This window comes from Bufo bufo, chromosome 1, assembly GCF_905171765.1.
Source record: "Bufo bufo chromosome 1, aBufBuf1.1, whole genome shotgun sequence".
Taxonomy (NCBI): domain Eukaryota; kingdom Metazoa; phylum Chordata; class Amphibia; order Anura; family Bufonidae; genus Bufo; species Bufo bufo.
The window spans coordinates 550,968,625-551,040,713 of record NC_053389.1 but is presented as its reverse complement, the minus strand read 5'-3'; the positions used below and the strand labels follow the sequence as shown (position 1 = coordinate 551,040,713).

Here is a 72,089-nt window from a genome sequence, read left to right as displayed (position 1 = left end):
CAATTGTGCAACACATACTAAATGGGGATTACAACAGTAAAAAAGTAAAACCGTAAATATGATTTAGAATTAGACCCTGTCTGCTGTAGTTGAAGGACAACCTAGAATTAAGCCAACACACAAGGAAATTATATCCAACCTTAGTTTCCAACTCCTTTTTTTTTAACTCCACTTAATAAGAAGCCCACTTAGTATAGCAAGCCTCAGGAAGAGGCAAGAACTGCTCACTTGAAGTCCTTCCGCAATATTTCTATTGGATTAAGGTCAAGACTTTGACTTAGTCATTCCAAAACATTACTTTATTCTTCTTTACCCATTCTTTGGTAGCATGACTTGAGAATTTGCCTCCTGTATAATTCAGAATTCTTTTTTTCATCGATGATGGTAAACTATCCTGGCCCAGATTGTCGGGCATATTTATATCTGCATATTAACCACCTCAGCTCCCCTACCTTAAACACCCTTAATGACCAGACCACTTTTTACAATTCTGCACTACACTACTTTCACCGTTTATTGCTCGGTCATACAACTTACCACCCAAATGAATTTTACCTCCTTTTCTTCTCACTAATAGAGCTTTCATTTGGTGGTATTTCATTGCTGCTGACATTTTTACATTTTTTGTTATTAATCGGAATTTACCGAAATTTTTGCAAAAAAAGTGAAATTTTTCACTTTCAGTTGTAACATTTTTCAAAAAAACGACATCTATATATAAATTTTTCTCTAAATTTATTGTTCTACATGTCTTTGATAAAAAAAAATGTTTGGGTAAAAAAAAATGGTTTGGGTAAAAGTTATAGCATTTACAAAATTGTGAATTTCCGCTTTTTGAAGCAGCTCTGACTTTCTGAGCACCTGTCATGTTTCCTGAGGTTCTACAATGCCAGACAGTAGAAAAACCCCACAAATGACCCCATTTCGGAAAGTAGACACCCTAAGGTATTCGCTGATGGGCATAGTGAGTTCATAGAACTTTTTATTTTTTGTCACAAGTTAGCGGAAAATGATGATTTTTTATTTTTTTTCTTACAAAGTCTCATATTCCACTAACTTGTGACAAAAAATAAAAACTTCCATGAACTCACTATGCCCATCACGAAATACCATGGGGTGTCTTCTTTTCAAAATGGGGTCACTTGTGGGGTAGTTATACTGCCCTGGCATTTTAGGGGCCCTAATGTGTGAGAAGTAGTTTGAAATCAAAATGTGTAAAAAATGCCCTGTGAAATCCTAAAGGTGCTCTTTGGAATGTGGGCCCCTTTGCCCACATAGGCTGCAAAAAAGTGTCACACATGTGGTATCGCCATACTCAGGAGAAGTTGGGCAATGTGTTTTGGGGGGTCATTTTACATATACCCATGCTAGGTGAGATAAATATCTCGGTCAAATGCCAACTTTGTATAAAAAAATTGGAAAAGTTGTCTTTGGCCGAGATATTTCTCTCACCCAGCATGGGTATATGTAAAAAATACACCCCAAAACACATTGCCCAACTTCTCCTGAGTACGGCGATACCACATGTGTGACACTTTTTTGCAGCCTAGGTGGGCAAAGGGGCCCACATTCCAAAGAGCACCTTTAGGATTTCACAGGGCATTTTTTACACATTTTGATTTCAAACTACTTCTCACGCATTAGGGCCCCTAAAATGCCAGGGCAGTATAACTACCCCACAAGGGACCCCATTTTGGAAAGAAGACACCCCAAGGTATTTCGTGATGGGCATAGTGAGTTCATGAAAGTTTTTATTTTTTGTCACAAGTTAGTGGAATATGAGACTTTGTAAGAAAAAAAAAATAATCATCATTTTCCGCTAACTTGTGACAAAAAATAAAAAATTCTAGGAACTCGCCATGCCCCTCACAGAATACCTTGGAATGTCTTCTTTCCAAAATGGGGTCACTTGTGGGGTAGTTATACTGCCCTGGCATTTTAGGGGCCCTAATGCGTGAGAAGTAGTTTGAAATCAAAATGTGTACTCACGCTTTAGGGCCCCTAAAATGCCAGGGCAGTATAAATACCCCACATGTGACCCCATTTTAGAAAGAAGACACCCCATGGTATTCAATGAGGGGCATGGCGAGTTCATAGAAGATTTTTTTTTTTGGCACAAGTTAGCGGAAATTGATTTATTTTTTTTTTAAGTCTCCCTTTCCGCTAACTTGGTACAAAAAGTTCAATCTTTCATGGACTCAATATGCCCCTCAGCGAATACTTTGGGGTGTCTTCTTTCCGAAATGGGGTCACATGTGGGGTATTTATACTGCCCTGGCATTTTAGGTGCCCTAAAGCGTGAGAAGAAGTCTGGAATATAAATGTCTAAAAAATTTTACGCATTTGGATTCTGTGAGGGGTATGGTGAGTTCATGTGAGATTTTATTTTTTGTCACAAGTTAGTGGAATATGAGACTTTGTAAGAAAAAACAAAGAAAAAAAAAAGAAAAAAAATAATCAATTTCCGCTAACTTGTGCCAAAAAAATGTCTGAATGGAGCCTTACAGGGGGGTGATCAATGACAGGGGGGTGATCAGGGAGTCTATATGGGGTGATTACCACCCTGTCATTGATCACCCCCCTGTCATTGATCACCCCCCTGTAAGGCTCCATTCAGACGTCCGTATGTGTTTTGCGGATTCGCGATGTCCGTGTTTTGCGGATCCGCGGATCTGCAAAACACATACGGACGTCTGAATGGAGCCTTACAGGGGGGTGATCAATGACAGGGGGGTGATCACCCCATATAGACTCCCTGATCTCCCCCCCGTCATTGATCACCCCCCTGTAAGGCTCCATTCAGAGGTCCGTATGTGTTTTGCGGATCCACGGATTCTTGGATCGGATCCGCAAAATACATACGGAGAACTGAATGGAGCCTTACAGGGGGGTGATCAATCACAGGGGGGTGATCAGGGAGTCTATATGGGGTGATCACCCCCCTGTAAGGCTCCATTCAGACGTCCGTACGTGTTTTGCGGAGCTGATCCATGGATCCGTAAAACAGATACAGACGTCTGAATGGAGCCTTACAGGGGGGTGATCAGGGAGTCTATATGGGGTGATCACCCCCCTGTAAGGCTCCATTCAGACGTCCGTATGTGTTTTGCGGATCCGATCCATAAAACACATACAGACGTCTGAATGGAGCCTTACAGGGGGGTGATCACCCCCCTGTAAGGCTCCATTCAGACATCTGTATGTGTTTTGCGGATCCGATCCATGGATCCGTAAAACACATACGGACGTCTGAATGGAGCCTTACAGGGGGGTGATCAATGACAGGGGGGTGATCAATGACAGAGGGGTGATCAGGGAGTCTATATGTGGTGATCAGGGGTTAATAAGTGACAGGGGTGGGGGGTGTAGTGTGGTGTGGTGCTACTTATTACAGAGCTGCCTGTGTCCTCTGGTGGTCGATCCAAGCAAAAGGGACCACCAGAGGACCAGGTAGCAGGTATATTAGACGCTGTTATCAAAACAGCGTCTAATATACTTGTTAGGGGTTAAAAAAAATCGCATCTACAGCCTGCCAGCGAACGATCGCCGCTGGCAGGCTGTAGATCCACTCGCTTACCTGTAGTTCCTGTGAACGCGCGCGCCTCTGTGCGCGCGTTCACAGGAAATCTCGCGTCTCGCGAGATGACGCGTATATGCGTCTAGGAGGAATGAATCGACCGCCGCCAGGACGCATCCCTGTGTTAGGCGGTCGGTAAGCAGTTAAGGTCTGACAATATTAGAACCAAAATGGAGATTCACATTACCTTTAAGAGGCCAAACTCTCTGTTGGAATAAGCCAGAAAAGGTCAGGATAAGTTTAACTGGTATGAAAAGTCACTGGCATGTAATGTATATTGTTTTAAAAGTTATTGCCAACAGATGTGGTATCTTAAAGAATATAATGGGTCTCACATAAACTGTCTTAACTACCGGGGTCAAGAGAGGTTATTGCTTAAGACACTGGTATGCAGCGTTATTCCATATAATCACCAGTATAAAGTATATATTCACGTGTGATTGCATATAATTTAATATATTTTAACCAATGATATATATAATGTTTGTATATTCATATCCAGTTATTGATAATGTATCATCGTATCCATTTATATATACACTGCTCAAAAAAATAAAGGGAACACAAAAATAACACATCCTAGATCTGAGTTAATTAAATATTCTTCTGAAATACTTTGTTCTTTACATAGTTGAATGTGCTGACAACAAAATCACACACAAAAAAAAAATGGAAATCAAATTTTTCAACCCATGGAGGTCTGGATTTGGAGTCACACTCAAAATTAAAGTGGAAAAACACACTACAGGCTGATCCAACTTTGATGTAATGTCCTTAAAACAAGTCAAAATGAGGCTCAGTAGTGTGTGTGGCCTCCACGTGCCTGTATGACCTCCCTACAACGCCTGTGAATGCTCCTGATGAGGTGGCGGACGGTATCCTGAGGGATCTCCTCCCAGACCTGGACTAAAGCATCTGCCAACTCCTGGACAGTCTGTGGTGCAACGTGACGTTGGTGGATAGAGTGAGACATGATGTCCCAGATGTGCTCAATTGGATTCAGGTCTGGGGAACGGGCGGGCCAGTCCATAGCATCAATGCCTTCGTCTTGCAGGAACTGCTGACACACTTCAGCCACATGAGGTCTAGCATTGTCTTGCATTAGGAGGAACCCAGGGCCAACCACACCAGCATATGGTCTCACAAGGGGTCTGAGGATCTCATCTCGGTACCTAATGGCAGTCAGGCTACCTCTGGCGAGCACATGGAGGGCTGTGCGGCCCTCCAAAGAAATGCCACCCCACGCCATTACTGACCCAATGCCAAACCGGTCATGCTGGAGGATGTTGCAAGCAGCAGAACGTTCTCCACGGCGTCTCCAGACTCTGTCACATGTTCTCAGTGTGAACCTGCTTTCAACTGTGAAGAGCACAGGGCGCCAGTGGCGAATTTGCCAATCTTGGTGTTCTCTGGCAAATGACAAACGTCCTGCACGGTGTTGGGCTGTAAGCACAACCCCCACCTGTGGACGTCGGGCCCTCATGGAGTCTGTTTCTGACCGTTTGAGCAGACACATGCACATTTGTGGCCTGCTGGAGGTCATTTTGCAGGGCTCTGGCAGTGCTTCTCCTGTTCCTCCTTGCACAAAGGCGGAGGTAGCGGTCCTGCTGCTGGGTTGTTGCCCTCCTACGGACTCCTCCACGTCTCCTGATGTACTGGCCTGTCTCCTGGTAGCACCTCCATGCTCTGGACACTACGCTGACAGACACAGCAAACCTTCTTGCCACAGCTCGCATTGATGTGCCATCCTGGATAAGCTGCACTACCTGAGCCACTTGTGTGGGTTGTAGACTCCGTCTCATGCTACCACTAGAGTGAAAGCACCGCCAGCATTCAAAAGTGACCAAAACATCAGCCAGGAAGCATAGGAACTTAGAAGTGGTCTGTTGTCACCACCTTCAGAACCACTCCTTTATTGGGGGTGTCTTGCTAATTGCCTATAATTTCCACCTGTTGTCTATCCCATTTGCACAACAGCATGTGAAATTGATTGTCACTCAGTGTTGCTTCCTAAGTGGACAGTTTGATTTCACAGAAGTGTGATTGACTTGGAGTTACATTGTGTTGTTTAAGTGTTCCCTTTATTTTTTTGAGCAGTGTATGTATATATATATATTGCGAGACTCGCAAAAAGAAACTGGCAGATCTAAATCTTGGAAAGCTGGATCCCTTCTAAAAGCTCTTTATCCCAAAGCCAGGGGTAATGTATAATTTATTTCATTTGCAGTAATTATAAATCGCTCCAATGGGCATATAGTTGAGACCCCATTATTAGTGGGTCGAGTGTTAAAACAGTAATTTTATGGGAAATTTTAATGAACTTGCACATCATTAGAATTCCTGTAATATTTCTATCAGAGTGGGATCTCTGATCGGATTTTATTATCCGTAGTTAGGCCAACGGGCGTATTTATAAGGTGTCTCTTACTGCCATATTCTTTGATTGAGCATAAGGGACTTTCCACAGATTAATTTCTATTGTTTTTCATTGCATCATAATGTTTTGATAACCAGTACACTAATCGGTAATAATTTGATTTAAAAAAAAAAAAAAAAAGTAGCATTATATTGTACTTGGTGTAGTAAATTAAGTGAGCCTGGCGCAAACAGTGGAGCACCATCTTGTGGTCAATTTTGAAATTGTCCTTGTATTAATTTGTATGCCATTTTTACTGTATATATTTGTAATAAATTATATTTTTTATAATTAATTGCACCCCGCTTCATTAGCTGCACGAATTAACTTTAGATCTCATCAATTAAAGAAATGGCGTTTATATGTCCGCCAATTAAATTTTTCATTTTTCATATTTCATAAAAATATAAAATCATAATTTTTATGATTTCATATCTTATATGACATAAATACTCAACAAGATGCAGTAAAACAGGCTTAAACCATGATAATACCAGCACCGTGTTTCACAGATGGAATGAGTCTTTTATGCTGGAATGCAGTGTTTTCCTTTCTCCAATATAAAGCTTTTCATTTAAAACAAAATGTTCTATTTTGGTCTCATCCATCCACAAAACATAGTTCCAATAGCCTTCTGGCTTGTCCATGTTATCTTTATCAAACTGCAGACTGGAAACAATGTTGTTTTTAGAGAGTAGTAGCTGCACATGCACACCATTGTTGTTAAATGATGGACTCATAAACATTAACTTAAAATTTTTTAAGAAAGGTCAGGTACTAATGGTCTTAAAGGGATTCTGTCATGAGATTTGAGCCCTATAAGCTAAACATATGGCCAGGTCCATACTAATAACATGAATCTTAAACTGCCCTTATTAAACCTGCTTGTGGCTCTATTAGCCCAAAAAAACTGTTTTTTATAAGCTGTCACTCACCTACCTAAGGTGCCCAAGGGGTTTTACATTAACCCAGGGTGCCCGCCCACACCCCTCGCCGTCTGGTGCCCAGTGCTGCCTTCCTCACCTCAGCCCCGCCTCCGCAATCCTCCCGTCCCTCTGCTAGATCCGGCGCCTGCGCACTAGGCTCAGCCTGATGCGCCGCGGACTCCTGGCAGCGGCTTCGTTGAGCATGCGCACTTCGCTCAACGAAGCCGCTGCCAGGAGTCCGCGGCGCATCAGGCTTGGGCACCTTAGGTAGGTGAGTGACAGCTTATAAAAACCATTTTTTTGGGCTAATAGAGCCACAAGCAGGTTTAATAAGGGCAGTTTAGGATTCATGTTATTAGTACGGACCTGGCCATATGTTTAGCTTAGAGGGCTCAAATCTCATGACAGAATCCCTTTAAATATTTGTCTGACTGGAGATTGGTATGTCCAAACTGTAATTTAGAGACCGTTTTTAAACCTTTTCCAGCCGGATGAGCATCGACAACTCCTCTTCTAAGGTCCTCCGAAATCTCCTTTGTTCGTGCCATTATATAATTCCTCAAATGTGTTGTCAAGATCAGACTATGATAGATCCCTGTTCTTTAAATAAAACAGGTCTTCCACCTACCTGATTGTCATCCCATTGATTGAAAACACCCGAATCTAATTTCACCTTCAGATTATTTGCTAATTCTAAAAGTTTTGACACTCACAGATATGTGATATTGGACCATTTTCCTCAATAAACGACCAATTCTAATATTTTTGATTCATTTGTTTGATCTTTATTTACTTTTAGGACTTGAGTGAAAATTTGATGTAGCTCTATAAATTTATGCAGAAATATAGAAAATTCGGAAGGCTTCATAAACATTCAAGCAACACTGTAGTCATACATATGTACACATGATCACAGTGATGTGCACATACGTCAAATGCAAGCATTACCTCCCACTTAGATGTACATTAGTATCGGGTAATTTAAAGAATGGCAGGAGGGGGTAGGAATATCTTGCATTGGATTCTGCACAGGAGGCAGTTATAGCACAGTTTTATACACAATATATTAGACTGTTGCACAGTATAGTGTACCATATAGTCCTCTCTTTGATCTCTGGACAGTGCTCTCTATACATAAACCATACGGGAAAATAGATCTCTCAGTGGTGAAGGGTACTTACATAGAAAAACTAATAACCAAGAGGCTAAACGAAACCCTGTTTCTGACCCTTATGTTAAAACATAACTTTCATTTGATTGTTCTAATACCTAAACATCTAAAGGAAAAAAATAATTTTAAAAACCTGCTGTTTCTCTAGATGACCTTGATGTTGATAGTAGTGTTAATAGTCTCAAAGGTCTATAAAAGTAGGGTACCTACAGTGGTGGTGTTCACTCCCCATTTTCATAATAACTAAAAAGCAAGCTGCTGCTGCTGTGTTCAGCGTGCAGGAGAAGGGGTGTGAGAGGAGCAGCCTATGGCATAGCATCACGCTGATACTGACAAATCAGCAGCCTCCTCCCTAATAAAAAAGCTCTGTACTGTACGGAGCTTTGTTATTGGAGCATTCAGGGACCAGGATGGTGTCGTTATCTTCAGCACTCCTACCTGTAGTGTCCTGCTTGGTGATTGTTTCCTCAAAAGGGGACTCAGGTCCCATGCAGGATCCTTTCCCGGGGGTCTCCGCTGGATAATCCTTATTTCTGTTCATCCTTATGTTCACCTTCCTAGTGCTCAGAAGATCTCATTTCTATTCCATTTATTACAGGTTCATATATTTTATTAAAGCGTAACTGCCGTTTCATTTTTTTTATTTTTGGCTAATGTCTAGGGACAGTGACAAGGAACATTTTTGTAATAAACTTTATTTAGGGGAAACATATATTTGTGGTTTTATACTAAAAATAAACATTTTCCCTAAATAAAGTATATTACAAAAATGTTTCCTGTCACTGCCCCTATGCATTAGCAAAAATAAAAAAAATAAATGAAACGACAGTTAGGCTTTAAGTGGCAGGTTGGTCCTTGGGTTCTTACCGCAAGTTTCCCCCCATGGAGGGTGGATTCTTCTCTGAGGCCTAGGCCATCTAGGTCTCATTGCAGTCTGTACTAAAGTTTTTCTCTAGTTGGTAACCTGCTTGTTTTGTCTCTTACATTTGACAGGTGCCTTTGGGGGTAGTTTGTTAGGCTTTTATTCTTCCTAGGGTGAGTTGTATTCATTCTCTGCCCAGACCCATTGGTTTTTCAGCTTTCTTCAGCTGTACTTCTTCACTCTTCCATGAAAGCTCAAGGCTGCTCGGTCCACTACCTGTACTTTTTTATGGGTTGTCCCCTTTGGCATCTATGGTTAATTTCTGGTGGCTGGGTTCTGCAAACCAGTTTTTCCTTCTGTCTCCCCCCATTGACACAAGCTAGAAAATGAGTTTTTTGTACTCACCTGTAAAATCCTTTTTTTTTCTGCTATGTTCACTCAAGGGACACTTCTCCGACCCAGTTGTTTTTCTGATTTTTAAGATGTGTCCCACTGTTCAAGTTTCTGATCCATAGTTTTCTCTGCTTTATCTTCTGTTGGCTTCTCCTGGCTGCTCCTACTGCTTGGGTACAAACTGATTAGCTCAGTGTTTGAAGGAGTGGTTGTCGTTACCTCTGACTGTGACCTTTCGTCCTTGCTCGTTCGGCGCTCCTCGCTGAAGTTCTGTTCCTGTGTCTTTGTGGTTCTGTATGGGTTAACTCCCCTGTGTTCCTATTAGGAGTTAATCCTCTGTCTGCTCCATGGGTGTGGTCTCTCTGCTGCACCCATGGAACCTGTATATAAGGCTGAGGTTTCCTCAGTTCTGTGTCAGCTCTCCTGGTGTGTGTTGTCTTGTCCTGCTCTGCTCCTGGTTTGTACTCTTTCTCCCATGCTGCTGACCCATGGGATCCGTGTCTGTCTGTCTGTGCTCTGTGGGTTTCCCTACTTGTTCATTAACGTCGTCTGTCTGTTATCTGTTCTGCCTGTTATGTTTTAGTCATTTTGTTTTGTATTCATATGTCTGTGTTCAGCAAGCCTTTGCAGCAGAGTGGCATGACAAGGCCATGCAGTTTACTACTGGTGGAGCAAGTCCTTCTCTGCTCATTGCCACTCCTGCTCCCTTGCATGAACTCCTGCTTGTGTTATTATTTGCCCTGTTTTGTATTTACTTGTCTGTTATGTTTGCCTATGTGCCGTCGGTACCTTCTGGTACCTGTTGTCCATTCGCTCCTGCTGTCACTGTCTATTTCACGCTCCAGAGTGGACCCTGGCAACTTCCTGTGGCTAAGTCTAACCCTACCATCTAGGGCTCTAGTGAAAACCAGGAGTTGCTTAGTTACGCCCCTCTGGAGTATTACTAGACAGTGGCGCAGTGGGGGGTTTCTCCCACTGTGCTGACGGTACATAGAGCTCATGTTTTCTCTGTGCTGTTTTTCATGTTTTTGTTTGTGCAATAAACTCTTATGTGTCTGTACCTGATTTCTGTTTGTTTATTGCATGACGACGCGGTGGTCTCTCCTGGGACCTCCAACTCGTGACAGAGGTATAGCTGATAGGGGGACAAAACACTTTTTTAGTGTCGCCCTCCTAGTGGAAGCAGCTATACCTATGGTCTTCTGTGACCCCAATGAACATAGAATCAAAATGATTTTACAGCTGAGTACAAAATTCCCATTTTTGGAAGTATAGATGTACAGATAAGATCTATCCTGGCATTTTTTTTTTATTCACATGTGGTGGATGTCCAGCTCCCAAGAGAATAGCTTGTAGACTCAAAGCTAGGATCCTAAGGTGTATCCACACCCTGAAGAAGCTTGGAAGAAAAGGAGGTGGATCCAGCGGTTAAAATAATATCTTCTTTATTCACATAAAAAAACACACATCATAATCTGTAGACCAGATAAGAACATATGATTTCACTCTCTGGATCCACCTCCTTTTCTTCCATAGTTTTTTTATGACCAAAAAGAAAAAAAGGGGAAAATGGGTCCAAGCACAAATAAAATCTCTGTTTTTAAACAGACATAAGACAAATCCAAAGATAATGTAAAAAAAACATGAAACAAGCAGCACTAGGTAATAAGCCCCCCATGTAAAGAAACACACCTGGCCATGCACAATAAATACATATAAAAATCCAATGATAAGAAATAGAACAATTGACTAGATAATACCAATTATAACAAATCCAGTCAATAAACTCTACAGGACATGTATTGTACACATGAAATATCATAGACAGTAACTGTATAGCATACCCATAAACAAGTCATATATATAAATGATAACAGACGGTCGTAATAGACTTGCATAGTATAATAATAACAACCACCATCTATGATACTCTCATGTAACAATAAAGGCAGCATATTTATTTATTCCACAGGGATTTTCAGGTATTATCACAATATCAGTGGGGCTCACAATCTAGACTCCCTATGATTATGTCTTTGGAGTTGGGGAAGAAACCGGAGTACCCGGAGGAAACCCACACAAACACGGGGAAAACATACAAACTCCATGCAGATGTTACCCTTGTTGGATTTGAACCAAGGACTCCAGCACTACAAGGCACCAGTACTAACCACTGAGTCACCGTGCTGCCCATTACCATTACACCTAAGGGGTCCAAATAACGGGGTTACATATGAAATACCAAAATCTGTACACGCTGAACAGTTACACAGCCCTAGATATAGTGTAGTGCTAACTGGCCGGGGCGCAGCTCTTCAAAGTGTGCTTCACCCTTTGGCTTTGTCAATAGGCGATTGCCTATTAAAATTACAGAGTATTTATAGGGAAATAGGGACCACATATAAAATGAAACACAATTCACCTGAAACAACCAAACTGACGCACATTCTTCACGATGCGTCACAACATCCCTGGAATGCAGACCTACTACGTCAAGAAGGATGCATGCCGATTTGGCCATAACAATCATTCCGTTTTATAAAATATATATTCACTAAACACTTCAGCTCAGGATAATCATTGTGTGCGTAAGGGGGGGGGGGGGGGGGGGGAGGGTTAAGGCTCTTAATCACTTAGTTGTATGGAATTGCAATATGCTTGTGTGCAACAGCCCAATTCTGAATAGTACCACAGACTGGGAAACATAACGACATTGTGTAACTACGGACAATTAGTTTTCTTTTCTTCTGCTCAAGGCAATACTGAAAAAGAACGGAGGGTTAAGAAAAAATGAGGAAGCTTGGCAGAACTGCATCTATCGCTTACCATCTTAGTAAATACATTTCGGTGGAGAATATCTCAAATGCTCTTTGATATAAAGCCTTTTCATTATAAAAAAATCTATTTCACATTGATGTATACTACTTATGAAAGAATCATTACAGGGTTAATTCCATCAGAATGAAAAAGCTTTGATATGGCCTGCAAATGCTTTAAAAACATAACAATGCTTATACTCAACTCACGGATCCCACACTGCTGCTGTTCAACCGGTTCATGGGGCTCCACTTCCTGTTCCTGTCCCGACATGGCAAGAAATGGCTGTGAATGGCACTCAGCCAATCAGAACAGAAGCAGGAAGCGCCGTGCAGTCAGAACCCAGGCACCATTTTAACAGCGGCAGCAAGGCATTGGTGAGGCTCTATTATATTTCTAAAGCATTTGCAGCCCATTGCAAACATTTTTTTTTTTTTATGCTGAAATACCCTTTTAATAATTAATTCAAATAATGAATATGTTTGTATGTGCAGAAAATGTAGAGTCTCCATTTTTAAACATACATAGTAATATAAAAGGCACATGGGGGAGATTTCTGAAACTGTCTAAAAGAGAAACTGTCTGTTGCCCATAGCAACCAATCACAGCACAGCTTAAATTTCGGATTCTGCTCTTGGACAATTGAAGCTTTGTACAAAAATTTACATATCTATGTGATAATGCTAATGCTTAGTGATATTGTGGTTTACCATGGAGAGATATAAGTTTTCTTTCTGGTATTTTTTTTATCTCTTTTATTTAAAACCATATTAAAAGGCTATACTACTGTATAATAAATAATATACAGTATAATCATATAATAATAAAAAGGCCTTAATATATTAAAAACAGTGTTTGGTTTTTTTGTTGCTAAAACCTGTTACTGGTTTATTTACAGGCACAATGTACGATTATAAAGAAACCAGTAATATTTATTAGCTTTCTAAAAAAAAAACATTATTCTCAATAAGATGAGGACATAAGACTTTTCTGATGGGATAAATGTGGAAGAAAAAATCAGAAGAAAAAAGTTTTGACCCCTCTCCCAAGATTCATAACTGGAATCTATACATGCAAACTAATAACTTAACCACCAAGCCATAACATTACCTCACAAACGTGTCTTTTTCCCATGCTTATAAGCCAAAACATATCATTGGTGTATTTATAATTATATTTTGTGTCCGTGGATAAAGCAATATGTAGATAAGCTTTCTGAGCAGATCTCAGTGTGGTGAAGCTATAGTACATAGTGTAAATGATAGGTGCATACTTGGACACAGCTCTACCCTCAGCATGTCTAACCCTGTTAATCAAGGGGAGGGAGGAGTGTTCAGAGCATAGGGGGCCTATGCCTCTTGGTGCTCAAAATTTGCATTTGAACAAAAACACATACTTCTCTGCAGCTGTTCATCATACAGACAAAAAAAAGGTATAGTTGTAATCAGCATGATGAGCCCTACCAGCCAGTATATTTGGTGTAATAGGGCTGATCATGCTGACAGAGCCTCTTTAATAAGGCCCTGCACCAGCCTGTACATACCTTCGGCGGATCTACCGCCGATTCTAAATGTAAGACAGCTTCCTTGCTGTCTTACATTTAGACCATTTCCTACTCCTAAACCAGGCGTAGAAAATGATGAATGAAAACGGGCCTGCGGGCCTTTCATCTTCCCCACCCACGCCATGCCCCCTTCTTTAGACCTGGCGTGGATGGGGGAAAGAAATCGCTGATTATGCTGCAACATGGCGTGTGACAGAATCTGTGCCATATATATGTACCACAAAAGCGGTGTATATCTGTTCGTAAATGACCCCCTGAATGCTTTAAATGTGTGTAGGAGTGGATTTTACCCCTAACAATAGGGAATGAGTGAACCTGCTATAGCAGAAGCATTGGAAAAACTGGTTATCCAGTACCTTCTGCACAACGGCAGTGGATTCAACAGGATAATGAAAATATTTGATCAGAAAAGGTTTGATAATTTAATGAGTTATGTAGCCATAAATAAAATGGTCAAATGCCCTTGATGAAAAACAATTAATTTTTTATTCTGCCCCCTTTTTTCTGACTTAGGGATGGATTGTGGGTTCAGTAGCTAAACTGTACTCTCTTTAAAATATAATACAATTACAAGCATTCATTTTATATTAATACAAACGTGGACTTTGCGTAATGTAATATAGAATAAAAATGCTAAATTAGTAAGTATATATTTTAAAGAGGTATTCCCAGCTCATAATCTGATGACAAATTGCTAGATATATGCCATCACTTTATGACTGGGTGGGGAAGGCACACTGATCCTGAGAATGATGGGGTCACAAAGACCCCATTACTGTATTTCCCTAAACAGTGGTTTCTCCAGCTACTCAGCTGTGTAGGAAATTGCAGCCAGACCCTTATACGTGAATGGAGCTGTGCTGCAGTTCCCTTGTACAGTGGGGTGCCTTGAGAGGTCGGACCACCATAGATCATAATCTTTTAAAATCTATCTTTATTATCAAAAAGAAAACATACAGCAGAAAAACAGTATATATATATATATATATATATATATATATATATATATATATATATAAAACACCTTTTCTTTTCCTCTCAACCACCACCCCCACCCACTCCTTCCATAACTTGAATCAAGAGGATAGAAGAGAAAAAAAAAACCACTTTAATTTATCAATAACTCCACAAGCCTGAAATAACAGTTTTTCATCTCTAGAGGCTGGTCTTAATTGTAAATCTCAAGATTTTATACAGTGATGGAATATCACACCCTGGGAATTCCCCTCTAAGCCATTTTATGCAACAACCATTCTAAATGCTATAGTACTGTATAGAAGATAATATCACTTGCCTTCTGTTATCAGTACAGATAGCAGCTCTCTCCTTGAATGGAATGAGCATTATGTCATTGCAGAGGAAATGAAGACTAGCTGGCCACTTACCTCAGCTATAACGTTATGCTCAACTTATTCTCAAGTGCCTTTAAGATGAACAGGGTTTGTCCAAAGCAGACAAGCCCATCAAATATCTAGCACAAAGTCACAGTTAAATTCATTCTTGTTCTTTTACATTATACTCTTTTACATTACAAATAAATTATTGATGCCAGAAATGCATCACTTTTGCAATTCAGTTCAATTAAAGGGGATGTCTCACTTCAGCAAATGGCATTTTCCATGTAGAGAAAGTTAATATGAGGCACTTACTAATGTATTGTTATTATCCATATTGCCTCCTTTGCTGGTTTCATTCATTTCTCCATCACCTTATACACTGCTCGTTTCTAGGGATTATGGCCACCACTGGTTGCCAAGATGGGAGTTGCTGCGCATGCCTGCTCCCATGGTCCTGGCCACCAGAGAGGCCGGCGTTTAAAAATTTTTTTTTTATAACTTTCTTTATTTGGATGTAAAAGGCAGATAACATACCGGCGCTTTTTCCTATACTGTGCAAGCACGGCCACCACTGCTGATTGCAGGGTGGTCGTAATCCCTGGAAACAAGCAGTGTATAATATATTAGTAAGTGCCTTGTATTGACTTTCTCTACATGATAAATGCCATTTGCTTATGTGAGACAACCTCTTTAAAGGGGTATTCCGGCAAAGTAACTGAAAAACTGCATTAAGGCTGCAAGCTGTGACCCAACTAGAGCCCATACCTATACATATAACTAGAGTTTCAATTTACCTTGCAATTTATTTGTCTAGCTCCTGTGTGAGCCTGCAACACACTGAGTATCATGGCACCTGATCTTCCCTCACAAAACTACAATCCCCACAATCCCTAGCTTTCCTGCTGTGAGTGTTGCTGTTTACTGAGTAGAGGGGGCGTGACCAGACTGTATAATCTCAGGCAGCCAATCAGTAATCACCAGCACACTAACACGCCCTTTGTTTCACAAGACATTTAGCTAGAGAACTGATAGCAACACCCTGCGCATGCTCGACCTAACAAAGGCTCAGAACTACAGGTCGATGCCGTGGTAATTTGAGGAAACAGTGGGTAGCAGAGAAAGAAAACTACTTTTATAACTACTGAACGTTAAATGTAAAATTTATATTATATTAGGTTAGGGCTGCAACGATTAATCGAAGTTATCGATAATATTCGATAACGGGATTCGTTGTCAACGAATCCCGTTATCGAATAATTGGCCGATTCGTTGCTATGCAGTCAGGGTCCTTAACCAGCAGTAACTTTTACTTCAACTTTAAATCAGCACATCTTTACTAACTTACAATAAAGCTCCGGTAACAGGCAGAGCGGGCGGCGGCGTTACGTCACTTACTCAAGTGACGCGCCTGCTCCGTCCGCCTGCTCCGTCTGCTTCATTCATAAAGTGGGCGGAGCAGGCGCGTCACGTGAGTGACGCCGCCTGCTCTGCCTGTTACTGGAGCTTCATTGTATTTGTAAGGTAATAAAGATCATAGAGCTGATTTAAAGTTCAATTAAAAGTTACTGCCAGTTAAGGAATAGTCTGAATACTGATGTGGCCGGTGTATTGGGAGATCTGTGGATGGCACTGTTATGGAGGGGATCTGTGGATTGCACTGTTATGGGGAGGGGGATCTGTGGATGGCACTGTTATGGAGGGGATCTGTGGATGGCACTGTTATGGAGGGGATCTGTGGATGGCACTGTTATGGGGAGGGGGATCTGTGCACTGCTATGGGGAGGGGGATCTGTGAATGGCACTGTTATGGAGGGGATCTGTGGATGGCACTGTTATGGGGAGGGGGATCTGTGGATGGTACTGTTATGGGGAGGGGGATCTGTGGATGGCACTGTTATGGGGAGGGGGATCTGTGGATGGCACTGTTATGGGGAGGGGGATCTGTGGATGGCACTGTTATGGGGAGGGGGATCTGTGGATGGTACTGTTATGGGGAGGGGGATCTGTGGATGGTACTGTTATGGGGAGGGGGATCTGTGGATGGTACTGTTATGGGGAGGGGGATCTGTGGATGGTACTGTTATGGGGAGGGGGATCTGTGGATGGCACTGTTATGGTCTTCAACTTTTAATACAGGAGGCAGGTGCCGGCAGCAGAATCACATAGCCGGCACCCTGCCTCTGACAGGGAGCTGCGATCAGCGGCAGTTAACCCCTCAGGTGCGGCACTTGAGGGGTTAACTGCCGCTGATTTGCTGCCAGTACCTGCCTCGTATATTAAAGGTTAATTATCATTAGTGGCGCAGTGCGCCCTCCTCCCCCCCAGTATTAAAATCATTGGTGGCAGTGGCCACAGGGTCCCCTCCCCTCCTCTTCATTGGTGGCAGTGGCAGCTTCTGATCGGAGCCCCAGCAGTGTAATCCTGGGGCTCCGATCAGTTACCATGGCAGCCAGGACGCTACTGAAGCCCTGGCTGCCATGGTAAGCTCCCTGCTGCTGTGTGAACAGAGCACAGAGCAGCAGGGAGAGTGTGAAGTCCTATTCACCCTCATAGCGCTCTATCAGGGTGAATAGGACAAGGGATGAAAAAATCCCAGGTTCTAGCTCCTAAGGGGGAAAATACGGTAGTTATTAAATAAAAAGTAAAAAAAAAAGTAAACCCCCCCCACCAAAATATTAAGTATAAATTACATATAAAATACAGTTGCAAGAAAAAGTATGTGAACCCTTTGGAATGATATGGATTTCTGCACAAATTGGTCATAAAATGTGATCTGATCTTCATCTAAGTCACAACAATAGACAATCACAGTCTGCTTAAACTAATAACACACAAAGAATTAAATGTTACCATGTTTTTATTGAACACACCATGTAAACATTCACAGTGCATTCAATTGCAACTGTATATAAACAATAAATAAATAAACATATCACATATCGCCACGTCCGAAAAGTCCAAACTATTAAAATAGAAAAAAATCTATGTGGTGAATGCCGGAACAGAAAAAAGAAAATAAAAACTGCGCGATTCGCCATTTTTTAAAAATGTGGAATACAAAAGGCTTTTTTGGTTTATTTTTTCGCGTGGTATCGAATGGTATCGAAATCGAATCAAAAATTTGGTATCGCAACAACTCTATACACCATGATTATATCTCTACCAATTTAATAATTAATTACCCAAGTATAATTACAAGATTAGATATATACTGGACCCTCCTTTAAAAAAAGAAAAATATAAAAATAAATAAATAAGAACCCGTCCTTTTTGTATATTGTTCTTGTAACAGTATATAATTCCGTGATGATGAATTAATAAGTGGATAGGCAGATGTCTCTTCAATAGTAATGTGTTAGTAACCAATTAATGAATAAGGACACGTCCTTCTTGTGAATGGTTTCTATATATAGAGTGCTTATGTTCCGTAGTGGTAAATTAATAAATTGATAGACCAATGTTTCTCCAATAGTAACCAATGTCTTTGCTTCAGTTATATAACAGTTATGTTTCCATTCATAGATTATTGGTTAATAGAACTGTTTAAAATATTACTACATTACCACCCTGAGGGAATTCTTTATAGTATAAGCACCGAACTGTTTCTCGCTCCTTCTTTCTCCATCTTGTTGCAATGTGGGGTTTCCCTGCTACAGCCGCTTTCCTTGCTTGGCTCTATTCTCCCGGCTTCCCACGTGGTTGGGGGTTATTCCTTGATTGTCCCAGTTCTTCTGCTTGGTGAGCAGTCCGCTATAGCTTTGGTGCATATCAGCGTGCACTTGTAGCGAGGGTGGTGGTGATTGAAAGCGAGGGTGATATAGGTAAAAGCCCAAGCTTGTATTTACATTAGAGATGGTATCACTGTTATATCATCATATTGCCAGATTCTTTACACCAAACGCGTTTCAGAGCTGACATGCTCCTTCTTCAGTGGTTATGGATAAAAATCCACTCAATCAGTTTTTTTTAATATGATGTCCTTAATTAAAAGGGCCGTATTTACTTCGACTTATATCATTTCAAATACCTGGACTGGAATATAATCCTTATGTAGATAGCCAATAAGATTAAAAATTGGAGATATTCTACATATTAAAACATCCCTTCTAGTAAAGTGTTATCTCTTACTACATATATATAATTTCATTATCAAGATGGTAAAATTATAAAAAATAAGAAATAAAGAATAAGAATAAAAAGGCATAAACTAAGAAAAGGCTATAAGCTTAAAAAAACGGATGTACGTTTTCACGGCTTTTTTTTTTTTTTGGAAAAGGGTTCTTCTTATCTATTGGAGTAGTTTTTAGGCCTAAATTGAGTTAAAATGTCTAGTAAATTCATACATAAAGAACCTGTGCTTTATACAGTATATTTGCTTAATTTTATTTTTCTCTTTTTTTCTATTGTTCTTTTCTTTTTCTTGTTACAGATGAGGATTTCATCTTGAAAAAAGAAAATGAATAAGGATCTGCCTATCCACTTATTAATCATAATGGAATTATATACTGTTGTTACAAGAACTATTTACAAGAAGGACGTGTTCTTATTTATTTATTTTTTGATCTATTATTATTATTTTTATTTTTTTTAAAGGAGGGTCCAGTATATATCTAATCCTGTAATTACACTTGTGTAATTAATTATCAAATTGGTAGAGATATAATCATGGTGTATAGTAATTGGTTATTAAGATATATGAACCATGATTCTTTAATGGTAATCTTTGGGACTAATTTAGATAGCTAGGGAAATATATTTTGATTATAACGTACAGATTATTTATTTAAAATTTGTGATTTTATTTAAATTGTTTTTATCAAATTAAAATATAGACTACTTTTCCATGCTATACCAGAGGACAGAGCGCTTGTCATTAAATTAAATTTATAACATTTCAGATATTAATTCGGCAGTGGAAGCCCTGAGAACAGAGCATCTTACTCCATAAGCCTAGGAAGGGTGAGCCACTGTAGTAATATATTAGCATATTAGAATCTTCTTACCTTTTGTTTCAAGTTTGAGCTGCTCAGCCATTAAGGTGTCCAATCTGTTACCTAGCACAAAGGCCAGAAAAGATAAGATCAGAGCGTCCAAAATTCCAATGATTGCCAAAATGTATGCCCAACGCATTGAACATGCACCAAGGGAATACTTGTCGGTCTTTTCACCACACATACGCTTGACTTCGTCTGCATCCCAACCATCAGGAAATATCATACAACCAAGTACAAGGCAAGCAGCTGGGGGCAAAAGAAATACACATTAATAAGGTAAGAAGCAAGTGAAAATATAACGCAAAATGTATTCAAATGTTTAAAACTTGAAGCTTACTGCTTTCTGCATTAACAACTTGTCTTTGCCTCTTCTGTAGTGGTGCGAATTATACTATTATTGTCTCCATTTACATTTAAAACAAAAGTAATAATTGTGTGTGCAAGCTTGGAGGTGGCCCACAGCTGGATGACGGATCAGATGTTTAACTACACTTTTGAGTGATGCCACCATAAACATACATAAAAAGATTTTTAGATTCAGTGGGGAAATATGAAAAAAAAAAAGCCATTTAGAATGGTGTGACATAAAATACAAAGGATCCTATGGTGATCTAAGGCTGGTTCAGTAGAACCATGAGAGATACAGTGACTTTAATACAGATGCTCAAAATGCATCTGTATTGTGGCTATCTGAAAGTGACCTTAGAGGGAATCTGTCACGTGTAACATGGTGTCTGAGCTGCAGGTAGCAGGTTATAGAGCAGGAGGAGCTGAGCAGATTTATTATATAGTTTTATGAAAAAAGAGTCAGTATAACGTGTTTTTTATTCCCCTAAATTCCTGCTCATTCTGGGCTTTTAAATCCAGGAGGCGGTCCTATCAGTGATTGACAGCTATCTGTGTATACACAGTCATAGAGGGCAGGTTGTCAATAAGTGATTGGACTGACTCCTCGACATCAAAGTCCAGAATGAGCAGGAATATAAATGTATAAATTACAAGTTTTACAGAATTTTTTCCCATAAAACTATATATTAATATGCTCAGCTCCTCCTGCTATATAAAAAGCTGCCTGAAGAAAAAAAAAATGAAAATACTGAAAAACATGTTATTATAAATAAACTGTTAAATGCCTTTAATTATTTATAATGGCTCGTTTTGTCTAGGAGACAATCAGTGGAGGAGTTAAAATGGCCACTGTCAGATTCCTGGGCATGGAATCCATCCTCCTATTGACACTGCAGGACTGCCTGTGTGAGAAAGCAGAGCACATTTTTTTTAATTATTGCATTCTACTCATTTTGGGCTCAAATTATTTTTTTTTTAGTTGGCGTTTATTATTTTTTTCCCCAGAAGTTCTTGTACTTACAGGGGGTAGTTGAGCATGTATCTGTAGATTGTCAGAACTATTTACGGTATCTCAAGTCCAGTCATCCAGCAGAGCTCCCTGTTCAATCTGTTGCCCTGTTCTTTTAACTCTTGACAGCACCTAAATACTCCTTACATCTCAATTCTTGTAACACTGATAATATAGCTTAAATGTTTATGAGTTTCAAGAGATCACAGATAAGGTATTCACAGGAGCCGTCAGATGATGGGATTCAACTCCGAACCCTGCTGCACTACAAATACACAGATTACACTGTTATACCAGAAAGTGGCTGAAAATGTTGAATAAAGACCAACTGAAAAAATTATTTTAACCCAAATTAAGTAGAATGCAATAATTTAACAGTGCCCTCAAGTTTGTCCATAGCCTCTCATGAAAACAACCCCATTCTATATCCCCAGTTAGAACATATGGACATCATAGAGGAAGGTCCCCCACCTGGGACTCCCTCTAAGAGTCAGAACTTAGAGCTGCTAAGCACGAGGGACATTTGTTCCGGGGAACTTGAACCCTTCTTGTATTACATAGACAGCCATTCATTTCCCCTGTGGTGGCCCCTGCCTGGCTGGCTGCAGCTTTCCCCAGAAAAAATCAGCTGTTTTCTGGTGGCGCCAGGAGCAGGGATCACTTTTTGAAAAGGTTTGCCTCTTTAAACGTTATTTACATACAACCTGGAAAAAATAATTCCATAAAAAAACAAAAAACTTGCAATAATGCCAGTTTCACCACCCATGGATATATATATATATATGGTGCAATTTGCGGTCCCCAATGCACGGGCAACGTCTGTGTGGCGGTCGGGACGGATCGAGACCCATTCAACTTGAATAGGTCCGTGATCCGTCCGCACCGCAAAAAAAAAAAGAACATGTTCTATTTTTTTGCGGAGCGGAGGCACGGACAGAAGCCCCATACATTAGGCCACTGGAGTAGAGGCCCCATACATTAGGCATTCACCTGACAGAAAAGAACTTGTGATTATGTGGCTGGAGGAACATTAGGCGGTCACGGGCTGCAATACGGCCACGGCCGGGCAACAGCCGTGTGCATGAGGCTTTAATCAAGTAATATTAAAAGTAGCCCAGAGGTTCCCCCTAAGAATCTGGATTATGATTATATACCATACAATGCACTTATTTCCTTGGGGTCATCCTATTCTGCATTAAAAAATGAGATGTCTGATTGTAAAGTTCCATGGTCCAGACATGGTTAAAATTTTGTGGACTAATTTTCGACAACCCTCATCCAACAAAGTCCTTGCTCTCAAATTATCATTCATGGTTTGGATTTGATTGCATTTTAAACCAACAGCTTAACTTTAAAAAGGTAATTGGATTCATTCTGCAAGCCACTGAAAGATTGAGATTTACCGCCTCATGGAATGTGTGTATTATCAGCATTTTACAGCAAACTCGATTGGAATGATAAACAGAAGAAATGAGGCCCAAGCAAAAGGGACATATTCCGTTTGTGAAAATGCCTCAAAGGATAAGCAAAAGAGTGTTAATTAAACCTCCAGGTATATTGCATTAATGTCCAAATATAAAACAGTTATTTTATCAACTAAAAAACATAGGCAGAAAAATAGCATAAAGTATATTTCCAGGCATATGAAGAAAATAAATCTGCTCAGGGTATATCTCAGTATGTATAATAAAATAGCTCCATTTATTTGTTAAACCCCTCAATCCTTACCTTTCTTCTCCTGCAGCTATGTCCCAATAACGAATTCTCTTATGATGAGAGTGATTTGAGTGAAACAATCTCTGACGAGATGTGGACCCACTAAGGCACAGGGATTGGATTTGGCATAGGGCTAAACAGGGAGTGGAGGGAATTTTGCGTTCTTTACATTTAACCCAGTGTTCCGCAACTCAAGATTTGAGAACATCCCACAGAATGAATACGTCTAGATGCATTGACACTAATTCTTTTATCAATATATCAGTAAGTACTAAGGAAATCCTGAAAACATGAGCGGCAGGTGGGCCCTGAGGATTGGAGTTGAGGAACATTAAAAGATAAAGCCCCAAAATCGTTAGACCGATATAACATATGTACAATATAGAGCTGTGCAAACGTAATACCAATGCACTCATTAAAAAGGAATTCTCTTAACCCCTTCTTGTATGCCCGTTCTATTAAAGCAAGCGGTAAAGGATGTAGGGTAGGTCGCCCACACACAGAGCCAGGTAGCTTTCCCTAAAGTACCCCTACTTGACCTGAGCTGTGCTTCATGCTCAGGTAGCAGAGCCCTCGCCCTGATAAGGGCAATCCCTAGGAGCCATCCCTGTTTCTTCTTAGGACTCCCTGCTGTGCCCTGATAAAAAGATCCCAGCTCCGTGTATGGATCAAAACAAGGGATAACCAGCAATATAATTATCAATGTCCAGCTGTGTCCCGACGCGTTTTTCCCCTGTTGGGGAAGTAAAGTGAAAGTAAAGTCCTGGAACTTGGCTGTACACGTGCCTCCTAGCACAATGATGCATGCAGCCGAGGAGGAGGGCCACAGCGCGTATGGTACTTACAGTTTCAACGTCCCATGAGGAGCTTTAAGATTGCGGGATGAGTGCGTGTCACACGTGGGTGTGGCGTGGTATCCCTATGCCTATGGTAGGTGGTGCTGATATCTCCACCCACTCATTACATCATCGCTGTATAGGGAGTGAATGGGCAGGGATGGTGAGGTATTCCCTGGTGCGTGTGGGCATAACCACCCCCCGGGATTCCCCGAAGAGTGAATAGTAATGAAGCAGTCCAGCTTCTCCGTTCAGGTAAAGCGTGTCTCTGACCCTGTTGCTATATTGCCACGGTCAGTGAGATAGCACGCATTGGGGCTATTATGGCAGGTCTAGCAGCAATATAAGTTGTTGCCTTGAATAAAGGTTGACGGATGGTTTATATAATGCAAATATTATGAGCAATAGAAATAGAAAAAATTATATACAAATTTAAACGTGATGGAGATCTCTGTCAATTAAGTGTAATTTACTAATCCCTATCCGGATAATCTCAGTGTAACCAGTGGATAGGGGTCTATTATTCCCTTAAATAGTGAGAATAAATATATAATTAAATGGTAATGGTAAAGGATGGTAGTGAGGGGGACCTAAGCTGCTGGTCCATGTCTTGGTGTCCTCAGGCACCAGGCTGGACCGCTTAATTGGACCATCACGATTGGGACAAACTCAAGGTGCCGGCCGGCAAATTGAGTCGGTGCCATCATAATGAATATCACAATCAGAATATCTCAGAATGCCAGCCAGTAATTTGAAGGATAAAGACTGCTGTGGTCCCAAGTATGTCTGATTGCTCTGGTGAGGGGTATATGTTGGGGATAATTGGTGACTCTAGTGAGAGCTGTATATTGGGGATACTGCATATCAGAAGTATGGGGAATGGCAGACTGGAAATATGGGCTGACATAGCAATACAGCCCCTGAGCTGGAGTTCCCAAATCGTAGTACAGAGACTGGAATCATGGTCAAATGGATTAGTCCAGCCAAGCAGAGTTCAGTCATAAGTTTAAGGGCTCATGCACACGACCGTTGTTGTTTTGCGGTCCGTTTTTCACGGATCCGTTGTTCCGTATCTGATTTTTTTTATTTTTATATAATTTAAGTCCTCTTCCGTTCCTCCACAAAACATATCCGTATGCGATCCGTTTTTTTGCGGATCGGAAACAGAAACAGTAACTTATTAATCACCAAACACATGAGCAATATGGGCTGGGCATAGCATTTCTACAGTATGGATCCGCAAAATACGGATGACATATGATGTGTTCCGTCTGCGTTCCGTATTTTTTTGCGGACCCATTGACTTGAATGGGGCCTCGGACTGCGATTTGCGGACAACAATAGGACATGCCCTACTTTTTTGCGGAACATAAACGGAATGCACACGGAGTACCTTCTGTTGTTTTTGTGGACCCATTGAAGTGAATGGTTACGCATACGGGGTCTGCAAAGAAAACGGAACGGAAGCGGAAAGAAAATACGTTCGTGTGCATGAGCTCTAAGGCAGAGAGAGGCCAGTGCAGGCAGCAAACAAGAGAGTGAAGTTAGAAAAAAAACCAGAGTGGAAACTGTAAGAAACAGAGACAAATGCACCGAAGCAGACAGACTGGAACCAAATGGACCTTACTGCTCACGGACAGAGTGGCATGGAAAGGACTCTTATGTGGCCTAGGGTATGTAGATATTGGCTGGAAACAGGGACGCTTTAGTGTGCAATGGTCCTTTTAGGGACTGGAAGGTGTACACCAGCCACTGGAGTCAGTATATCGTTACAGAGAGAAGGCGGGTTAGGTGAGAGTAATCATTATCAGAAGAACAAAAATGGTATAAGACTATACACAGATACTAACCACATGGATTCAAGAGGACTGTCAAGTGTTCACTTTTGACTTGAACAATGTCTTAAGTGAAAAACATGACTTTATGATGTCTTTAAGGCTACTTTCACACCTGCGTTCGGGGCTCCGCTTGTGAGCTCCTTTTGAAGGGGCTCACAAGCGGCCCTGAACGCATCCGTCCAGCTCTAATGCATTCTGAGTGGACGCGGATCCACTGAGAATGCATCCGCCTGCCAGCGCTCAGCCTCCGCTCCGCTCAGCAAGCGGACACCTGAACGCTGCTTGCAGCGTTCGGGTGTCCGCCTGGCCGTGCGGAGGCAAGCGGATCCGTCCAGACTTACAATGTAAGTCAATGGGGGCGGATCCGTTTGAAGATGACACCATATGGCTCAATCTTCAAACGGATCCGTCCCCCATTGACTTTCAATGTAAAGTCTGGACGGATCCGTTCAGGCTACTTTCACACTTCGAATTTTTTCTAAGTAATAATGCAGACGGATCCGTTCTGAACGGATACAAACGTCTGCATTATAGGAGCGGATCCGTCTGAGCAGACATCAGACGGACCCGCTCTGAACGCTAGTGTGAAAGTAGCCTAATAATGATGCCCCCAAACCACTGTAATGGCCCGATAGGTGACAAGATGCTACCGTAAATTTTTTCTCTGTATTCACGGAAATTCCCCTACAGTTGAGGATTACAAAACTATTTTACGGGAGAGGACTGCTTAGGGTACTTTCACACTTGCGGCAGAGGATTCCGGCAGGCAGTTCGGACGCAAACGGATGGCATTTGTCAGACGGGCCGGATCCATCTGACAAATGCATTGAAATACCAGATCCATCTCTCCAGTGTCACCTGGAAAAACTGATCCCTTTTTTATTTTTTTGCATTTTTAAAGGTCTGCCGTTTTGCCGGAACACTTAATGCCGGATCCGGCACTAATACATTTCAATGGAAATTAATGCGGTATTTTCTCCGGCCAAAAAGTGTTAGAGGGACTGAACTGATGCATCCTGAACGCAATGCTCTCCATTCAGAATGCATTAGGATAAAACTGATCAGTTTTTTTCCAGCATAGAGCTCCTGTGATGGAACTCAACTCCGGAAAAGAAAAACACTAGTGTGAAAGTACTCTAAGCCTGGTAATATTCAGGCTAAGGGTTCATGTACACAGACGTATTTTTCTTCACCACACTGACCCAATCAATTCCATGGGCCACGCACACATCCATATTTTTTACTGATCTGTGTGGCCATTACGCAAATTATGAAGCAGGTCCTATTCTTGCAGATGGAAATAGCCCTTTATATGGATGGGAGTGAGAAAAATCTGGAATGTACACGGAAGCCATCTGTATTTTGAGGACTGCAATACAGACAAAGCTGTGTGCATAAGCCCATACTGTGGGGGATTGCCAATGAACGCCAAGATAAAAATTACATATTTGTAATTAGCCAGAAGGAATTTCAGAAAATAGAGCGGTAGATGCTTTTAACAAACTTCCAGCAGATGTGGTTGGAAAATTAACACCTTCGTCCACCGTGACATACGTGAGGTAATTAATGTATGGAGCGGGCTGCTGCAGTGAGCCGGCTCCATACTTGGCAGGTGCCAGCTGTATAATACAGCAGGCACCCGGCCCCAATGACGGGGAATGGCGATTACGCCGAACTCCGTCATTTAACCCCTCAGATGCTGGAATCATCACTGATCGCGGCATCTGTGAGGTAAGGCAGAGGAATGCAAGTTCTGAAGCTTCCCGGGCCTGCCAGGGTAAGTAAGCTCCCTGCTAAGATGTGCACGAGGCACAGCTCAGCAGGGAATGTGTCAAAATTCCATTCACCCTAATAAATCACCATTAGGGTAAATGGGACAAGGATCAAAAGATCCCAGGTTCTAGCGCCCTAGGGAGGTTAAAAGTTACTATTATAAAAGTAAAAAAAGTTTTAAAAAATAAAAAAAAGATTAAATTACCCCCTTTCCAATTTTACATATAAAGAATATAAACAATAAAAAAATAAACATATCAGGTATCGTCTGAAAATGTCTGAACTATTAAAATATTTTCAAAAATGTCCTGTGCGGTGAATACCATAATGGAAAAAAATGAAAAACACAAGATTCACCATTTTTAGTAACCTCTTCCCTCCAAAAAATTGAATAACAGTGATCAGAAAGTCGTACATACCACAACAATTGTACCAATAAAAACTAAAGTTCATCCCGCAAAAACCTCAGTGGATGAAAATACAAAAAAAAAGTTATGGCTGTCAGAAAATGGCGATGTAGATTTTTTGAAAATAGTAAAAAAAAAAAAAAAAAACGATACAAGTTTGTTATTGCCGTGTTTGTATTGAGCTGCAGAATAAGTACGTTATGTCATTTTTAGCATTTTAATTGTGATGTCAAAACCCCAAGAACCTTGGCGGAATTGTGGATTTTTTTTTCAACTTAGGCTACTTTGACACTTGCATTTGGTGCGGATCCGTCATGGATCTGCACAGACGGATCTGTTCAGAAAATACAACGGCCTGCATCTGTTCAGAACGGATCCGTTTGTATTATCTTTAACATAGACAAGACGGATCTGTCTTGAACACCATGGAAAGTGAATGGGAGACGGATCCGTTTTCTATTGTGCCAGAGAAAACATATCCGTCCTCATTGACTTACATTGTGTGCCATGACGGATCCGTTTTGGCTCAGTTTTGTCAGACGGACACCAAAACTGCAAGCAGCGTTTTGGTGTTCGCCTCCAAAGCGGAATAGAGACGGAACGGAGGCAAACTGATGCATTCTGAACCGCTTGTGAGAGCCCTGAACGGATCTCACAAACGGAAAACCAAAACGCCAGTGTGAATGTAGCCTTAGGCTACTTTCACACTCGCGTTTTGTGCGGATCCGTTACAATAATACAACTGCATGCATCCGTCATGAACGGATCCGTTTGTATTAATTATCTGTAACATAGCCATTAAAAGTCAATGGAGGACGGATCCGTTTTCTATTGTGCCAGATTGTGTCAGTGAAAACGGATCCGTCCCCCAAAGCGGAATGGAGACTGAACTGATGCAAACTGATGCATTCTGAGCGGATCCTTTTCCATTTAGAATGCAAACTGATCTGTTTTGGACCGCTTGTGAGAGCCCTGAACGGATCTCACAAACTGAAAGCCAAAAACGCGAGTGTGAAAGTAGCCTTACCGGTAACCCCACAAAGAATTACTTCCCATTTTCCACTGACAGGCATGGTAAAATAAATAGTGCCCTTAAAAAATACAACTTATCCCTCAAAAAATAAGCCCTTATATGGCTATATGAATGGAATATAAAAAAAAGATATGGCTACTGGAACGTGGGGAGGAAAAAATGAAAATGCAACATGCAAAACGGTGTAGTCTGATCCTGCTTTTATACACCTTTCCATCTGTTTTCCACATAATTTTGGTAGGATAGCAAGAAGTAGGGAAGAAAGGTACCACCGAGTTTCTGACAGAGACACATAGGAGCTGCAGAAACAAAACTAATTTTTTTTTATCCAAGACCTTTTGCAGATACATTTGGGTAGTTAAAGGTGTTTTCCGAGTTTTTACTCCTCAGGATAGGTCATCAGTATCTGATTGGTGGGAGCCTGACAACAGGGACCCCCGCCAATCAGCTGTTTGAGAAGTTCTGTGAGCGCTGTGCCCCCTTCTCACAACTTTTCCTAGGTCAGTGACGTCACGTTCATCGATCACATTGACTAGGAGCAGCTCAGCCCCATTCAAGTGAATAGGGCTGAGCGCGATACCAAGCACAGCCGCCATACAATGCACGACGCTGTGCTTGGTCAGCTGTGAGAAGTCAGTGGTGCTCACAGGAGCGCCAACGCCTTCTCAAAGAGCTGATTGGCAGGGGTCCCGGGTGTCGGACCGCCACCGATCAGATACTGATGACCTATCCTGGGAAAAGTGATGGATAAAAGGTAAACCACGGCACTCTCAAAACTTCAGCGTTTCAATATTTACTCACCAATTCTCCGCGACGTTTCGACCAGTGTGGTCTTTCTCAAAGACCACACTGGTCGAAACGTCGCTGAGAATTGGTGAATAAATATTGAAACGCTGAAGTTTTGAGAGTGCCGTGGCATACCTTTTATCCATCAGCAGCTGTGACGGGGTGCTTTCAGACTGGCACCTGACACTGCGGGCACCACCACTACAAAATCCGACCGTTGTGCTGCTGCACCTTCTATTTTTTCTATCCTGAGAATAGGTCATCATTATAAAAATCCTGGAAAATCCTTTTAAAGGTAACTGTCAGCAGATGGCTTTTCAGAGAAAACATAGGGGGAGATTTATCAAACTGGTGTAAAGTAGAATTGGCTTAGTTGCCCATAGCAACCAATAAGATTCCACCTTTCATTCTCCAAAGGAGCTCTGAAAAATGACAGATGGAATATGATTGGTTGCTATGGGCAACTAAGCCAGTTTTACTTTGCACCAGTTTTGATACATTTTCCCCATGGTTGTAAAAAGAGCTGGGCACAAGGAGAAGTGTCTGCTAGGCAGATCCTATGGTTTTCCACACCCAGCTTGATTCACAGATCTTTCCCTATTTACATATAGGGCAACTCTCTTGACATTTATTTTTAGTAAATACTGTTATTCACCAGAATACAACAATTTTATGAGGACTGACAACTGGACAAAGGGGTCTGCCCATTTACAGTATGACTGTCTGCATTTATCGATAGAATGACAATCTGCAGTGACCCCCTCCCCCCATCCAGTTGTCAATGTATTCATAAATCTGAAGAAGAGATGCATAACGCAGAGTTATCGGCATGACACCCAGAAATCTGAACGGCACGGTAGTGAAACTACCCGGGTGGTGTACAAACCGGATTCCAAAAAAGTTGGGACACTATACAGATCGTGAATAAAAACTGAATGCAATGATGTGGAGGTGCCAACTTCTAATATTTTATTCAGAATAGAACATAAATCACGGAACAAAAGTTTAAACTGAGAAAATGTACCATTTTAAGGGAAAAATATGTTGAATCAGAATTTCATGGTGTCAACAAATCCCCAAAAAGTTGGGACAAGGCCATTTTCACCACTGTGTGGCATCTCCCCTTCTTCTTACAACACTCAACAGACATCTGGGGACCGAGGAGACCAGTTTCTCAAGTTTAGAAATAGGAATGCTCTCCCATTCTTGTCTAATACAGACCTCTAACTGTTCAATCGTCTTGGGCCTTCTTTGTTGCACCTTCCTCTTTATGATGCGCTAAATGTTCTCTATAGGTGAAAGATCTGGACTGCAGACTGGCCATTTCAGTACCCGGATCCTTCTCCTATGCAGCCATGATGTTGTGATTGATGCAGAATGTGGTCTGGCATTATCTTGTTGAAAAATGCAGGGTCTTCCCTGAAAGAGATGACGTCTGGATGGGAGCATATGTTGTTCTAGAACCTGAATATATTTTTCTGCATTGATGGTGCCTTTCCAGACATGCAAGCTGCCCATGCCACACGCACTCATGCAACCCCATACCATCAGAGATGCAGGCTTCTGAACTGAGCGTTGATAACAACTTGGGTTGTCCTTGTCCTCTTTGGTCCGGATGACATGGCGTCCCAGATTTCCAAAAAGAACTTCGAATCGTGACTCGTCTGACCACAGAACAGTCTTCCATTTTGCCACACTCCATTTTAAATGATCCCTGGCCCAGTGAAAACGCCTGAGCTTGTGGATCTTGCTTAGAAATGCCTTCTTCTTTGCACTGTAGAGTTTCAGCTGGCAACGGCGGATGGCACGGTGGATTGTGTTCACTGACAATGGTTTCTGGAAGTATTCCTGAGCCCATTCTGTGATTTCCTTTACAGTAGCATTCCTGTTTGTGGTGCAGTGTCGTTTAAGGGCCCGGAGATCACGGGCATCCAGTATGGTTTTACGGCCTTGACCCTTACGCACAGAGATTGTTCCAGATTCTCTGAATCTTCGGATGATGTTATGCACAGTTGATGATGATAGATGCAAAGTCTTTGCAATTTTTCGCTGGGTAACACCTTTCTGATATTGCTCCACTATCTTTCTGCGCGACATTGTGGGAATTGGTGATCCTCTACCCATCTTGGCTTCTGAGAGACACTGCCACTCTGAGAAGCTCTTTTTATACCCAATCATGTTGCCAATTGACCTAATTAGTGTTAATTGGTCTTCCAGCTCTTCGTTATGCTCAAATTTACTTTTTCCAGCCTCTTATTGCTACTTGTCCCAACTTTTTGGGGATTTGTTGACACCGTAAAAATTGGAATCAATGTATTTTTCCTTTAAAATGATACATTTACTCGGATTAAACGTTTGATCTGTCATCTACGTTCTATTACAAATAAAATATTGACATTTGCCATCTCCACATCATTGCATTCAGTTTTTATTCACAATTTGTTTAGTGTCCCAACTTTTTTGGAATCCGGTTTGTATAATGTTTTCCGTATTACCTTAGTCAAAAATTTCTGAATTTAAAGCACAGCCCACTAATAAAGGCTAGCATCCATGAATCTGGGAACAACATTCTGAATGATGACAATCTGTTCACAACGATGAACGCCAAGAGAAAACATAAAACTATTAAAAATGAATAGATATCAACTGTTCAAGCTTTTGAAGTAGGCTGTTGGTTCCCCCTTGTAACAGATGTCTTGCTTCTTTACCATGCTGATCAATTCAAGAATAATTAACTTAAAGGTTAACCCAGCCCAAAACAAAATCAATAATTCTGATGGTAGTCAGATAAATTAAATAAGGCAAATATTACTCATTTGAAATGTTCCATATCTTGGTGGGCTGTTTCCTGGGGTGGATCCCCTTTTAAGACACATTGAAAAATAAAAGAAGCACTCCCACAAATTATTATTCTCTGGCCTGATGTAATCTTATTACCAGTGACTGTATTTGTCAGTTATAACCTCCGTTCTGATCCTCAGCTGTGTGATGTGACCAACACTCTGATCTCTGCCACTCTGATCTGTGCCACTGCCACATGCGGGATGCCGAGGAGCAGCACCCACCTCTCTATATCTGGGGACAGTCATTATCCAGAACTGGACAGATAAGTTTACTATGTTTGTGTGCTTGCACATCACAATGGTTTAGCATTGATGAACATACGGCATTGAACAGTCTTTAAATATATACTGGTGACATCACTACCAGGAGGACTGTTACAATGTGTACTAAGTAAACATTTCTAATTAATGAGATATCTTTGTAATCTAATCCGGGATATGTTCACTATGCCTGGACAACAGTCTCACTGACGGGTATACCTATAGATCAGTTGTGACTGGTGACCTAAAGGATATGTTTAATCACCCATCTGGGTTTCAACACGTGCACCCGGACAAAATTAACACAAAAAAATGAAAACTATACTAATTAAATTCATATGTGAACTGTGATTGATGATCAGGAACCCTTTTAGGTCACTTGAACAAGAGGGTAATCTGGCCGTCTACCTTTGCAATTAAAACGTTTATACGGTTGAAGCTCACATAGAGACCTATCCGTGAATTAAGAACTATTGTGCAGTCGTCTATATAAATATATATATAAAACAGATTGACTATGATGTATAATGCGGTATGGCAAAACAGTAGGTTCTCTGTGATCCCTCATTTTGGTTAAAGCGAACCTTTCACCTCATTTTCACTTGTTAAACTAGCCACAGTACCTTATAGATTATATTGAATGTGTTGTTATCCATGTTAGTGCCGCTTTCCTGCGCTTTTTATTCATAAAAAAAACGTCTTATAAAGTTCTGATTTCTGCTCCAACAGTCAGGCAACAAGTCAAGGGGGTAGCCCTTCCCTCTCCTCTGGCCGTACCTCCCCTGCCCTAACGCCGCCTCTATGCTTTGTGATTGACAGCCGGCTCAGTCGCCGGGACGGCGCTTCTGAATCCTGCGCATGCGCCGTCCTCCTCATTCGCCGCGCGATCCCGTCTTTCTGGCAGACAGAAGCGCGACCATGTAACAGGATCGCGCATGCGCCGTACGCGATGCCTGCCTGTCTGCATTCCCTCCCGTGCGCACGCTCCACTATCTTCAGGCTCCAAGTGCCCCACGTGATCACTGTAGACTTGCCGCAGATTGCAAGCCAGTGATCATCGTGAGCCCCAGAAAGACGGGATCGCGCGGCGAATGAGGAGGACGGCGCATGCGCAGGATTCAGAAGCGCCGTCCCGGCGACTGAGCCGGCTGTCAATCACAAAGCATAGAGGCGGCGTTAGGGCAGGGGCGGTACGGCCAGAGGAGAGGGAAGGGCTACCCCCTTGACTTGTTGCCTGACTGTTGGAGCAGAAATCAGAACTTTATAAGACGGTTTTTTTTATGAATAAAAAGCGCAGGAAAGCGGCACTAACATGGATAACAACACATTCAATATAATCTATAAGGTACTGTGGCTAGTTTAACAAGTGAAAATGAGGTGAAAGGTTCGCTTTAAGTAAGTGACCTCATATAAAGAAGTCTCTTAGATATGATTTTGTCCCCTGATGAATCAGACATCATTGAGGAAACGCGTCAGGACACTGTGTTTATCTGATAAATTGTAATCTATATTTGTTTACGTGTGTGGATTGGATTAAGCGCCGCAGGCTATTTACAGCCATCTTGCGACACATACTTGATCAAACACACTACGTTTTTCTTGCCAGATCAAGTGCCCGTCTTGCAACCGGTGGATGTCTATGTTACCTAAGGGACCATCTTCTGTCTATCGGGCAAAGCTGGGCAGTCCATATTTAGGGAGGGTGACCATAGGGCTATCATACTAGATAGAGGGGAGGAGAGGTAGAGACAGGGACACCTAGGGCGTTGACCCAGCACTGTGTCTTTCTGCCTTGGTACCTCTCATCCCATCTGTATTAAACTTTTTTTTTTTGCTATCCCTATATTTGGTCCTCTCTCATCTCCTAGGAGATTTCATTTTCGCAGGAGACTAGTGTAACCGGTGGTTACAAATTTGAGTGTTTATTATAGAAGAGCCCATTATTTTACTCTTAGACATTAATAAATGTTAAGTTTTATATTAAATAAGCTACCCATCAGTTGTGAATGTACATTGGATTAACTGGGTTTAGCCCACATTTATTAGTAACTGTAGTCTGACTACTATAATTGGTTGTGTTAATATCTGACCCAGCATCTTATGTGTGGAATGTCAGTCTCATCGGAATGAATAGAGAAGTAACCGACATCCTGTCCTGTGTCAGTTGGAGATCAGAGTGCTGGTCACATGACAGGATCAGAGGGAGGGGATAAATCACAAATCCAGTCACCGGTAAGAAGATTACCGTCACTACAGATGAAATCATGTACCTACAGGTCAGAGAATAAATATTTTTGTGTCTAATATTTTCAGGGCTCATTTCATTTTTATAGGCTACCTCTGTTTTGGAGGAACACAAGGTTCAAACCGCAAAGAATTACAATTACAATTTGCTAATATACTTACATCTATTAGGGTGAATAGGACAGGACAAGGGATTAAAAGATCCCAGGTTCTAAGGGGGGAAAATAGTTGTTAAATAAACTGTAAAAAAAAAAAAAAAAAAAAATTGTATAAATCACCCCCATTCCCAATTTTACATGTAAAATATATAAACAATAAATAAATAAAATATTACATATGGCCACGTCCGAAAAGTCCAAAAAAAAAAAAAAAAAAAAAAAAGAGTCTTAGGCCTCATGCACACGACAGTTGTTTTTCTCGGCCTCCGTTCCGTTTTTTTGCGGATAGGATGGGGACCCATTCATTTCAATGGGTCAGCAAAAAAATGCTGATAGTTCATCCGTTTGTGTTCCGCGTCCGTTGTCCGTGTTTCCCTTCAGCAATAAAAATAGTGCATGTCCTACTTTTTTCACATTTGCGGACAAGGATAGGCATTTATTACAAGGGTTCTGTGGAAAAAATCCGTTTTTTTTTGCGGACACATTATTTGCGGACGCAAAAAACAACTGTCGTGTGCATGAGACCTTATGCAGTGAAAACTGCAAAAGAAAAGAAAAACTGCGAGATTTGCCAATTTTTTTTGTCACCTTGTCCCCCCAAAAAATAGGATAGGACTGTCCTGATATGGGCCGGACATTCCATAAAAGGCGGAAATTAGGCTACATGCACACGAACGTTGTTTGTTTCCGTTTTTTGTGGATAGGCTGCGGACCCATTAATTTCATTGGGTCTGCAAAAAATAGGGACAGCACACCGTCTGCTGTCTGCATCAGTATGTCCGTTCCGTAGCCCCGCAAAAAAAATAGAACATATCCTATTGTCCATTTTAGGCATTGTTACAATGGATCCGCAAAATAAAAAAGGATGGCATACGGATGTCAGTATAGCCGGAAGGTCTCTGCTTTTTCAAACAGCAAAAGCCCGTGGCTATTGTCTGCGACCAGCAATAATGCCGATCGGGGAAGCCAGTCATTCATTCTAATATGCTGAGTCTCTCTGAAGAGACCCAGCGTGTTAGAGCTGCAGTTTCTATGTTGGCCAGCAGGTTGTACTGTCTATGGGAAAACAGTATAAGCTTTAATAAATCTGAGTAATGCATATTGTAAGCCTCCTAGAGGGGCTATAAAAAAAAAATAAAAAAAAAAAATGTTAAAACATAAAAAAAAGTATATACAGTGCAGACCAAAAGTTTGGACACACCTTCTCATTCAAAGAGTTTTCTTTATTTTCAGGACTATGAAAAATTGGATTTTTTGTACTCACCGTAAAATCCTTTTCTCGTAGTAGGCATTGGGGGACACAGCACCATGGGCATATGTCCAACTACCACTAGGAGGCACTAGACACAAAAAGTGTTGGCTCCTCCCCGTTGGGCTATACCCTCTCCACAGGCACAAGGCTATTCAGTTTGTACAAAAAGCAGTAGGAGAGAGAAAAAAAGCAAGGAACCAACAACTCCCGTACCGGGAAAGATCAAGAGACCAGCCCGGAAAATCGGAAGTAAAAACATAGGGTGGGATCTGTGTCCCCCAATGCCTACTACGAGAAAAGGATTTTACGGTGAGTACAAAAAATCCAATTTTCTCGTGCATGGCATTGGGGGACACAGCACCATGGGACGTCCCAAAGCAGTCCCCGAGGGTGGGAAAAGAACAGCCATGCCACCGGTTGGGTATACAGGTGCAGGAGAACCATGTGACCCAACAGTAGAAAACACGGAATGGGCAAGAGGTTCCATAACAAGGAAGAAGCCTCAAGGAAGAATCAGAGAAGACTGTCAGCAGCCCAGGAAAAATGCCTGGAAGAAAATCCCAAATGCAAGAAGGCGGCAAAAGGGAACACCGAGCTCAGCCAAGGGCTGGAGAAAAAATTAGGACAGCACCGCGTGTTGGGACTACCTAACGCTCTAAATTGTCTCAGACCCAAAGAGCGAAAAAACCTGTGGTCAACCCCTGACAGGCCAGGGGAGAAGGAAACAAGGAAGTACTGGAAGTCAAACGAGTGAGTGAAGCCGTAGCAAGGCTCACATGTGAAGGGAGCAGGTCTCCCCTCACCGCAAGGCAGATGATGAAGTTATGCGCCCTATTTAAAAGGCGAAAACCCAAGGCTGCTAGAGGAAACCGCCAACCCTTGGAGAAGGAGGGGGTTGTAGGTAAAAGCCAGGAAAAAAGAGTAAGACCTGCGTCCCAAAAACAGGAGATGAGGCCCGAGCCTCGGAAAACAAGATATCACTGTGAAGCGTAAGACCAGAGGAAACTCTGGGCATGTGAAGCATCAGGGGAAAAAAGGAACCAGATACAGGCCCAGGAAATCTCAGCAGGACACACTGGACTGAAAGACATGGAAGTAGAAGGAGAGTACTCCAACCGCCGAAGGAGGAAAGGTTCTACAACAGGAGGAGGTCCCTCCCGAAGGAGACCATACGGCGGAATTGCAAACCGTTGTGCTAAACCACTCAATACCAGGTACTTGACGTGGGAGGATGGGAAAAGAGACACGAATCCCAAGAAGACCACAAGGCTATTGGAACCCATAAAGGGAACAATCAACCCAGGCCCCGATCCCCCCAAAAAAACGATTGCCATGCAGAACCTGAGTGGTCAAATAAACGGGGACCAGGGACTCCAGAAGGAGTACCCGGGATGGGCTCACAAGGAACCAGGAGCTGAACCACCAGAAGACAACGCAAGCCAGAATATCCAGGAAAGGAGAGATGAAACTACCATAGGGGAAGGGACATTGGCCATGGACAACACCCGTTCCAAGAACAGTGACTAGCAAACTGTATACATTGTCCCAGAGAGGACAAGTACAGCAGCTCGGGATGTACCACTAAATTGACAGACATCCATATGCATAAGGAATGCAGAAGTCGCCATGAAAAAGCCGGGTGAGACTACACAGAAATGTAGAAACCAGCCGCGACCGGCGTACTGAAAACTCCCAGGGGGGAGAAAGTACCTGACAGGTGCAAACGACGGCAAGGTCCAAGGGGACTGCCCCTCTGTCATGTAGTACAACTAAGCAGAGAATATAAGGGAATACAGAGAACACCTGGACCCAGAAGGAACTACGGGACCCTGTCCGATGCCAGAGCAACCAGCTGAAAAATTACCTACCAGGCAGGTGTGTGGCGCTCAGTGGTCCTGTCCCTGACCCGTCAGGGAGGACGTCCAGCGATGAAAAACGCTGATGACCCCAGAATGATTCCGTGTGGCGGAGGACATCCAGCGATGACCGAAAACTGCTGCAGCGGCCGATGCACACCAGCTACGTGCCCCAACAAGGTAGAAGATCCAGTGGAGATCCCTGTACTCCACCAGGAATGGGCCACTCTGTAATAGGAAACAACGCGAGTACTCCTCTATAACATGGGGTAACGCGAAGCGCAGCAAACCGTAGTACCTTATAGAGATGGCAAGAGCAACCCTAGCACAAAGGCCAACAACCACCTGGCCATGGTGTAGGGAGCATGGTTGAATGTGGACCACCCGCCAGATCAGAACAGATCAGCCATATACTGGAGCTACAATAAGTAGCACTAGACCGACAAGGTGGGGGTTGGGCTGGCCCACCCCTGCCAGATATGGAAACCATGCACATGCAGAACCAGGATGGCCTGTTGTAGACAGTGCCCTGAGAAGTACAAGGAGACCATTGAGTACGACAGAAACGGAGTGGAGATGTATGGAAGAACCAAAAGGGTGAAACCAACATCCGCAGCACAGATTAGAACCTGGGGGCAGAAAGCACCCAGTAATACAGAAACTGTATGGGCCACAGATTGCACCATAGGGCCCAGCACCTTGAGTAATACAACCACACGCTTAAAATATAGGGAAAGTGGCTGCATGTCTAAGGAGAGTGGAAACATAGCCACAGAATCTGGGAATGCTACTGCATTTGGAGGGTACAGGTACTCAACCTGTAAAGTAGAAATATGGCTGCGTAGTGCAGAAAACGACCAGAAAGGTGTAATGGGTACAGCATCTGGAGATGGTAGAGGTACTACCTTTAAGATCGGAGCAATGTGGCCACATGGTGCACCCTAGAACCAGAGAGGTGCAACGGCTACCGCGTTAGCAATGGTACCTATATTCCGCCCGGGAAGGGGAAAATAGGGCCGCACGGTACCACAAAGAACAAGACAGGTGCACACTACAATCAGGTAGGTGAAATGGCAACTGAAGGAGGCCCTCTATTTCGCCTGAAAAAAAGGGAAACAGGGCCGCATAGTACACCATAGAGCCAGACAGGTGTAACGGCTGCAGCATCAGAGACGGTGCAGGAACTCTACCTATGAAGGGAGTAAGATGGCCGTTTGGTGCACACTATGATGAGGTAGGTGCAATGACCACGGCAATTGGAGGAGGCCTCAATATCTCGTCCGGTAAGGGAGAGAAAATGCCACATGGTACACCATAAAGCCACACAGGAGCAACAGCTACAGCATCAGGAGATGGTGTAGGTACTCTACCTATGAAGGGACCAAGGTGGCAGCTTGGTGCCGACTAGAACCAGACAGAGGCAATTCTACGGCAATTGAAAGTGGCCTCTATATCTCGCCCGTAGGGAGAAATGTTGCCGCAAAGAACACAATAGAGCCCGCCAGGGGTATTGGCTACAGCATCGGAGATGGTGTAGGTACTCTACCTAAGAAAGGAGCACAGTGGCTGGGAACAGACAGGTGCAATTGCCAAGGCAATTGAAGGCGGCCTGTGTATCTCGCCCGGAAGGGAGAAATAGTGCCGCATGGAACACCATAGAGCCAGCCAGGAGTAATGGCTTCAGCATCTGGAGTAGGTGTAGGTACTCTACCTATGAAAAGGAGCAAGGCGGATGGAAACAGACATATATAATTGCTTTTCCTTACCAACCAACAGGAGGCGCTTGCCAAGAACAGGGACCCCCGTTATGAGGTAGAGTGGCGAACACCAGCACCAGGATGGGGACCCGGTGGAAACACTCTCAAATGTGTAGAGCATAGCCCCTGGTATAGGGGAACCAGGAAGGCTTGTCAGGTACAGCCTATGGCAGTGGTGCAGGTACCCCCCTGTTAAGGAGAAGGCGTACGTACCAGAGACACCAAGTAGGTGACTCATTATGCTAAACACGGGGACGGCTGCCTTACCTGTGCGGTTGAATACCTGTGCAGTCAGGGGAGCGCCATCCGAAAATCCACTAGAGGGGATACCAACCCTGGGTAGGAGAGGTTCCTCCGTGCACGTTAGTCTTGACCTCCCAGAGGTTTCTGTATGGAGGAAGACCGCCTGATGCTCTGTTCCGAGGGAATCGGTGCAGAGGTGTCCCCCGAGGCAACGGATGGGGTGACGGGAAAGGATTCGTCACCAGCCTCAGGCCTGTCCTGGGGAGGACCCGAGGATGCCGAGGAGGGGTGGAATCCTGTTGAGACCACCCGAGGTTGTACTGTGAGCTACCCCATGCCGGACCCGGTATCTGAGCATGCCTCATCTGCAGGGAGGACCCTGGGAGGGCATAGGTGGCCGCAATTGGATAGGTAGCGGTCCAGCGACTCCGCCAGGGATTGGGAGAGTCGGACAAGGTTCCCATGGCTTTGACAAAGAGGGAGACCATTCAGAAGGGACCTACACAAAAGGATTTGGTCAGGGGACACAATGGGGTCTGGAAAGAGGTACTTCACACAAGCAGGGACAGGCCGACCGCATGGCAGCCTTCGTAGACAGCGGACGCACGTGAAAAGACGTGGCGATCCGAGGAGAGGCTGGGAGAGGAGACCCTCATAGAGCAGCCAGCAGAGGCTGTCATATCTGGACCCGGATGCCCTGTTCCCCAAAGAGGTGCTGCAGCAGCTATAGAGGCTGCAGGAGAAATGAAGCAATTGAGGAGGGGTGGGGGGGGGGAACGACTTGAGTGATCCCTATGTACAGCATTAGCTGCCTTCACACAGTACATAGGACAATGACCTAAAGGGGGTCTGCAGTTCTTTTAAACTGAGGATCTATCCACTGGATAGATAACCCACGTTAGATCCAGTAAAGGGAGGAGAGAGATAGCCCCTCCCGCGGGCCGGGCGGGGTCTGAAAAGCCCGGGAAGCAAGGAGGAGGGGCCGGGAAGATCGCGGCCTAGCAGGCCCAAAAGCCGGGGCCTCGATTTATGAGGCGGCCGGGAATGGAGCGAGGGGGGCGGGACGAATCGCGGCCGACCGAGGGGCCTCCGGACCCACAAAACTAGGTGAGGAGGGGGGGGGGGGGGGGGGGGGGAGCGACGCCGGGGGGTGGGCGGAACAGGGCAAACAGAGCACCTGGGAGCCGGGAACGGGCCATGGAAGATGAGGCCTAGTCCCTGCAAAAACCGGGGACTAAAGTAGCGGGGAAGGCCCAGAAGAAGCGACGCCTGGACTGTGTGGCCAGGGAGGAGAGAAAAAACCAACCAAGGGGGAAGAGAAAGGTGGAGGAAGATGGAAGCTTCCCAGGACCCCCAGCTAAGGTGGATCCCACCCCCCTGGCCACAGGAGGGAACCTAACCCTGGGGCAGGGACAGGGGAATATACTCACTATACTCACCATCTGATGTCTTCGGGCGCCGCAGGGTCACCCCTTCGGCAGACTCAACACGGGAACCGTGGGAATGCCGGCAAGCCACTGCGGATGCAGTCTGTGGGGACTGGGTGACCGGCGATGGTACAGAAGTACGCGCCCGCAGGGGGGGCAACTAAAGTGGAACACGATGGAGCCCCAGCCTGCAGCAGGTATAACGGTGGAGATCACCGAGACCTGCAGAAGAGAGAAAAAAAGAATAAAATAAAAAATAAACAGCAGGACCTGCAAAAAAGCAGGACAGGTCTGCCTCCTACGGACACTAGACAAAAACTGAATAGCCTTGTGCCTGTGGAGAGGGTATAGCCCAACGGGGAGGAGCCAACACTTTTTGTGTCTAGTGCCTCCTAGTGGTAGTTGGACATATACCCATGGTGCTGTGTCCCCCAATGCCATGCACGAGAAATTGTAGATTCACACTGACGGCATCTAAACAATGAATTAACACATGTGGAATTATATACATAACAAACAAGTGTGAAACAACTGAAAATGTCATATTCTAGGTTCTTCAAAGTAGCCAACTTTTGCTTTGATTACTGCTTTGCACACTCTTGGCATTCTCTTGATGGGCTTCAAGAGGTAGTCCCCTGAAATGGTTTTCACTTCACAGGTGTGCCCTGTCAGGTTTAATAAGTGGGATTTCTTGCCTTATAAATGGGGTTGGGACCATCAGTTGGGTTGAGGAGAAGTCAGGTGGATACACAGCTGATAGTCCTACTGAATAGACTGTTAGAATTTGTATTATGGCAAGAAAGAAGCAGCAAAGTAAAGAAAAACGAGTGGCCATCATTACTTTAAGAAATGAAGGTCAGTCAGTCAGCCGAAAAATTGGGAAAACTTTGAAAGTAAGGGCTATTTGACCATGAAGGAGAGTGATGGGGTGCTGCGCCAGATGACCTGGCCTCCACAGTCACCGGACCTGAACCCCATCAAGATGGTTTGGGGTGAGCTGGACCGCAGAGTGAAGGCAAAAGGGCCAACAAGTGCTAAGCATCTCTGGGAACTCCTTCAAGACTGTTGGAAGACCATTTCAGGGGACTACCTCTTGAAGCTCATCAAGAGAATGCCAAGAGTGTGCAAAGCAGTAATCAAAGCAAAAGGTGGCTACTTTGAAGAACGTAGAATATGACATATTTTCAGTTGTTTCACACTTGTTTGTTATGTATATAATTCCACATGTGTTAATTCATAGTTTTGATGCCTTCATAGTCATGAAAATAAAGAAAACTCTTTGAATGAGAAGGTGTGTCCAAACTTTTGGTCTGTACTGTATATATATATATATATATATATATATATACACTGCTCAAAAAAATAAAGGGAACACTTAAACAACGCAATGTAACTCCAAGTCAATCACACTTCTGTGAAATCAAACTGTCCACTTAGGAAGCAACAGTGAGTGACAATCAATTTCACATGCTGTTGTGCAAATGGGATAGACAACAGGTGGAAATTATAGGCAATTAACAAGACACCCCCAATAAAGGAGTGGTTCTGCAGGTGGTCACCACAGACCACTTCTCAGTTCCTATGCTCCCTGGCTGATGTTTTGGTCACTTTTGAATGCTGGCGGTGCTTTCACTCTAGTGGTAGCATGAGACGGAGTCTACAACCCACACAAGTGGCTCAGGTAGTGCAGCTTATCCAGGATGGCACATCAATGCGAGCTGTGGCAAGAAGGTTTGCTGTGTCTGTCAGCGTAGTGTCCAGAGCATGGAGGCGCTACCAGGAGACAGGCCAGTACATCAGGAGACGTGGAGGAGGCCGTAGGAGGGCAACAACCCAGCAGCAGGACCGCTACCTCCGCCTTTGTGCAAGGAGGAACAGGAGGAGCACTGACAGAGCCCTGCAAAATGACCTCCAGCAGGCCACAAATGTGCATGTGTCTGCTCAAACGGTCAGAAACAGACTCCATGAGGGTGATATGAGGGCCTGACGTCCACAGGTGGGGGTTGTGCTTACAGCCCAACACCGTGCAGGACGTTTGGCATTTGCCAGAGAACACCAAGATTGGCAAATTCGCCACTGGCGCCCTGTGCTCTTCACAGATGAAAGCAGGTTCACACTGAGCACATGTGACAGAGTCTGGAGACGCCGTGGAGAACGTTCTGCTGCCTGCAACATCCTCCAGCATGACCGGTTTGGCATTGGGTCAGTAATGGTGTGGGGTGGCATTTCTTTGGAGGGCCGCACAGCCCTCCATGTGCTCGCCAGAGGTAGCCTGACTGCCATTAGGTACCGAGATGAGATCCTCAGACCCCTTGTGAGACCATATGCTGGTGCGGTTGGCCCTGGGTTCCTCCTAATGCAAGACAATGCTAGACCTCATGTGGCTAGAGTGTTTCAGCAGTTCCTGCAAGATGAAGGCATTGATGCTATGGACTGGCCCGCCCGTTCCCCAGACCTGAATCCAATTGAGCACATCTGGGACATCATGTCTCGCTCTATCCACCAACGTCACGTTGCACCACAGACTGTCCAGGAGTTGGCAGATGCTTTAGTCCAGGTCTGGGAGGAGATCCCTCAGGAGACCGTCCGCCACCTCATCAGGAGCATGCACAGGCATTGTAGGGAGGTCACACAGGCACGTGGAGGCCACACACACTACTGAGCCTCATTTTGACTTGTTTTAAGGACATTACATCAAAGTTGGATCAGCCTGTAGTGTATTTTTCCACTTTAATTTTGAGTGTGACTCCAAATCCAGACCTCCATGGGTTGGAAAATTTGATTTCCATTTTTTTTATTTTTGTGTGATTTTGTTGTCAGCACATTCAACTATGTAAAGAACAAAAGTATTTCAGAAGAATATTTAATTAACTCAGATCTAGGATGTGTTATTTTTGTGTTCCCTTTATTTTTTTGAGCAGTGTATATATATATACACTCACCTAAAGAATTATTAGGAACACCTGTTCTATTTCTCATTAATGCAATTATCTAGTCAACCAATCACATGGCAGTTGCTTCAATGCATTTAGGCGTGTGCTCCTGGTCAAGACAATCTCCTGAACTCCAAACTGAATGTCAGAATGGGAAAGAAAGGTGATTTAAGCAATTTTGAGCGTGGCATGGTTGTTGGTGCCAGACGGGCAGGTCTGAGTGTTTCACAATCTGCTCAGTTACTGGGATTTTCACGCACAACCATTTCTAGGGTTTACAAAGAATGGTGTGAAAAGGGAAAAACATCCAGTATGCGGCAGTCCTGTGGGCAAAAATGCCTTGTGGATGTTAGAGGTCAGAGGAGAATGGGCCGACTGATTCAAGCTGATAGAAGAGCAACGTTGACTGAAATAACCACTCGTTACAACCGAGTTATGCAGCAATGCATTTGTGAAGCCACAACACACACAACCTTGAGGCAGATGGGCTACAACAGCAGAAGACCCCACCGGGTACCACTCATCTCCACTACAAATAGGAAAAAGAGGCTACAATTTGCACGAGCTCACCAAAATTGGACTGTTGAAGACTGGAAAAATGTTGCCTGGTCTGATGAGTCTCGATTTCTGTTGAGACATTCAAATGGTAGAGTCCGAATTTGGCGTAAACAGAATGAGAACATGTATCCATCCTCTGATGGCTACTTCCAGCAGGATAATGCACCATGTCACAAAGCTCGAATCATTTCAAATTGGTTTCTTGAACATGACAATGAGTTCACTGTACTAAAATGGCCCCCACAGTCACCAGATCTCAACCCAATAGAGCATCTTTGGGATGTGGTGGAACGGGAGCTTTGTACCCTGGATGTGCATCCCTCAAATCTCCATCAACTGCAAGATGCTATCCTATCAATATGGGCCAACATTTCTAAAGAATGCTATAAGCACCTTGTTAAATCAATGCCACGTAGAATTAAGGCAGTTCTGAAGGCAAAAGGGGGTCCAACACCGTATTAGTATGGTGTTCCTAATAATTATTTAGGTGAGTGTGTGTGTGTGTATATATATATATATATATATATATATATATATATATATATATTAAAAAAAACAACTTAAATTATCCCCTTTCCCTAGACTAAAATAAATAAATACATAAATAATAAAAAATATATATACATCATGGACATCGCTTCTCTTAGGGCTCTTTCACACCTGCGTTCTTTTCTTCCGGCATAGAGTTCCGTCGTCGGGGCTCTATGCCGGAAGAATCCTGATCAGGATTATTCCCATGCATTCTGAATGGAGAGAAATCCGTTCAGGATGCATCAGGATGTCTTCAGTTCCGGAACGGAACGTTTTTTGGCCGGAGAAAATACTGCAGCATGCTGCGCTTTTTGCTCCGGCCAAAAATCCTGAAGACTTGCCGCAAGGCCGGATCCGGAATTAATGCCCATTGAAAGGCATTGATCCGGATCCGGCCTTAAGCTAAACGTCGTTTCGGCGCATTGCCGGAGCCGACATTTAGCTTTTTCTGAATGGTTACCATGGCTGCCGGGACGCTAAAGTCCTGGCAGCCATGGTAAAGTGTAGCGGGGAGTGGGGGAGCAGCATACTTACCGTCCGTGCGGCTCCCGGGGCGCTCCAGAGTGACGTCAGGGCGCCCCAAGCGCATGGATCACGTGATCGCATTGGACACGTCATCCATGCGCATGGGGCGCTCTGACGTCATTCTGGAGCCCCCCTGGAGCCGCACGGACTGTAAGTATACCGCTCCCCCCATTTTGAAGTTCCGTATTCAAATGCTTTCAGTACACTTGCGTTTTTCCAGATCCGGAGTGTAATTCCGGCAAGTGGAGTACACGCCGGATCCGGACAACGCAAGTGTGAAAGAAGCCTTAGGCTACTTTCACACTTGCGTTTGGAGCGGATCCGTCTGGTGTCTGCACAGACGGATCCGCTCCTATAATGCAAACGCTTGCATCCGTTCAGAACGGATCCGTCTGCATAACTGGTTTTTACAGATCTGATTTTTCATTTTGTGAAAATTCAGATCCAACAGTATATTCTAACACAGAGGCGTTCCCATGGTGATGGGGACGCTTCAAGTTAGAATATACTAAAAGAACTGTGTACATGACTGCCCCCTGCTGTCTGGCAGCACCCGATCTCTTACAGGGGGCTGTGATCCGCACAAATATTGTGCGAATCATAGCCCCCTGTAAGAGATCAGGTGCTGCCAGGCAGGAGGGGGCAGACCCCCTCCCTCCCCTGTATTAAATGTGACCAGTGCGGCCCCCCTCCCTCTATATTCATTGGTGGCCAGTGCGGCCCCCCCTCCCAGTATTAAATGTGACCAGTGCGGCCCCCCTCCCTCTATATTCATTGGTGGCCAGTGCGGCCCCCCCCTCCCTCCCTCCCCAGTATTAAATGTGACCAGTGCGGCCCCCCTCCCTCTATATTCATTGGTGGCCAGTGCGGATTCCCAGTATTAAATGTGACCAGTGCGGCCTCCCCTCTCCCCCCCCTAATTAAAATCACCCCCCCCATCATTGGTGGCAGCGGAGAGTTCCGATCGGAGTCCCAGTTTAATCACTGGGGCTCCGATCGGTTACCATGGCAGCCAAGACGCTATTGCAGTCTTGGCTGCCATGGTTACTTAGCAATAAATAGAAGCATTATACTTACCTGCGATGTCTGTGACCGGCCGGGAGCTCCTCCTACTGGTAAGTGAAAGGTCTGTGCGGTGCATTGCTTATAGCACAGACCTGTCACTTACCAGTAGGAGGAGCGCCCGGCCGGTCACAGACATCGCAGCTCGCAGGTAAGTATAATGCTTCTAAAAATTGCTAAGTAACCATGGCAACCAGGACTGCAGTAGCGTCCTGGTTGCCATGGTTACCGATCGGAGCCCCAGCGATTAAACTGGGACTCCGATCGGTACTCTCCGCTGCCACCAATGATGGGGGGGGGGGGGGATTTTAATTAGGGGGGGGGGGGAGAGGGGAGGCCGAACTGGTCTACGCAAATGCCATAAATGTGGATTTTGATGGGTTGGTTTATGGGCGCCATGTTGTTTTTGAACAGCCTCTGGTATACCAGTACAGCCATTTTTCTTGACGGAGCTGTCTGAGGGCTTATATTTTTGCGGGATGAGTTGTCATCATTAGTTCTATTTTGGGGTACATACGACTTTTGGATCACTTAACGCTTTTTGGGAACCAGGATGAAGAAAAGGCAGCAACTCTGTCATTCCTTTTTGGGTTTTGATATTGCGGCCGTGCATGAAAAATGGCATGTCATCTTTATTCAGCTGGGCAGTACAATTACAGAGGTACCGATTTTACACATAGAATTTTTTGAACAGAAAATCATGTTTTTGCGCTGCCATTTTCTGAAATAAATATTTTTTAACACTGTTCTGGTGATGGTCTTGTGTGAGGACTTGTTTTTTGTGGGATGAGGTAATGTTATCATCGGTACTATGGAGTACTTGGAGTACATATGATTTTTTGATTGCATGCTTTTATGAATTTTGTGAGGCAAGGTAGCAAAAAAATGGCAGTTCTGGCATAGTTTTTATTTTTTTCACAGCAATCACCTGACAGGGTAGATCATGTGATTTTTTTTATTTTTTAAGAGCAGTGCCCCTGTACTGATCAAGTGAGCAGTTTCTGTGCCCATCCGATCATGTACGGCAGATTGCGGGAAGTCACTTCTCAATGCACTGTACATGTAAGGGTCCATTCAGACGTCTGTAGTTCAGGGTCCGCATCCGTTCCGCAATTTATGGGCCGAATGCGGACCTATTCACTTCAATGGGGCCGCAAAAGATGCGGGCAGCAAACCATGTTCTGTCTGCATCCGTTTTTCTGTTCCTTGGCCCTGCAAAAAAAATAGGGCATGTCCTAATCTTGCCCACAATCGCAGACAAGAATAGGCATTTCTATCACAGGGCGGTCCACAAATTGCGGAAAGCACACCGCCGGTATCCGTGTTTTGCGGATCCGCAATTTGCAGACTGCAAAACACTTGAGGACATCTGAATGGACCCTAAGGTGCATGTTGGGAAGGGGTTAACTTAGTACAAAGATTGTGCACCTATGTATAGAAATCCACAGGAAGCTCTGACTACATCTCTTGCTATCTAGTTTTACAGTATTACTGTTTTCACTTGTAAGGGCTCGTTCACATCTGCGCTTGATGTTCTGCCAAAAAGTGCGCCCAAAAAATACAGCACTTATGTTATTTTTGCTCTTCTGCCCTTTTAACGTACCAGTATAATGGAAACTGCGAGCGCTGATGTGAACATGGCCTAAAAATTCCAGCACCCAGAATACATGGAAACTAGTGCAAACAGAAAGGGTCAGTGTTGACCACAGCAGCCAATCAGAATCCAGCTATCATTTTCCTATGGTGTTTAGCAAGATGAAAAATGGGATCTGATTGGTTGCCAGTCCTGCACTAGTTTTTGGGCACCAGGCCCATTGTTCTTCACTATGGTAGGCCTACAATGGAGGGGAGGACGGGACACTGGCATTCTTGTAGTCTACATGGGTCTTAGGAGGTAAACTTGCTACTAATTCCTCCTCAAAGTTATGGAATGTATGGAAAGATCAAGAATCCAGATACTCACCCACTGGGCAGTGCCAGGCAAGCAGAGATCAGCCAGGTAAGGGCAGCTGATCGCCACATGGACTTCCCTCTTGAGGCCAGCAACTCACCTGAGGAAAGCTGCATCCAGGCGCAGATCTTATACACGGTGGCCGTGTTACAGAAGAAGAACAGGACGAAGGACACGATGCAGGCGATGATCAGCGTCATGGACAGGCCGATGAAGAAGGAGGCGGCTTTGAAGGCTCCGGAGGGAATGGAGGAGAAATCAGTGAAGCTGCCGGTGCAGGTGAGCTCTTTGGAGAAGCCGCTACCGATGCAATAGTGGAAGAGTCCGAAATAGCCGGCCTGAGGGGTGTCCACGCCGTCCCCTATCCAGTAGGGCTGGATGAAGCAAACGATGTTGACGATGGCGAAGAGGATGGTGAAGATCGCCCACAGCACCCCGATGGCCCGGGAGTTGCGGATGTAATTGGCGTGGTAGATCTTGGCCGCCTCCTGGGGGGACAGCATCGCTAAGCTTGAGTCTGGCATCCTGGACGTCGCGGACGGGGACACTGCTGACTGACGAGACAAATCACAGCAGCGGCGGCATGGAGGAGAGAGACTGATGCTGCGAGACACAGCCCGTCATGGAGACTCCCTTTCCACACACACACAGCAGACCCGTCCTCCGAACTATCTCTGCAGACCGTTAACGGTCACTGCGACCCGCAGCAGAGCTGCATCCTAATGTGTCAGGAGCAGACGGTACCACGACGAGAGGGGAGGGGAGCGGCCAAGGCAGGAACGTATGCTGGCTGTCTGAGCAGAGATGACAGGAGGGTACCAATCGCGGCGTGCACGTGACATCCCTCCTCATTCCCCCTATTGGTGCAGCGTGTGAGCGAGTCCAGGGCACGTGCTGGTGACGAGGGGGCGCGGGAAGTGTGAGGTGAGGAGATGGGCTGCCTCTAAATATAGCTGCAGCTCTGGCTCTCAGTTATAGTCTGTGGCAAAGGGCTGAACCAATCAGACCTACAGTACCTACTTACCAGGGGCGGACTGGGAACCTAAAGTGGCCCTGGAAGAAATGACTAAAAGTGGTATGGTCCAAATTAATTAATACCATATTGTGACACATTATACCACCTCAAAAGAGCCAAATACCAGAGTGCATCACAAAATACTGCCGATACATCCCCCGTCAGGAGGGCTCAGGTGGCCCTTTGGGCATCGGCCCACTGGGAAATTTCACTATAAGGTCTATGGCCAATCGGCCCCCTGCTACATACCTTCCAGTCAGAAAATGGTGATAATGGAATTTGCTATCCAGTGGTGAGGAGGTCCTTTCCAGGTTAGAACAGACATCTGATAGGAAAACTATCCAGCAAGCCCTGCCTAGGGTGACCACGTGTCCCGGTTTGCCCGGGATCGTCCCGTAATTTACGTTTTTGTCCCGTGTCCCGGGAGCCTTCAAACCGGGACAATAGAGAGTCCCGGAATCAACTGCCTGCCAGACTTCAGTGGCGTCGCCAGGGGGGGGCCACGGCCCCCCCTACATCATGCTGTGCCCCCCCATGTGCCCCCCCAACTAAAATGCCCCCCCAAGTGAGCCGCCGCCGCCGGGCACAGGGAGATGAGCGCTTCCATTGCGCTCATCTCCTTAGTAATCTGCCTGTGCCAGCGGAGGTGCAGGGGAGGGAGAGGCGTGTCCCTTCCCCTTCCTCTGATAGGCTGCAGGCACTAGGCCGGCAGCCTATCAGAGGCCGGCGAAGGCGGGGCGATGACGTCATCGCACCTTCCGAGCCTTACAGCGCGGGACACAGGAAGAGTCTGCATCGCATCGCTGACACTGAGGTAAGTATAAGTGTTTTTTTTTGTTGTTTTTTTTTTTTTACAATAGTGTTACTGGCATTGGGGGGGCTTATTACAATGGGGGGGCTTAATACTGGCACATGATGGGGGGGCTTAATACTGGCACATGATGATGGGGGGGCCTAATACTGGCACATGATGATGGGGGGACTTAATACTGGCACATCATGGGGGCTTAATACTGGCAAGTGATGGGGGGGCTTAATACTGGCACGTAATGGGGGGCTTATTACAAGCACGTAATGGGGGCCTTTTTGCTGGCACGTAATGGGGGGGCTTATTACTGACACGTAATGGGGGGCTTATTACTGGCACGTAATGGGGGGCTTATTACTGGCACGTAATGGGGGGGCCTATTACTGGCACGTGATGGGGGGCTTATTACTGGCACGTGATGGGGGGCTTATTACTGGCACGTGATGGGGGGCTTATTACTGGCACGTGATGGGGGGCTTATTACTGGCACGTGATGGGGGGCTTATTACTGGCACGTGATGGGGGGCTTATTACTGGCACGTGATGGGGCTCTTGTTACTGGCACGTGATGGGGGGCTTATTACTGGCACGTGATGGGGGGCTTATTACTGGCACGTGATGGGGGGCTTATTACTGGCACGTGATGGGGGCTTATTACTGGCACGTGATGGGGGGCTTATTACTGGCACGTGATGGGGGGCTTATTACTGGCACGTGATGGGGGGCTTATTACTGGCACGTGATGGGGCTCTTGTTACTGGCACATTGGGGGGCTCTTGTTACTGGCAGTGGCACGTTATTGAGGGCACTTATTACTGGCACATTATTGGTGGGCACTATAGGGGCATCTACTGAGGCCACAAAGAAGGGGTGTTTTATATGGGGGGCTCTGTACAGTAGCATTTTATACTGGGACACATTATGGTGGGTACTATGGAGAAGGGGAGACAGGAGTACTATGGAGTCATCTACGGGGGGCACTAAGAAGGGGTATTTTATACTTGCAAATTATGGGGGACACTGAGGGCATCTACTGGGGCACGATATATGGGGCATTTTATACTGGTACATTATGGGGGGCACTAGCAGGAAGGGGGGAGAGGAGCACTATGGAGCCATTTACTGGGGCACTATATAGGGGTATTTTATACTGGCACATTATGGGGGACATTAGCTCAACTGGGGGCATTACAAGGGGGTATGTTTTGCACATTATAAAGAGAATTCTTTCTACTGGGGGGCATTATGGTGGGTTTTATTACTCCCCCATGGTATGACCCCCTAGTAGCAGCACCAGCCTCTCCCTGCTCTGCTATCCCTCTGCCCCTTCTCCAAATCCTTATTATGAAATCTTTCTCATTAGGATAAAACACAACATCAGCTCCGCCGAGCCCCCGGCCAAAGTGTTGAAGTGGCGTCCGAGATCCCCAAGGGCCAAGCCAAGTAACTGTAAGTGTTCATGTGAAATATGCTTTTTTTATATATGTACACTCCTGTGAGAGGCGGGGAGGGAGATCTGTGGATGACACTGTTATAGGGAGGGAGATCTGTGGATGACACTGTTATAGGGAGGGAGATCTGTGGATGACACTGTTATGGAGGGGGAAATGGGGATGACACTGTCATGGGGTGGATCTGGGGATGACACATATAGCATAAGATGCTATATACGGTATGTGGCATCCACAGATCCCCCCCATAGCAGTGTCATCCACAGATCCCCCTCTCTATAAAAGGGGATTAAGAGATGTCTAACACATTAAAAATATGACCTGTTTTAGGTAGCCAGTGATTGTGTGCAGGGCACAATCACAAATTACTGAACAATGCACAGGCAGTTATGTTTATAGCAATCTCAAGCATAACTTCGATGCAATGAACTTGCCAGCGTAAGTACAAAGTACGCCGCTGTCACTAAGTGACTTAATTTTTTTTAAAAAGTATCAAAAATCATATTTTTTGGGGAGTGGACATGGGTGCGGGGGGGCCGGGGCGGGTGTCCCTGAATGGCAGTTTGGAAATGTGGTCACCCTAGCCCTGCCCCACCCAGATTCTGAAACTAATGAGTTTACCGTTAACTTTATTAGGTGGAAGAGATTTGAATGAAAAAAAAAATTGTAATAAAAAAAGACACCTGGCCTCACCCACTTTATCCAATTTCTGTCCGAAAAGGTAGAATAGGTTCTCCATAAATATGGCGCTCATTCTGAACGCCACATTTCTCAATGTATTCACACCAGAGGACTGGCATCAGTAGGTTGATAAGTCTGGTTCCCTTCTACAGTATTACATACAAAGCTGGCTGACTGCCGCCACCACAAGGGGGACCCCAGTACACAGGAATTTACAATTGAGTGGAATTAGAAGCGGTAATAATCTGCTGGTGCTGAGCTCCCCCTAGTGGTGGCTGCAGAAAAATGTAATGATTTTATAGCTAGAAGACAAAGAGGAAGGTCAGATGTGGCGTGGTCTGCACTGGTAGTCCCATCCTAAATGTTTATGACGTATCTATAGGCTATGTTGTAAGTGTCAGGTTAACAGTGGGTCTTACAGATAGGCCCCCCAGCATCAGTAGAATAGGGCCACCTTCTTCCAAGTTATACATATCAGACCCATCAGGGAAGATCCATAGAACTGGATGGAAGTGGACACTCCTCAGTATAATTTAAAGGGATTTTCTGGTCATTATATTAATCATACCTATGCCCTGTAGCATAAAAGATTCAAACTGTGTTGGTCCTGCGCACTGATTTACGTTCCTCTATCTTCGGTCCTCGGCTTGTTTTCTTTTCAGTGTGGACATGGTTATGTGTGCCGCTGCAGCCAGTGACTTGCTTAAAGGCATCTGTCAGCCGATTTGGACCTATGAAACTGGCTGACCTGTTGTATGTGCACTTGGCAGCTGAAGGCATCTGTGTTGGTCCAGCATAGATGTCTTAAGCTGCCAAGCGTACATGCAATAGGTCAGCCAGTTTTATAAGTACAAATTTGCTGACTGATGCCCTTTAAGTGGTGATGTGTCCCCAAGCAACACATCACCAGTGAAGTCAGCCGGTGATTGCAGTACTGCAGATTAAAAAAGCAAGCTGAGGATCATGAAGGAAAGGCTGAAGCAGTTAAGACATTTGCGTGATGAGCTCTCTGACAGGCTGTTCCGGCAGAGAACATCCTGCCCGAGCTGTCTGGATCTGGCATAAGTGGATATTACCATATGCCCGCTGGCCCCATTGACTATAATGGGATCCGGTGGACATCCGGCTGCTACCTGGGAAATATGCTGAGAATCAGCTGGACAAAGAACATTGTGTGCACTCACTTGGCTGTTTTGATATTCACAGTCTAAAATAGAGAGGCAGCTCGCTCCTCACACCGCTAGGCAGCTCTTCAGACGGAGGTAACCAGTCCTGCTCACATTATAGGACAGGTTGCTTGCGCCTATTGTAAATCATTCCTGGGGAACCCAATGGCGGTCTGAATGCTGAGACCCCCACCAGTCGCTAAAACGAAGAGAGAGAAGTGCCCACATAGTGCCCACTCTCCTCGCTCTAGGACACAAGCTCAATAGCAAGTTTATGGGCCCATCTCCATTACATCCTCTCTAGCGAGGAGAAAGAGCACGATATGCGAGCACTTCTCTCTCCTCGTTTTAGTGGTGACATCTCGCCGAGCCCTGTTAGTCAGCGGGGGAGCATATTCCCCAGTGAGTACAGCCCCTCGCAGGTGAAAAACTCTTGTTGATGAGACTGGCTCATACAAATCGATTTGCTTATCTTTAACCCCTTCCCGACCTATGACGTACTACTACATCATGGGAACCACTGCGTTCCCGCAATTTGACGTAATAGTACGTCATAGTGATCGCGCGGGTCCCTGCTGTATCCGCCGGCATCGCTGTAAAAGCCAATGCCGGTGGATTAACCCCTTCTATGTCGCGGTCCGCGCTGACCGCGACATAGAAAGGGTTTGTGTCGGGTGAGTGAGCGCATCGAGTCCCCACGCTGCTGTGGCGGCGACCCGATGGGACACAAGGCAGCCCGATGCCGTGCAGAGGCTGCCCAATGCCTTGCACGGCATCGGGAACTGCCTTCTACGGGTGCCGAGGAGATCCAGCCTCAGGCTGGGTCTCCTAGGCAACCTGTTTGTGTATGACTCAGTGTCATGCACTAACAGACAATGCAATACAATACAGATGTATTGTAATGCATTGCAGAGGGGATCAGACCCCCAAAAGTGAACATCATAAATAAAGTAAAGAAAAAAAAGTTTAAAAAAATGTATAAAGTAATAAAATTTATAAAGTAAAAAAGAAAAAAAAACTCCTCTTTCCCCTTATTTTATAATAAAAAACTGAAAAAACAAACAAAACCCACACATATTAGGTATCGCCGCGTCCATAATGACCGACTCTATAAATATATCACATGATCCACCCTGTCCGATAAACAACATAAAAAAATAAAATGAAAACGGTGTAAAAAAAATCAATTTTTGTCACGTTACATAACAAAAAGTGCAACACCAAGCGTTCAAAAAGGTGTATGTCCCACAAAATGGTATCAATAAAACCTTCACCTCATCCCGCAAAAAATGAGCCCCTACCTAAGACAATCGCCCAAAAAAAAAACTATAGCTCTCAGAACATGGAGACACTAAAACATCATTTTTTGTTTCAAAACTGCTATTATTGTGCTAAAGTGAAATACATAAAAAATATATACATATTAGGTATTGCTACGTCCGTAACAACCACCTGTATAAAAATATCAAATTACCTAACCCCTCAGATGAACACCGTAAAAAAAAATAAAAAAAATGTGTAAAAAAAAAGCAATTTTTGTCACATTATATCGCTAAAATTGCAACAGCAAGTGATCAAAAAGGCGTATGCCCCCCAAAATAGTACCAATCAGACCGTCCCCTCATCCCGCAAAAAATTTGATCCTTCCTAAGAGAATCGATCAAAAAATTTAAAAGCTATCACTCTCAGACAATGGAGACACTAAAATATGATTAGTTTTTTCTTCAAAACTGCTATTATTGTGCTAAAGTGAAAAAAAATAAAAAAAGTAGACATATTAGGTATCGCCACATCTGTAACAACCAGCTCTATAAAAATATCACATGACCTAACCACTCAGGTGAACACTGTAAAAAAAAAAAAAAACTGTGTAAAAAGAGGCCATTTTTGTCACATTATATCACAAAAATTGCAACAGCAAGTGATCAAAAAGGCGTATGCCCCCAAAAATAGAACCAATAAGATCGTCCCATCATCCCTCAAAAAATGAGACCCTGCCTAAGAGAATCGGTCAAAAAATAAAAAAGCTATGGCTCTCAGACTACGGAGACACTAAAATATTATTTCGGTTTCAAAAATACCATTATTGTGTAAAACTTAAATAAATAAGAAAAAGTAGACATATTAGGTATTGCCACGTGCGTAACGATCTGCTCTATAAAAAAGTCACATGACCTAATCCCTCAGGTAAACGCTGTAAAAATAAAAAATAAAAACGGTGCCAAAACATACATTTTTTTGTTACCTTGCCTCACAAAAAACTTAATATAGAGCAATTAAAAATCATATGTACCCCAAAATTGTACCAATAAAACTGGCACCTAATCCCGTAGTTTCCAAAATGTGGTCACTTTTTTTTTTAGTTTCTACTAGGGTTGTCCCGATACCACTTTTTTAGGACCGAGTACAAGTACCGATACTTTTTTTCAAGTAGTCACCGATACCGAATACCGATACTTTTTTTAAATGTCATGTGACCGTTTTGGGGGATCTGTGGATCTGTGGATGACGCACTGTCATGTGGGGGATCTGTGGATGGCACTGTTATGGGGGACCTGTGGATGGCACTGTTATGGGGGATCTGTGGATGGCACTGTTATGGGGATCTGTGGATGGCACTGTTATGGGGGATCTGTGGATGGCACTGTTATGGGGGATCTGTGGATGGCACTGTTATGGGGGATCTGTGGATGGCACTGTTATGGGGGATCTGTGGATGGCACTGTTATGGGGGATCTGTGGATGGCGCTGTTATGGGGATCTGTGGATGGCACTGTTATGGGGGATCTGTGGATGGCGCTGTTATGGGGATCTGTGGATGGCACTGTTATGGGGGATCTGTGGATGGCACTGTTATGGGGGATCTGTGGATGGCACTGTTATGGGGATCTGTGGATGGTGCTGTTATGGGGGATCTGTGGATGGCACTGTTATGGGGATCTGTGGATGGCACTGTTATGGGGGATCTGTGGATGGCACTGTTATGGGGGATCTGTGGATGGCACTGTTATGGGGATCTGTGGATGGTACTGCTATGGGGTGGGATATCTGTGGATGGCATTGTTATGGGGTGGGGGGATCTGAGGATGGCATTGTTATTTGGTGGGGGATCTGTGGATGGAACTGTTATGGGGAGGATCTGTGGATGACACTGCTATATGTCATCCACAGATCCCCCTCATAACAGTGTCCCCCAATACACCGGGCCCCGCCGCTCACCGAAGTATTTATAAACGTGAATCCTTATCCTGTTATTAAGTTGAACTAACGCTGCCCTCTCCCATGTTCCCCTGTATCCCCCTGTATCCCCACAGCACTTACTTAAGCTTCCATAGCAGGCAGAGCGGACGGCACCAGTAACGTCACTCACTGACGTCGCGCGTCTGCTCCGCCTGCTTCATTCATAAAGTGGGCGGAGCAGGCGCTCTACGTCAGTGAGTGACGTTACTGCTGCCGTCTGCTCTGCCTGCTATGGAAGCTTAAGTAAGTGCTGTGGGGATACAGGGGGATACAGGGGAACATGGGAGAGGGCAGCGTTAGTTCAACTTAACAACAGGATAAGGATTCACGTTTATAAATACTTCGGTGAGCGGCGGGGCCCGGTGTAAGAGTACAGTGACTGCACCGGGCCCCGCCCATAGTTACGCCCATAGTATTCTATTTATGTATCGGGGCGGGGTATCGGCGGCTGAGTACCGCCGAGAAAACTCGGAATCGGTCCCGATACCGATACTAGTATCGGTATCGGGACAACCCTAGTTTCTACTGTAGGAGTGCATCAGGGGGGCTTCAAATGGGACATGGCATCTAAAAACCAGTTCAGCTAAATTTGCCTTCCAAAAACCATATGGCGTTCCTTTCCTACTGCGCCCTGCCGTGTGCCCGTACAGCAGTTTACGATCACATGTGGGGTGTTTCTGTAAACCGCAGAATCAGGATAATAAATATTGAGTTTTATTTGGCTGTTAACCCTTGCTTTGCTACTGGAAAAAATTGATTAAAATGTAAAATCTGCCGCGGGGGCGTGGCCTGACCGAGCTCGATGGCGGCTGCTTGAGAACAGAGCTCCTGCCACTAGATCCCGTCTCAGCACTTGTCATAGCATCACCCGGCTTAAGGGATGAAGATTCAACCGAAGGACTCGGCTAGAATCACTGTAGAGCAAAGGAGGGAGCTTCCGCAGCATTCCGATATGGAGAAATACCTCCAGAAATCGGCACCGCAGTCAACCTCGCGCTCAAACAAGATGGCGCTGAAACGAGGAGAGGAAGAAGAAGCAGCCGAGGACGCAGGTTTCTGCAGCGGCTTATAATGTCTCGAATGAGGTGAGCAAGTCTCATGTAGGAGATGACTCGACAGCTCTCACCCGAGATTTCTTAGAATGCGCTCTGCAAAGGGCTTTAGCTCCGATAGCTGCCGACCTAACCACTATAAAATAGGAGGTCCGCCATATTGGGGACAGAGTAGAGGCGCTGGAGCAGACACAAGACGCCATGATTACCTTTAACACTGCGGTCAAGAACTCGCTGAGCTCGCACACCAGAGCCATGAACAGCTTGTTACTTCAGATGGAGGATCAGGAAAACAGGAATCGGAGGCGCAACATAAGAAAAAGAGGGCTCCCTGAAGCTGAAGCCAGTGAGAACTTATTTGTGGTGATGGACTCACTATTCACCTCCCTATTAGGCCCTGATACAGCCAAGGGCATTATAATAGAAAGAATGCACAGGGCACTTAGACCTAAACCAGGTTCCTCTGAAAATCCCAGAGACTTCTCTGTCGGCTACAGGCTCTATCGTAGGGACGGGCTGCACCTCAATGGGGAAGGGGCAGCTGTGTTGGGGAAGAAGATGGCTAGAAGGTTGGAGGAGTGTTTAAACTAGGGACTGGGGGGGGAGGGTAATTACACTATAGAAGGGGAAGATAGTGCAGATAGAGACCGGGGGCAAGGTAGTGGGACTGGGGGAGGAATGGAAGGAGGGACTAGAACAGTTCAGAAGGAAAGGTGTAGGGTAAAAAATATACATAAACCTCTCAAATGTATGTATACTAATGCCAGAAGCCTGACTAATAAAACTGGTGAACTGGAATTAGTGATGTGTGAGGAGGACTATGACATAGTGGGAATAACTGAGACATGGCTGGATGATAGCTATGACTGGGCAGTTAATGTACAAGGTTACAGTCTGTTTAGAAAGGATCGTCAAAACCGGAGAGGTGGAGGGGTCTGCCTTTATGTAAAGTCTTGTCTAAAGCCCACACTCCATGAAGATATAAGTGAGGGACATGAACATGTGGAGTCACTGTGGGTAGAGATACATGGAGCTAAAAACAACAATAAATTACTAATAGGAGTCTACTATAAACCACCTAATATACCAGAGTCCACAGAAAATCTACTATTAAACGAGATAGACAAGGCGGCAAATCATAATGAGGTGGTTATTATGGGGGACTTCAACTACCCAGATATAGACTGGGAAACTAAAACTTGTATATCTCATAAAGGAAACAGATTCTTGGCGGTAACCAAAGACAATTATCTCTCCCAACTGGTTCAGGACCCGACTAGAGGGACGGCCATACTGGACTTAATATTAACCAATAGACCTGACAGAACAACAGACGTGCAGGTTGGGGGACACCTGGGAAATAGTGACCATAAAGTAATAACCTTCCAATTATCATTCAAAAGAGCGTTTCTACAGGGAGGAACAAAAATACCAAACTTCAAAAAAGCTAAATTTAGCCAACTAAGAGAGGCCATAGGCCTAACTAACTGGGACAAAGTCATCAAAAATAAAAATACAGCCAAAAAATGGGATATCTTTAAAAACATCCTAAAATCTCATTGTGAGAGGTACATACCGTATGGGAATAAAAGGTTAAGGAACAAAAAGAAACCAATGTGGATAAACAGAACTGTAAAGAAAGCAATAAATGACAAAAAGAAAGCATATAAAACACTAAAACAGGAGGGTAGCACGGAAGCACTGAAAAACTATAAGGAAAAAAACAGAACTTGTAAAAACAAATAAAAGCGGCCAAACTAGAGACCGAGAGATTAATTGCCAAAGAGAGTAAAACTAACCCTAAAATGTTCTTCAATTATATAAATGTTAAAAAATATAAATCTGAAGGTGTCGGCCCTTTAAAGAGTAATGAGGGGGGAGTCGCAGAGAGCGACGAGGAGAAAGCAAAGCTGTTAAATATTTTTTTCTCCAATGTATTCACTGAGGAAAATAAACTGTCAGATGAAATGCTGAATGTTGAAATAAATTCGCCATTAAAAGTGTCCTGTCTGACCCAGGAAGAAGTACAACAGCGACTTAAAAAGATCAAAATAGACAAATCACCAGGACCGGATGGCATACACCCCCGTATCCTAAGGGAATTAAGTAATGTCATAGCCAGACCCTTATTTCTGATATTTGCGGACTCTGTACTGACAGGGAATGTCCCACAGGATTGGTGCATGGCAAATGTGGTGCCAATATTCAAAAAGGGTCCAAAAACAGAGCCTGGAAACTATAGGCCGGTAAGTTTAACATCTGTTGTGGGTAAACTGTTTGAAGGTTTTCTGAGAGATGCTATGTTAGAGCATCTTAACGGAAATAAGCAAATATCGCCATATCAGCATGGCTTCGTGAGGGATCGGTCATGTCAAACTAATTTAATCAGTTTCTATGAGGAGGTAAGTTCTAGACTTGACAGCGGCGAATCAATTGATGTCGTGTATCTGGACTTCTCCAAAGCATTTGACACTGTACCGCATAAAAGGTTAGCATATAAAATAAGAATGCTCGGACTCGGAGAAAACGTCTGTAAGTGGGTAAGTAACTGGCTCAATGATAGAAAACAGAGGGTGGTTATTAACGGTTCATACTCAGATTGGGTCACTGTCACTAGTGGAGTACCTCAGGGGTCAGTATTGGGCCCTATTCTCTTCAATATATTTATTAATGATCTTGTAGAAGGCTTGCATAGTAAAATATCAATTTTCGCAGATGACACTAAACTGTGTAAAGTAATTAACACTGAAGAGGACAGTATACTACTACAGAGGGATCTGGATAGATTGGAGGCTTGGGCAGAGAAGTGGCAGATGAGGTTTAACACTGACAAATGTAAAGTTATGCACATGGGAAGGAATAATGCAAGTCACCCATACATACTAAATGGTAAAACACTCGGTAACACTGACATGGAAAAGGATCTAGGAATTTTAATAAACAGCAAACTAAGCTGCAAAAAACAGTGTCAGGCAGCTGCTGCCAATGCCAATAAGATGGGTTGCATCAAAAGGGGCATAGATGCCCGTGATGAGAACATATTCCTACTACTTTACAAATCACTGGTCAGACCACACATGGAGTACTGTGTACAGTTCTGGGCTCCTGTGAACAAGGCAGACATAGCAGAGCTGGAGAGGGTCCAGAGGAGGGCAACTAAAGTAATAACTGGAATGGGGCAACTACAGTACCCTGAAAGATTATCAAAATTAGGGTTATTCACGTTAGAAAAAAGACGACTGAGGGGAGATCTAATTACTATGTATAAATATATCAGGGGGCAGTACAGAGATCTATCCCATCATCTATTTATCCCCAGGACTGTGACTGTGACGAGGGGACATCCTCTGCGTTTGGAGGAAAGAAGGTTTGTACACAAACATAGAAAAGGGTTCTTTACGGTAAGAGCAGTGAGACTATGGAACTCTCTGCCTGAGGAGGTGGTGATGGTGAGTACAATAAAGGAATTCAAGAGGGGCCTGGATGTATTTCTGGAGTGTAATAATATTACAGGCTATAGCTACTAGAGAGGGGTCGTTGATCCAGGGAGTTATTCTGATTGCCTGATTGGAGTCGGGAAGGAATTTTTTATTCCCCTAAAGTGAGGAAAATTGGCTCCTACCTCACAGAGTTTTTTTGCCTTCCTCTGGATCAACTTGCAGGATGACAGGCCGAACTGGATGGACAAATGTCTTTTTTTGGCCTTATGTACTATGTTACTATGTTACATTATTTGTGGCCTGCTGAGCTATAGAGATACTGAGGAAATTTTGCAAACGGCGAGGGAGAAAGGAGAAATATCATTGCAGGGAAGGAGTGTGCAAATTTTCCAGGACTTAACGACCTCCACACTTCAAAAGAGAAGGTTGCTGAAACCGCTGACTGATCTTTTGCGCTCTTCAAAGATCCCATACCGGTGGCTTTTCCCCTTTGGCCTTCTGATCTCTGCAGGGAATCGCAGGTTCACTATACGCACCCCTGCTGATCTGATACCGTTTTGGGACATGACGGATATAACTCCTGTAGAAGTCCCCTCATGGTTGCCAGTGGCATCAGAAGAAGAATTACCACCTTAACCTAAAGTTTCACCCTGGTTAAAATCTAAGCAACAACGATTGGGAAGAAACAAGAGAGCAGCTAACAGAGAAACGGACGCTTGAATCCCATATAGGCGGGCTGCTGGGCTTTGCCTGGTAGGCCTTCATGTCATACTAACTCGAGCCTGAGTAATGTTGGATGTTATAATGTCCTTTCTGCTCTCCTATAATTTTTCTACACTTATGTTGCACTAATATATGCTTGGTTTACATGCCCCTTAAAGCTAGGAACTGTGGTTCTAGAGTAACAAGTTATTAATATAATCTATACTTAAATCTAATCCACTTCTGCTAATTGTGCTTAAGCAGCGGTCCGGTGATCGATTGCCATTGGTAGTTTATCTGATTGGGCTGAGAGGGATCTAGGCCGATCAGGGTATATTGTTGACAACTGATCACCCCCCCACTGCCGAAAGGAATTACAAATTTGACATTGAAGTATCCTATTATGTCATGTAGTTCCTTTTTGGTTAATTGTTGGTTTATTTACTTTTTATACCTATTGTTTACTCTCCATATCCGGGTCACATAGGTCTAATATAATGCAGGTTTGTTCTTATAAGGCACATAAATGGCGCCACTAATACTTAATATAGCAACCTTCAATGTACATGGTTGCAAAGGTCCCGTCAAAAGGAGCCGCGTATTCCGTATAATTAAGAAAGCAAATGTAGACATAATAATGATGCAAGAGACTCACTTTACGTCTCGCTGTGTACCCAATTCAGGTAGCTCCTCTTTTCATTATTGGTATCATGCTTGCTCAGACAAATCAGCCTCTAAATGGGTTAGCATCGGGTTGAAGAAAGGTATACCTTTTACGTTCTATTCCCAGTTGATAGACCCAGAAGGCAGGTATATACTAGTGAACTGTGAAATAGGTCACACAAAAATTACATTATGTAACCTATATGCTCCAAATGTAAGGCCTCTTTCACACTTGCGTTGTCCGGATCCGGCGTGTACTCCACTTGCCGGAATTACACGCCGGATCCGGAAAAACGCAAGTGTACTGAAAGCATTTGAAGACGGAACCGTCTTCCAAATGCGTTCAGTGTTACTATGGCACCCAGGACGCTATTAAAGTCCTGGTTGCCATAGTAGGAGCGGGGAGCGGGGGAGCAGTATACTTACAGTCCGTGCGGCTCCCGGGGCGCTCTAGAGTGACGCTTGGGGCGCCCTGACGTCACTCTGGAGCGCCCGGGGAGCCGCACGGACGGTAAGTATGCTGCTCCCCGCTACACTTTACCATGGCTGCCAGGACTTTAGCGTCTTGGCAGCCATGGTAACCACTCTGAAAAAGTTAATGTCGGCTCCGGTAATGCGCCGAAACGACGTTTAGCTTAAGGCCGGATCCGGATCAATGCCTTTCAATGGGCATTAATTCCGGATCCGGCCTTGCGGCAAGTGTTCCGGATTTTTGGCCGGAGCAAAAAGCGCAGCATGCTGCGGTATTTTCTCCGGCCAAAAAACGTTCCGTTCCGGAACTGAAGACATCCTGATGCATCCTGATGCATCCTGAACGGATTTCTCTCCATTCAGAATGCATTAGGATAATCCTGATCAGGATTCTTCCGGCATAGAGCCCCGACGACGGAACTCTATGCCGGAAGACAAGAACGCAAGTGTGAAAGAGCCCTTAGACCGGTAAGCTGGATCTTGGAAACTTTGGATAAGATAGCCGCTTTCTCCTTTGGCTGGGTGTTCATAGGTGGAGACTTCAATCTAGCCTTAAATCCACTACTAGACTCATCATCCCAGAGATCAGCTGTCTCTTTCAAAGCACTCAAATCCCTGAAAACGTGGTTGAAGGACCTACATGTTGTCGATGTGTGGCGATCAATACATGGGGATAAACGAGATTATACCTTCTATTCAAACCCGCACAAGTCCTACCAAAGGCTTGATTACCTTTTTATTCCTGAACAGCATTTAACCCTAGTTAAATCGGCTAATATAGACAATATAACATCAGACCATGCCATGATGTATTGCGCCATTACGTTACTGGAGGTGTTAGGGAGGGAATGGTCATGGAGGTTAAATCATACATTGCTAGAAACACAAAAACACGTAGATGGTGTCTCGAAAAAACTGGGAGAGTATTTTGACGTAAATGAAGCCTCGGTCGCATCACCCACTATAGTCTGGGAGGCGCATAAGGCGGTGATACGGGGTGAATTTATAGCAGGATCGCACCTCAAGAAAGAACGTACGAAACGGTTGACAGATTTGTTATCTAAAATCTCTCAATTAGAAAGATCGCACAAACAATCATTGGCAAAAAAGGACTTTGACTCATTAGTCACTCTTAGACAGGACCTTAAATCTTTACTTAATATTAAATCCGCTAAAGCATATTTGAGAGTAAAACAAAAGCATTATATACATGGGAATAGAGGAAGTAAAATACTCTCAGCAATGATTAAAAGAAGAACAGAGCAGGCGTTTATTAAACAAATGAAAACATCTGATGGTACGTTGACAACAGATACAAATGAGATCTCCAAAGTGTTCACAGTATATTATCACGATTTATATAACGTAAGAAAAGACGAATCTAACGAAGTAAATCAGGTCAGGAGTAATAAGACGACGAACTCAATTTAACTAGGATATCAGGAGCTGCTAACCAAACCAGGAAAGGACCCAGCATTACCGGCTAGCTATAGGCCAATATCATTGCTTAACGCAGATATCAAACTGTGGGCTAAGATTCTAGCTCATAGGGCCGCCCCCTTGCTTAAAGACTTGATCTCGCAGGAACAATCCGGGTTTGTGGGAGGCAAAGAGAGTGCAGAGACAGTACATTTCGGGTAATACAAACCCAACAATATGCCTTGTCACATAAAAAGGGTCTTACTCTTCTAAGTACTGATGCCGAGAAGGCTTTTGATAGGGTGGACTGGCAGTTCATGGAGGCCACCTTATACAGATTTGGCTTTCCCCCTCAGTTTGTGGCCGCTGTACTGTCTCTGTACTCCTCACCCACGGCGAGGATACGTGTAAATGGAAAACTTACGCCTCATTTTGATATAAGAAATGGGACCCGCCAAGGCTGCCCATTGTCACCGACCTTATTTATTTTATGTCTAGAGACATTTCTTCAGGCTATAAGGCAGGATAGTGAGATTCAAGGGATCAACATAGGCTCCCGGACTCATAAAGTAGCCGCATTTGCGGACGATATGCTTCTACTGTTAGCCAACCCACTTGAAGCATTTCCGGCACTGCTGAAACAATTGGATGAATTTTGAGACCTGTCCAATTTTAAAATAAATTTATCAAAATGTGTAGCGTTAGGAATCAACACTCCTTAAACCACCATAGACCATCTCAAGGAAAAGTTTCCCTTTCAATGACAAGCAGATAATATAGGTTACTTAGGGGTCAACATAACTAGAAACCCTGACCAGCTATTCTTGCAAAATTATCCCAAGTTGTTAGCAGATATCAAGACCCAATTGAAAGAGCTGAAAATCCCCTTTTTAACATGGTTAGGGAGGAAGAATGTGCTGAAAACATATATACTTCCTAAACTCTTGTACTTGATGCAGACGGTACCTGTATTTTTACCTCAGCACTATCTGGTTCAAGTACGGAGAACGTTTTCCACATTTGTATGGAATCAGGCAAAACCCAGATTAGCCTATAAGAGACTGATCTTACCCAAACATAAAGGAGGGTTTGGACTACCAGATATTAGTGGATACTATAGTCCGATTCAAATGAGGCTTCACTCAGAAATAGCAAACCCACGGGTTACTAAATTGGGTTGCCAGATTGTTAGGAAGTTATTGGGACCGAGAAATTTGGCCATGTTATGGGATTCAGTTAAAAAGCATTCTTATAGAAGTACTATCCCTAATTCCTTAAAAGGTATGTTTGACAGCTGGTTTAAATTGTCGAGACATATTCATCCCTCAAGGAATATATCACCCTTCACTCCTATTGGATACATCCCCTATTTATTTCAAGCTGATTTTCAAGATGATATGGGAATGTGGGCGGCTTTAGGAGATGAGGCAGTTGGCGATATATTAGAGAATAGGAAGGTCCCCTCTATTCATGCTTTGAAAGATAGGTTCAAACACATTCCATGGGCCACAACTCATTATGCACAGTTTGATAAAGTATGCACTCAGTATCTAATGAACACTACGAGTAACTATGTCCCTACTTGGTATGACGCAATATGGAATCAATCAACGCTCACGAGGGGTACCATCTCACGTCTATACAATAGAATACTAGAGATAGAATCCGACTCCAAACCGTCATTTGTAGTACATTGGGAAAAGGAATTGGGGCAACCTCTAGACCAGACCTGGGCAAACTACGGCCCGCGGGCCGTATACGGCCCGGCGGACCTTTTAATCCGGCCCCCGGGCGGAGCCAGAGGCGTGCCAAGCAACGATACCCCTCCTCCGCGAATGAAGAGGACTTCCGACTCGGAGTGCTGCGTGTGGCATGGCGCGGTGGCAGGGAGGCAGCGTCAGCGGCAGTACTGTCTAGGTAAGACACAGCAGGGGGGGGGGGGGTGCCTCGTGCGAGCCGTACCCGGGACCCGGCCGGCCGCAATTATTCCCTTCTCTGTAACAGCGCAGCGCCCGCGGCTCTCATAGTATCGGCTGTGACTGTCTGACACTGACAGTCACAGAGCCGACAAGCATGAAGCTGCGGCCGCCTCCCCCTGTGCTGTGTGTAGTCAGTGTGACTAACACATGGCTGATCATCTCTGAGCATTACGTTTCTAAAGGCAAGGGGGGGGGGGTGTTCTGTATATGATGGGGGGGCCGGGGGGGTGTTCTATTCACAGGGGGACAATGGCTGGATTCACAGGGGGACAATGGCTGGATTCACAGGGGGACAATGGCTGGATTCACAGGGGGACAATGGCTGGATTCACAGGGGGACAATGGCTGGATTCACAGGGGGACAATGGCTGGATTCACAGGGGGACAATGGCTGGATTCACAGGGGGACAATGGCTGGATTCACAGGGGGACAATGGCTGGATTCACAGGGGGACAATGGCTGGATTCACAGGGGGACAATGGCTGGATTCACAGGGGGACAATGGCTGGATTCACAGGGGGACAATGGCTTTCACTAATATGAGTCACAAATAGTGAAAAATGTTCATTGTTTTGGGAAATTTTGTTTAATAAATTTAAATTTTTTTCTTGTAAGGCAACCTCACTTTTTCATTGTTTAACTATAACAAGTACTCGTACCAGTTGTCCAACAATGATATTTACTGCTTTTTATAAAGAAATACAATTGATTTTATGCAGTATTGAGTTTAGCCTTTTGGCCCGGCCCTCCAAAATATTTTCAGTTTCTCATGTGGCCCCATCGAAAAAATAATTGCCCACCCCTGCTCTAGACGATAACACCATAGAAAGAATTCTGGCACACTCTCATGGCTATTCCAGATGTATTAAGATCCAGGAAAATGCTTTTAAGATAGTCACGAGATGGTATAGAACACCGGATGAATTACACTCTATTACGCCTTCGGTGTCCGCCGAATGCTGGAGATGTGGTGAGGCTAAAGGCACCATGCATCACATATGGTGGTCATGTCCACAAATTACAAGATATTGGAACTCAATTTCAAAGGAGATACAAAAGATTTGCATGATTAAATCCCCACTTACTCCACTAGTAGCACTTCTCAATCTTCCAGATAGTCATTATAAACTGACCAACAATTCATTACCCGCACAACTGATTGCTGCAGCAAAGCTTCTTATCCCGAAGTATTGGTTGTCTAAGGAGATCCCCAGTATGAGGGAATGGATTTTTAAGGTACAGGAGATTTATCAGTTAGAGGAAATGACTAGCTGGGAGACTCTTTCTCACGATAGATTCTTACTAATATGGGAAAAATGGTCGAAATGGTACAGGAGTTATGTTAACTGTGACAATTGAATAGGGCAGGACAAATTATGTTCTTAGTATAGTACTGAGACAAAATCTCTTGCATTCACATCTTGCACTAGTCAGGGTATTCTATATCATATATCAAAAATTAATTGGAGGTCTAGGTTAAAGGCTAAGTGAGCACTTCTTGGGTCAATGAGTTTACATTATAAGTATGCTTCAGTCCATGTTGAACAAGCCATGTAATGTGTCTTTTTCTCTTACTATGCGACATTATAGCAAAATATTTAGGCTACAATATGTGACAATTAAGGATTATGGAGTATTTCTTTATTGTTTCTTTAGATGTTTATTGTTTGTATACTTTCAAATGTCATACAAATGGATGAAGTAAAATCTGCCAAAAAAGTAAAATTCAGAAATTTTATCTCCATTTTCCATTGATTCTTGTGGAACACCTAAAGGGTTAACAAAGTTAGTAAAATCAGTTTTGTATACCTTGAGGGGTGTAATTTCTAAAATGGGGTAATTTTTGGGTGGTTTCTATTATGTAAGCCTCACAAAGTGACGTCAGACCTGAACTGGTCCTTAAAAAGTTTGGTCCCCAAAAAATTTAATGTAATTTTCAAAATGATCCAGACATGAAGTAGACATATGGGGAATGTAAAGCAATTACTATTTTTGGAGGTATTACTATCTATTATAAAAGTAGAGAAATTGAAATTTGCTAATTTTTTAAACTTTTTGGTAAATTTGGTATTTTTTTATGAATAAAAATGTTTTTTTTTTACTCATTTTTACCACTGTCATGAAGTACGATATGTGACGAGAAAACAATCTCAGAATGGCCTGGATAAGTAAAAGCGTCAGATTGTCAAAAAATGGCCTGGGCAGGAAGGTGAAAACAGGCCCGGGTTGAAGGGGTTAATCCAAGTACCATTACTCTCTCTAAACTCTTTCAATCTAGCCAGATTTAAACATTATTTAACTTTTTTTTTTATCTTTATAAGACCTTCCACAGCCCATTCACCAGATTCCATTTTCATTGTCTCTGTAGCGGTCATGTCCCATCCTGATCCCAGGATGGTGTGTCTGACTTCACAGAAGTTTTCAGATCCTTTGCACCCCATGGCTCCATACCGCATCCTGATCCCTGGAAAGGAGTTCTGACTCCACAGACACCTTTGGATCGATGTGCACCCATGGTTCAGATTTAGGAGGTGAGCAGTTTCCTTTTTGTAGTCTCCTTTTTCTATAATTCACATATCCACCTATCCCTTGGTTGAACTTGATGGATTTATATCTTTTTTTTTTAACCATATTAACTATGTAACTATGGCTACCCAGAAGCCCCTGTCTTCTGTGACTATGCCCAGTTACACTAAGGTGCCCGTGGGTTCTCTGTCCAAGTCCACTCTGACACAATTGCAAGCTAGGAAATCCTACTGTTTGGTGTTATACAGTCTTATATCTAAAGGATAAAGAAATAATCCCATGGCGCAAAGAACCAGCCTTTGCTGTCAACAGGAACTTGGTTTATCATTATAGCAGCTGGTACAACGCGTTTCAGGGCAAACAGACCCCTTCATCAGGTACAGATTGCTTATAACTAAAAGAACACTAAACACATTCTTAAATACACCAAAAAAATGCCAAAAGGCTCAAAATGGAGCGAGGGGGAGGTCCAAAGCCTGCCCTCATGTCACTTAGATGGCAGTGCTTGATAATACACAAATTAATTTAAAACATACAGTAAAATGTTTCTAATACATAAATATTGGTGGTTCAAGTGGTTGAATATAGAAACTATACTGAAACGTCAAATTATATAATTGGTGCAGCGATGACCGGCTGGTTAGCAGAAGCCGGAAGCATCGCTGTACACGTGGTGCGGTCACGTGATTGCTCGGCATCCTAGCAACAGGACGCTAAGAGCAGAGCCCAGTTAGAATGTATGGGCAAGCGGGAGGCAGGAGCGTGCCGGCTACACAGGAGATGTAACGATCTAAAGAACTGTATGTGAGCATGATAGGGTAATGGAATACACTGGGTGAAGGTGGAGGGTAGCTGATAAGAGGGCCAAGGAGATGATGGATCTACTGTAGTGTCAAATACAGAAAAGTAAGGCACTTGAGGGTAAAGGTTCCCGCTATTGGCAGAGAGAAGGATAAAAAGGGAAATAATATGATAGGACATGGCTCTCATAAATCATGGAATGTTGAGCAAAACAGACTATGGAGTTAAAAAAAATTAAATAATCACATAATCAATAAATACATAAATGCAAAAATGCATGTGGAAAGAAAAAAAAATTATATGGATGAATCAATAAATATAAATAAATAAATAATTAAAGGCATTGGATAAAAAATATTGGGAGGATACGTAATCAAACATACAATCATAATGTACATAAATGAAAAAACAATAGGGAGAGCTTTGTAAAAAAGATGATCTAAAATACTTTGTGTAGACACACATAAAGTATTAATATAAGTTTACACAAATAGCGCTACCTAGAGTGTATATAGGCACACTGATGTGCTAAGGCTCAAGGGATGTGTACAATATGTCGTGTAGCGTAAAATATATTGAACAGAATAAAAGGATCCTCATTATATATTATAGGTTAAAACTAATCGTCATTATATATTCACAAGTGCAAAACTCAAGTGCACCCGTGTTCGGAGTAGACTACCGGTGGTTTGTTTGGCCCCATTAGTAGGTGAGAGTTCTTGCTGGTACCCTGCCCTGGGGTTGTGTCACTACCAGAGCTTTGGGATGTTCTCACAGCTCTGTTTCTCCACCCCTGTGATGATGTCACTACTAGAGCTGGGAGGAGTTTTCTGTTTCCTTCCTCCCAGCTGCGTTTGATTTCCCTGCCTTTATATTCCCCCTCCTCCTATTGTAGGTGTGGATTATATTTCTCATTTGGGTTGTAGCTCTTGCTTGAGTATCTTCCCTTGCATGCTATCCTTTCACTGGACCTGTGTTCTGCTGCAGCAAGTACTCCGGATATTGCCAGCCTGTCTTTGGATCCGTCTTCACTGCGGCTGCAGCCCCTTCAGCTAAGTGTGCAGACATTGTTGTGTATCTGTGTGTTTTCTGACTGGATCCGAGGCGACCACGGTTCCCTCCATATACTGAGCAGGGCACCGGTGGCCGTGCCCCTTCCACTATTGTAGGGGTTACAGTGGTCATCAGTCTTAGGTACGCGGGCATGCCTCCTTCCACCATTTGGATCCGGGCATGGGCTTAGCAGCATAGGGAGAGCTTTCGAGGGTCT

The 72,089-nt window shown here is 43.9% G+C and overlaps 1 protein-coding gene across 1 annotated transcript; it reads right to left on the bottom strand.

The window, feature by feature from the left end:
• Positions 1-18,769: 18,769 nt before the first annotated feature.
• On the bottom strand, positions 18,770-49,928 carry LHFPL3 (LHFPL tetraspan subfamily member 3). Its single transcript, XM_040413953.1, has 3 exons — positions 49,505-49,928; positions 20,067-20,303; positions 18,770-18,897 (listed from the first exon to the last, which is right to left on the bottom strand). Exons 1-3 carry the CDS (start codon positions 49,926-49,928, stop codon positions 18,770-18,772), a joined length of 789 nt encoding a protein of 262 aa, XP_040269887.1.
• Positions 49,929-72,089: the final 22,161 nt, after the last annotated feature.

Excerpts from the sequence above, each read along its gene's own strand:
- LHFPL3 (XM_040413953.1), bottom strand. The coding sequence starts at position 49,928 with ATGCCAGACTCAAGCTTAGCGATGCTGTCCCCCCAGGAGGCGGCCAAG. Across the intron at positions 20,304-49,504 it reads CTGGATGCAGCTTTCCTCAG|CTGCTTGCCTTGTACTTGGT; the intron begins GTGAGTTGCTGG and ends TTTTGCCCCCAG. Across the intron at positions 18,898-20,066 it reads GCTCAAACTTGAAACAAAAG|CTTGGGCTTTTACCTATATC; the intron begins GTAAGAAGATTC and ends TGTAAATACAAG.